The sequence below is a fragment of the Pan paniscus genome, chromosome 7 (assembly GCF_029289425.2).
Source record: "Pan paniscus chromosome 7, NHGRI_mPanPan1-v2.0_pri, whole genome shotgun sequence".
Classification (NCBI taxonomy): Eukaryota; Metazoa; Chordata; class Mammalia; order Primates; family Hominidae; genus Pan; species Pan paniscus.
This window is the reverse complement of record NC_073256.2, coordinates 101,516,324-101,577,271: the sequence shown is the minus strand read 5'-3', so window position 1 is coordinate 101,577,271 and position 60,948 is coordinate 101,516,324. Positions and strand designations below refer to the sequence as shown.

At 50.6% G+C, this 60,948-nt stretch overlaps 7 protein-coding genes across 7 annotated transcripts; 4 read left to right on the top strand and 3 right to left on the bottom strand.

The window, feature by feature from the left end:
* Window positions 1–293: 293 nt before the first annotated feature.
* Window positions 294–1,241, top strand: LOC134730900 (exonuclease GOR-like; the record flags this gene model as incomplete). The annotated part of the gene is made up of 1 exon (XM_063606572.1): window positions 294–1,241. A coding segment is annotated over exon 1 (948 nt), but the record flags the coding sequence as incomplete, so codon positions are not given.
* A 7,498-nt stretch (window positions 1,242–8,739) lies between these two features.
* On the top strand, window positions 8,740–9,687 carry LOC134730899 (exonuclease GOR-like; the record flags this gene model as incomplete). Its single annotated transcript, XM_063606571.1, has 1 exon — window positions 8,740–9,687. A coding segment is annotated over exon 1 (948 nt), but the record flags the coding sequence as incomplete, so codon positions are not given.
* A 7,497-nt stretch (window positions 9,688–17,184) lies between these two features.
* On the top strand, window positions 17,185–18,132 carry LOC134730898 (exonuclease GOR-like; the record flags this gene model as incomplete). The annotated part of the gene is made up of 1 exon (XM_063606570.1): window positions 17,185–18,132. A coding segment is annotated over exon 1 (948 nt), but the record flags the coding sequence as incomplete, so codon positions are not given.
* A 7,356-nt stretch (window positions 18,133–25,488) lies between these two features.
* LOC134730897 (exonuclease GOR-like) lies at window positions 25,489–26,436 on the top strand (the record flags this gene model as incomplete). Its single annotated transcript, XM_063606569.1, has 1 exon — window positions 25,489–26,436. A coding segment is annotated over exon 1 (948 nt), but the record flags the coding sequence as incomplete, so codon positions are not given.
* A 13,874-nt stretch (window positions 26,437–40,310) lies between these two features.
* LOC134730896 (exonuclease GOR-like) lies at window positions 40,311–41,882 on the bottom strand. The gene has a single exon (XM_063606568.1). It carries the CDS (start codon window positions 41,592–41,594, stop codon window positions 40,311–40,313), a length of 1,284 nt encoding a protein of 427 aa, XP_063462638.1. The 5' UTR covers window positions 41,595–41,882.
* Window positions 41,883–48,615: 6,733 nt separating this feature from the next.
* Window positions 48,616–50,970, bottom strand: LOC134730895 (exonuclease GOR-like). Its single transcript, XM_063606567.1, has one exon. The coding sequence runs from the start codon at window positions 50,968–50,970 to the stop codon at window positions 48,616–48,618; it is 2,355 nt and encodes a 784-aa protein (XP_063462637.1).
* A 5,950-nt stretch (window positions 50,971–56,920) lies between these two features.
* On the bottom strand, window positions 56,921–59,275 carry LOC134730894 (exonuclease GOR-like). The gene has a single exon (XM_063606566.1). The coding sequence runs from the start codon at window positions 59,273–59,275 to the stop codon at window positions 56,921–56,923; it is 2,355 nt and encodes a 784-aa protein (XP_063462636.1).
* Between the last annotated feature and the right edge of the window lie 1,673 nt (window positions 59,276–60,948).

The window sequence follows — 60,948 nt, the reverse complement described above, 5'->3', positions numbered from 1 at the left end:
AGACCACCACCACCATCAGCTCTAAGCGAATCGTCCGTCGTCCATCCTTACCGAGTTTGAAGAAACCTATTGTCCTCCGAAGGTCTGGGTGCAAAGTCGCCACCGTCCTCCGCCGAGGCTATCTCCAACTGTTCACCGAAGAGTGTCTCAAGTTCTGCGCCTCCAAGCAGGAGGCCGAGGAGAAGGCGCTGAACGAGGAGAAGGTGGCCTACGACTGCAGCCCCAACAAGAACAGGTACCTGAACGTGGTCCTGAACACCCTCAAGAGACTGAAGGGCCTGACCCCCAGCTCCATGCCGGGCCTCAGCAGGGCCGCCCTGTACAGCCGCCTCCAGGAGTTCCTGCTCAGCCAGGACCAGCTCGAGGAGAACGGCTACCCCTTCCCGCACCCTGAGCGGCCCGGAGGCGCCGTCCTCTTCACTGGCCAGGGGAAGGGGCCCGGCGACTCCTCCTGCAGGGTCTGCTGCCGTTGTGGCACCGAGTACCTGGTGTCCTCCTCGGGCCGCTGTGTACGCGACCAGTTGTGTTATTATCACTGGGGGCGGGTCCGCTCGAGCCAGGTGGCTGGAGGCCGGGTTAGCCAGTACACCTGCTGTGCAGCTGCTCCTGGCTCTGTCGGCTGCCAGGTGGCAAAGCAGCACGTGCGGGACGGCCGCAAGGACAGCCTCGATGGCTTCGTGGAGACCTTCAAGAAAGAGTTGTCCAGAGACGCTTATCCAGGAATCTACGCCTTGGACTGTGAGATGTGCTACACCACGCATGGCCTAGAGCTGACCCGCGTCACCGTGGTGGACGCCGACATGCGAGTGGTGTACGACACCTTCGTCAAGCCCGACAACGAGATCGTGGACTACAACACCAGGTTTTCCGGAGTCACCGAGGCCGACGTCGCCAAGACGAGCATCACCTTGCCCCAAGTGCAAGCCATCCTGCTGAGCTTTTTCAGCGCCCAAACCATCCTCATCGGGCACAGCCTGGAGAGCGATCTGCTGGCCCTGAAGCTCATCCACAGCACCGTGGTGGACACGGCCGTGCTCTTCCCGCACTACCTGGGTTTCCCCTACAAGCGTTCCCTCAGGAATCTCGCGGCCGACTACCTGGGACAGATCATCCAGGACAGCCAGGACGGCCACAACTCCAGCGAGGACGCAAACGCCTGCCTGCAGCTGGTGATGTGGAAGGTCCGACAGCGCGCCCAGATCCAGCCACGCCACCGGTCCGCCTCTCCCGCCGCCCTGGCCTGTCCTTGGCCCCAGGCCCCTTCCACAACCGCCATCAGTCCTGAGAGCTCACCCTGTCCACCTCGCCGCAAGGCCAAAGAAACCGGAGCAGTCGACGGCAGGAGAGGGCAAAAAGCCAAGAGTAACCCCAACCGGCCACTCCCAGTCCCCCGGAATCCCTGCCGCGGACCCTCGGGCCTGTCCCCATCCCTCTGCCCTTCCCAGACCTCTGTCCTTCCACTAATCGCCTCCCGCAGCACCGAGCCGCCACTCCCAGTCCCCCGAGTCCCTGCCGCGCCCCCTCGCGCCTGTCCACATCCCTCTGCCCATCCGAGACCTCTGTCCTTACACCACTAGCCACCCATCGTGGGACTTCCATGGCCTCTGAGTACAAGGCCAGCCCCCCGGCCCACCAGCTTTCTGAATGTGTGCTTACCTGTTTTTCTCGAGAGGCACCACAGTGAGGTGGGTGAAGCACTTAGGCTCTGGAGTTAGATATCTGGGTTCAAGGCCAAATTCCACCACTTACTAGGTTTCTAATATTGCACAGATAATGTCTTTGCGCTTCTACCTTTTGATCTTTAAAGTGTGATCAAAAGAGACTTAGACTCCCACATCATAATCATGGGAAACTTTAACAGCCCTCTGTAAACATTAGACAGACCAACGAGACAGAAATCTAAAAAGGATATCCAGGAATTGAACTCAGCTCTGCACCAAGCGGACCTAGGAGACATCTACAGAACGCTCCACACCAAATCCACAGAATATACATGCTTCTCAGCACCACATCACACTTATTTCCACATTGACCACATAGTTGGAAGTAAAGCACTCCTCAGTAAATGTGAAATAACAGAAATTACTACAAACGGTCTCTCAGACCACATTGCAATCAAAGTAGACCTCAGGATAAAGAAACTCACTCAAAACCGCTCAACTGCATGGAATCCGGACACCCTGCTCCTTAATGAGTACTGGGTACATAACGAAATGAAGGCAGAAAGAAAGATATTCTCTGAAACCAATGAAAACAAAGGCACAACATACCAGAATCTCTGCGTCACATTTAAAGCAGTGTGTAGAGGGAAATTTATAGCACTAATTGCCCACGAGAGAAAGCAGGAAAAATCAAAAATGCATACCCTAACATGACCATTAAAAGAATGAGAGAAGCAAGAGCAAACACATTCAAAAACTAGCAGAAGGCAAGAAATAACTAAGATCCGAGCAGAACTGATGGAGATAGAGACACAATAAACCCTTCAACAAATCAATGAATCCAGGAGCGGGTTTTTTGCAGTGATCAACAAAATTGATAGAGCACTAGCAAGACTAAGAAAGAAGAAAAGAAAGAAGAATCAAACAGATGCAGTAAAAAATGATAAAGGGGATATCACCACCGATCCCACAGAAATACAAACTACCATCAGACAATACTATCAGCACCTCTAAGCTAATGAACTAGAAAATCTAGAAGAAATGGATAAATTCCTGGACGCATACAACCTCCCCAGAGTAAACCAGGAAGAAGTTGAATGCCTGAGTAGACCACTAACAGGCTCTGAAATTGAGGCAATAATTAACAGCCTATCAAGCAATAAAACTCCAGGACCAGACGGATTCACAGCCGAATTCTACCAGAAGGACAAGGAGGAGCTGGTACCATGCCTTCTGAAACTATTCCAATCAACAGAAAAAGAGGGAATCCTCCCTCACTCATTTCATGAGGCCGGCATCATCCTGATCCCAAAGCCTGAGAGAGACACAACCCAAAAAGAGAATTTTAGGCCTATGTCCCTGAGGAACATCGATGGGAAAATCCTCCATAAAATACTGGAAAACCGAATCCAGCAGCACATCAAAGAGCTTATCCATCATGATGAAGTGGGCTTCATCCCTGACATGCAAGGCTGGTCCAACATATGCGAAACAATAAACATAATCCAGCATATAATCAGAACCAAAGACAGAAACCGCGTGATTATCTCAACAGATGCAGAAAAGGCCTTCGACAAAATTCAACAGCCCTTCATGCCAAAAACTCTCAATAAATTAGGTATTGATGGGACATCTCCCAAAATAATACGGGCTATTTAGGGCAAACCCACAGCCAATATCATACTGAATGGGCAAAAAGTGGAAGCATTCCCTTTGCAAACTGCCACAAGACAGGGATGCCCTCTCTCACCACTCCTATTCAACATAGAGTTGGAACTTCTGCCCAGGGCAATCAGGCAGCAGAAAGAAATAAAGAGAAATCAATTAGGAAAAGAGGAAGTCAAATTGTCCCTGTTTGCAGATGACATGATTGAATATTTAGAAAACCCCATCGTCTCAGTCCAAAATCTCCTTAAGCTGATAAGCAACTTCAGCAAAGTCTCAGGATACAAAATCGAGGTGCAAAAATCACAAGCATTCTTATACACCAATAACAGGCAAACAGAGAGCCAAATCATGAGTGAGCTCCCATTCACAATTGCTTCAAAGAGAATAAAATGCCTAGGAATCCAACTAACAAGGGATGTGAAGGACCTCTTCAAGGAGAACTACAAAGCATTGCTCCACGAACTAAAAGAGGAGACAAACAAATGGAAGAATATTCCACCATCACGGATTGGAAGAATCAATATCGTGAAAATGGCCATACTGCCCAAGGTAAATTATAGATTCAATGCCATCCCCATCAAACTACCAATGACTTTCTTCACAGAACTGGAAAAAACTGCTTTAAAGCTCATATGGAACCACAAAACGGCCCCCACTGCCAACATAATCCTAAGCCAAAAGAACAAAGATGGAGGCATCAAGCTGTCCGACTTCAAGCTACAGTAGAAGGCTACAGTAACCAAAGAGCATGCTATCGGTTGCCGTTTTGGTTACCGTAGACCAATGGAACAGAATAGAGACCTCAGAAATAATACGACACATCTACAACCATCTGATCTTTGACAAACCTGACAAAAACAAGAAATGGGGAAAGGATTCCCTATTTAAAAAAATGGTGCTGGGAAAACAGGCTAGCCATATGTCGAAAGCTGAAATGGGATCCCTTCCTTACACCTTGTACAAAAATTAATTCAAGACAGATGAAAGACTTAAATGTTAGATCTTAAACCATACAAACCCTAGGAGAAAACCCAGCCAATACCATTGAGGACAAAGGCATGGGCAAGGACCTCATGTCTAAAACACCAAAAGCAATGGCAACGAAAGCCAACATTGACAAACAGCATCTAATTACACTAAAGACGTTCTGCATAGCTAAAGAAACTCCCATGAGAGTGAACAGGCATCCTGCAGAAAGGGAGAACATTTTTGCAATCTACTCATCTGACAAAAGGCTAATATCCAGAATCTACTAAGACCTCAAACAGAGTTACAAGAAAAACCAAACAAGCCCATCAACAAGTGGGGGAAGGATATGAAGAGACACTTCTCAAAAGAAGACATTTATGTAGCCAACAGACACATGAAAAAATGCTCATCAAAACTGGCCATCAGAGAAATGCAAATCAAATCCGCAGTGAGATATCATCTCACACCAGTTAGAATAGCGATCATTAAAAAGTCAGGAAACAACAGGTGCTGGAGAGGTAGTGGACAAATAGGAACACTTTTACACTGTTGGTGGGACTGTAAACTAGTTCAACGGTAGTGGAAGATAGTGTGGCAAATCCTCAAGGATCTCGAAATAGAAATACCGTTTGACCCAGCCATCCCATTGCTGGGTATGTATACCCATAGGATTAGAAATCATGCTGCTAAAAGGACACACGCAGACGTATGTTTATTGCGGCACCATTCACAGTAGCAAAGACTTGGAACCAACCCAGATGTCCATCAATGGTAGACTGGATTAAGAAAATGTGGCACAAATACACCATGGAATACTATGCAGCCATGAAAAAGCATGAGTTCATCCCCTTTGGAGGGACACGGATGAAGCTGGAAACCATCATTCTTAGCAAACTATCGCAAGGACAAAAAAAGCAAACACCGCATGTTCTCATTCATAGGTGGGAATTGAAGTATGAGAACGCTTGGACACAGAAAGGGGAACATCACACACCGGGGCCTGTCATGGGCGGGGGGAGGGGGAGGGATAGCATTAAGAGATATACCTAATGTAAATGACTAGTGAATGGGTGCAACACACCAACCAGGTGAATCTTGGAAGGCAAAAGCTACTGAATTTAGCGAATTTGTGGAGGCATTCCCAGAAATCAGCCAGGTGAAGTATCACACAACCGAAGACTGCACAACTCCTGTAAGGCAGCACGATGCGGCAAACCCAGACGGCCACTCTTCTCACCCCTCCTCCGTTGGCTGTTCTGGGTAATGAGGTTCAAAAGTCACCTAGGCAACTGCCAAAATAGCTGAAATGGAGTAAGGGCTTCAGGCTGGTGACTAGCAGAGGTCCACCTGACCCCCGTAAGCTGCTGAACAAGAAGGGCTGCCAGAAATGTCCCCCTAGGTAATTTGGTGGAGAGGAAGACCCGCTCACTGGACAAGGGTTCCTCCCAGGAGACGCCCGAGCGGAAGAAACGGGCTGTGAGCCACGCCCTTTCACCCTCCGCTACCCCGCCCTGGGCTGGTGAAGGTGCGCGTAAGGATGAGGACTACTGAGCCCTGAAGAAATAAATCCTTCCCCTTTGACCCCAAGGAGAATTGCCTGTGAGGATCTTCAACGAGTCTACCCGTGTCTAGACACGGGAGCAGGTCTGTCCGGCACAGCACCTCCCTCAAGGAGGAGAAGAGTGAGGAGAAAGGAAACTCAAGTCTGACCATTCTGTCCTGGGAGAGAAGAGGAGGATCTCATCTCTCATCTGTCCAAGCAAGGCAAGGAGACTTTCTCTCATCTTTCCAAGCAAGGCAAGGAGACTTTGTATAATTAGGAAACAAAAAGAATTTAGAAGGAATGAAAGCAGCCCGTAAGGTGCATTCCTAAGGACTGCCCATTGAAACTGACACAATTGCCCTTGTTTGATGAGAGGAATGAGCAGAGCACTGAGGTGGTGAACAGGGATCTAGTGAGACTTTCCCAGCATGTTTCTACCAAAGCTTTCTCTAAGCTTCTCAGAACACTCTCCTAATAAGCAGATGTTTGGCCCTTCAGAAAGTCAACAAGCAAAATGCCTTGAGTGTCCCAAAACACTGATGCCATGATGTTGGCTCCTGACTGGCCTCCTTTTCCTTTGACTGGACCACTGCCACCTCTCGGTAGCCGTCGCTTTGATGATGCTTTGCCTTCGAGGTCATATTGGTAAAGCCATGTTCCAACTTCCGGTTACAATTTGTCAGAGGGATGCGTCAGGATCGTGATCCCTCCTGTTTAAAATTTCCACTGATAGCTCTCGTCGTAACTGCAGCTGATCTGGGCACAGTGGTTTTCACAGCCACTGCAGGATTCATCTCCCACATCTTCTCACCTCTTCTTGAAACAAGCTATACATTCGTAAAGAGTTCATTTCTTTGGGGTAGTGTCCTTAGAAGCTTTTGTGAAAACATCAATGATTTCTTCATTCTTCCACCCAAGCTTCACCAGAAATTTGATGTTTGCTCTTGCTGCAATTTTCGTGGAATTCATGTTGCTCTGATAGGAGTCCTTTTCAGTGGATGTCTCATCCTTCTCAGTGCCTCAAACTCGATCTAGTTCAGAAAGGTTATAAGAAGTTCGGACAAGTTTATTTGAGTGCAAACCAGTGGAAACCCATGCATAGTTTCTTCACCATGTGCATTTTCTATGAACCTTTTGAAGAACCCCTGTGTTGAACATTGCCCAAGTCGTGGGAGAGAAGTGGGTGCGGTCCACTTCCTGTCCTCAATTTGCCCGCAGCGGAGGAGTGCAGAGAGCAGGGAAACGCAACCCCAGAGAGATCCTGCCCTGCAGCATGCAGCAGACTGCTGGCCCAGTCCTGGCTCCATGGGGTGCTGTGTGGGCCCAAGCAAGTTGACCAAACTCCCTGACGCTGAAATGAATCCTAGGTGGCCCAATTCCAGTAGCCATTATAGGACTGCCCTGCAGGGACAGTTAATTAACTCAGGAAAAGCAACCTAGCTCCAAGGTTAGCAACCAGGAGTTCCAGTTGATTCCATTAGTGCACCCCTTGAGGCATTCCCAAGCTGGAGTCTGGTGGAAGATGAGGCTCAGTGTGATTGGATGGAAGCACCAACCTATCAAGGAGAAGTCCCACCCACTCTGCCCTGTGCGTCTATAAAGGCGACGGGTGGCGGCCGCGGCACTCATTGAAGCCGCCAGTTGGGAGAGGAGCAGAGCCAGGCCGGTGCTCCCGAAGGCAGCAAGATGTTGCGAGCCACAGCTCCCTGCTGGTTCCCACCTGGATACCCAGAAGCTAAGAAGGTGGCCGAGGAGGCGGCCCTGGAGGCAAGAAGCCGCCAGTTGGGAGCGGAGCAGAGCCAGGCCGGTGCTCCCGAAGGCAGCAAGATGTTGCGAGCCACAGCTCCCTGCTGGTTCCCACCTGGATACCCAGAAGCTAAGAAGGTGGCCGAGGAGGCGGCCCTGGAGGCAAGAAGCCGCCAGTTGGGAGCGGAGCAGAGCCAGGCCGGTGCTCCCGAAGGCAGCAAGATGTTGCGAGCCACAGCTCCCTGCTGGTTCCCACCTGGATACCCAGAAGCTAAGAAGGTGGCCGAGGAGGCGGCCCTGGAGGCAATAAGCCGCCATTTGGGAGCGGAGCAGAGCCAGGCCGGTGCTCCCGAAGGCAGCAAGATGTTGCCAGCCACAGCTCCCTGCTGGTTCCCACCTGGATACCCAGAAGCTAAGAAGGTGGCCGAGGAGGCGGCCCTCGAGGCTCCAGAATTCCCCCTGCCCTCTCATCAGCCTGCCCAGAGCTTCGGGCTCCGGGTGCCCCAGATGCACAACCAGGCCTCCGCATTTGTGGACATCCAGGCGGAGCCCCAGAACAGGGGTCCGGCGGTGCCCCCAGCGTGTCCCAAGGTGGTGACGGAGGCGTGCTACTTCCCTGCACAGAGGGGATCGGCCTGCTGCTTGCCAGCCGCCCCAAGGCTGACAGAGAGGCCCTCGGGAGTCCGCATCTCAGCCCCCAGGAAGAGGAAGACGATCGCCCAGTCTTCCAGCCCTTGCTTGGTCACAGGTTGCACAGATGCCAAGAGAACCCGCGTGGCCAGCAGCAGCCAACGCTCCAGTGGCTCCAAGGTCGGCAGACAGCCAGGGAAGATGCGCAACAGGTCAGGGATGGCATGCAAGACCACCACCACCATCAGCTCTAAGCGAATCGTCCGTCGTCCATCCTTACCGAGTTTGAAGAAACCTATTGTCCTCCGAAGGTCTGGGTGCAAAGTCGCCACCGTCCTCCGCCGAGGCTATCTCCAACTGTTCACCGAAGAGTGTCTCAAGTTCTGCGCCTCCAAGCAGGAGGCCGAGGAGAAGGCGCTGAACGAGGAGAAGGTGGCCTACGACTGCAGCCCCAACAAGAACAGGTACCTGAACGTGGTCCTGAACACCCTCAAGAGACTGAAGGGCCTGACCCCCAGCTCCATGCCGGGCCTCAGCAGGGCCGCCCTGTACAGCCGCCTCCAGGAGTTCCTGCTCAGCCAGGACCAGCTCGAGGAGAACGGCTACCCCTTCCCGCACCCCGAGCGGCCCGGAGGCGCCGTCCTCTTCACTGGCCAGGGGAAGGGGCCCGGCGACTCCTCCTGCAGGGTCTGCTGCCGTTGTGGCACCGAGTACCTGGTGTCCTCCTCGGGCCGCTGTGTACGCGACCAGTTGTGTTATTATCACTGGGGGCGGGTCCGCTCGAGCCAGGTGGCTGGAGGCCGGGTTAGCCAGTACACCTGCTGTGCAGCTGCTCCTGGCTCTGTGGGCTGCCAGGTGGCAAAGCAGCACGTGCGGGACGGCCGCAAGGACAGCCTCGATGGCTTCGTGGAGACCTTCAAGAAAGAGTTGTCCAGAGACGCTTATCCAGGAATCTACGCCTTGGACTGTGAGATGTGCTACACCACGCATGGCCTAGAGCTGACCCGCGTCACCGTGGTGGACGCCGACATGCGAGTGGTGTACGACACCTTCGTCAAGCCCGACAACGAGATCGTGGACTACAACACCAGGTTTTCCGGAGTCACCGAGGCCGACGTCGCCAAGACGAGCATCACCTTGCCCCAAGTGCAAGCCATCCTGCTGAGCTTTTTCAGCGCCCAAACCATCCTCATCGGGCACAGCCTGGAGAGCGATCTGCTGGCCCTGAAGCTCATCCACAGCACCGTGGTGGACACGGCCGTGCTCTTCCCGCACTACCTGGGTTTCCCCTACAAGCGTTCCCTCAGGAATCTCGCGGCCGACTACCTGGGACAGATCATCCAGGACAGCCAGGACGGCCACAACTCCAGCGAGGACGCAAACGCCTGCCTGCAGCTGGTGATGTGGAAGGTCCGACAGCGCGCCCAGATCCAGCCACGCCACCGGTCCGCCTCTCCCGCCGCCCTGGCCTGTCCTTGGCCCCAGGCCCCTTCCACAACCGCCATCAGTCCTGAGAGCTCACCCTGTCCACCTCGCCGCAAGGCCAAAGAAACCGGAGCAGTCGACGGCAGGAGAGGGCAAAAAGCCAAGAGTAACCCCAACCGGCCACTCCCAGTCCCCCGGAATCCCTGCCGCGGACCCTCGGGCCTGTCCCCATCCCTCTGCCCTTCCCAGACCTCTGGCCTTCCACTAATCGCCTCCCGCAGCACCGAGCCGCCACTCCCAGTCCCCTGAGTCCCTGCCGCGCCCCCTCGCGCCTGTCCACATCCCTCTGCCCATCCGAGACCTCTGTCCTTACACCACTAGCCACCCATCGTGGGACTTCCATGGCCTCTGAGTACAAGGCCAGCCCCCCGGCCCACCAGCTTTCTGAATGTGTGCTTACCTGTTTTTCTCGAGAGGCACCACAGTGAGGTGGGTGAAGCACTTAGGCTCTGGAGTTAGATATCTGGGTTCAAGGCCAAATTCCACCACTTACTAGGTTTCTAATATTGCACAGATAATGTCTTTGCGCTTCTACCTTTTGATCTTTAAAGTGTGATCAAAAGAGACTTAGACTCCCACATCATAATCATGGGAAACTTTAACAGCCCTCTGTAAACATTAGACAGACCAACGAGACAGAAATCTAAAAAGGATATCCAGGAATTGAACTCAGCTCTGCACCAAGCGGACCTAGGAGACATCTACAGAACGCTCCACCCCAAATCCACAGAATATACATGCTTCTCAGCACCACATCACACTTATTTCCACATTGACCACATAGTTGGAAGTAAAGCACTCCTCAGTAAATGTGAAATAACAGAAATTACTACAAACGGTCTCTCAGACCACATTGCAATCAAAGTAGACCTCAGGATAAAGAAACTCACTCAAAACCGCTCAACTGCATGGAATCCGGACACCCTGCTCCTTAATGAGTACTGGGTACATAACGAAATGAAGGCAGAAAGAAAGATATTCTCTGAAACCAATGAAAACAAAGGCACAACATACCAGAATCTCTGCGTCACATTTAAAGCAGTGTGTAGAGGGAAATTTATAGCACTAATTGCCCACGAGAGAAAGCAGGAAAAATCAAAAATGCATACCCTAACATCACCATTAAAAGAATGAGAGAAGCAAGAGCAAACACATTCAAAAACTAGCAGAAGGCAAGAAATAACTAAGATCCGAGCAGAACTGATGGAGATAGAGACACAATAAACCCTTCAACAAATCAATGAATCCAGGAGCGGGTTTTTTGCAGTGATCAACAAAATTGATAGAGCACTAGCAAGACTAAGAAAGAAGAAAAGAAAGAAGAATCAAACAGATGCAGTAAAAAATGATAAAGGGGATATCACCACCGATCCCACAGAAATACAAACTACCATCAGACAATACTATCAGCACCTCTAAGCTAATGAACTAGAAAATCTAGAAGAAATGGATAAATTCCTGGACGCATACAACCTCCCCAGAGTAAACCAGGAAGAAGTTGAATGCCTGAGTAGACCACTAACAGGCTCTGAAATTGAGGCAATAATTAACAGCCTATCAAGCAATAAAACTCCAGGACCAGACGGATTCACAGCCGAATTCTACCAGAAGGACAAGGAGGAGCTGGTACCATGCCTTCTGAAACTATTCCAATCAACAGAAAAAGAGGGAATCCTCCCTCACTCATTTCATGAGGCCGGCATCATCCTGATCCCAAAGCCTGAGAGAGACACAACCCAAAAAGAGAATTTTAGGCCTATGTCCCTGAGGAACATCGATGGGAAAATCCTCCATAAAATACTGGAAAACCGAATCCAGCAGCACATCAAAGAGCTTATCCATCATGATGAAGTGGGCTTCATCCCTGACATGCAAGGCTGGTCCAACATATGCAAAACAATAAACATAATCCAGCGTATAATCAGGACCAAAGACAGAAACCACGTGATTATCTCAACAGATGCAGAAAAGGCCTTCGACAAAATTCAACAGCCCTTCATGCCAAAAACTCTCAATAAATTAGGTATTGATGGGACATCTCCCAAAATAATACGGGCTATTTAGGGCAAACCCACAGCCAATATCATACTGAATGGGCAAAAAGTGGAAGCATTCCCTTTGCAAACTGCCACAAGACAGGGATGCCCTCTCTCACCACTCCTATTCAACATAGTGTTGGAACTTCTGCCCAGGGCAATCAGGCAGGAGAAAGAAATAAAGAGAAATCAATTAGGAAAAGAGGAAGTCAAATTGTCCCTGTTTGCAGATGACATGATTGAATATTTAGAAAACCCCATCGTCTCAGTCCAAAATCTCCTTAAGCTGATAAGCAACTTCAGCAAAGTCTCAGGATACAAAATCGAGGTGCAAAAATCACAAGCATTCTTATACACCAATAAGAGGCAAACAGAGAGCCAAATCATGAGTGAGCTCCCATTCACAATTGCTTCAAAGAGAATAAAATGCCTAGGAATCCAACTAACAAGGGATGTGAAGGACCTCTTCAAGGAGAACTACAAAGCATTGCTCCACGAACTAAAAGAGGAGACAAACAAATGGAAGAATATTCCACCATCACGGATTGGAAGAATCAATATCGTGAAAATGGCCATACTGCCCAAGGTAAATTATAGATTCAATGCCATCCCCATCAAACTACCAATGACTTTCTTCACAGAACTGGAAAAAACTGCTTTAAAGCTCATATGGAACCACAAAACGGCCCCCACTGCCAACATAATCCTAAGCCAAAAGAACAAAGATGGAGGCATCAAGCTGTCCGACTTCAAGCTACAGTAGAAGGCTACAGTAACCAAAGAGCATGCTATCGGTTGCCGTTTTGGTTACCGTAGACCAATGGAACAGAATAGAGCCCTCAGAAATAATACGACACATCTACAACCATCTGATCTTTGACAAACCTGACAAAAACAAGAAATGGGGAAAGGATTCCCTATTTAAAAAAATGGTGCTGGGAAAACAGGCTAGCCATATGTCGAAAGCTGAAATCGGATCCCTTCCTTACACCTTGTACAAAAATTAATTCAAGACAGAAGAAAGACTTAAATGTTAGATCTTAAACCATACAAACCCTAGGAGAAAACCCAGCCAATACCATTGAGGACAAAGGCATGGGCAAGGACCTCATGTCTAAAACGCCAAAAGCAATGGCAACGAAAGCCAACATTGACAAACAGCATCTAATTACACTAAAGACGTTCTGCATAGCTAAAGAAACTCCCATGAGAGTGAACAGGCATCCTGCAGAAAGGGAGAAAATTTTTGCAATCTACTCATCTGAAAAAGGCTAATATCCAGAATCTACTAAGACCTCAAACAGAGTTACAAGAAAAACCAAACAAGCCCATCAACAAGTGGGGGAAGGATATGAAGAGACACTTCTCAAAAGAAGACATTTATGCAGCCAACAGACACATGAAAAAATGCTCATCAAAACTGGCCATCAGAGAAATGCAAATCAAATCCGCAATGAGATATCATCTCACACCAGTTAGAATAGCGATCATTAAAAAGTCAGGAAACAACAGGTGCTGGAGAGGTAGTGGACAAATAGGAACACTTTTACACTGTTGGTGGGACTGTAAACTAGTTCAACGGTAGTGGAAGATAGTGTGGCGAATCCTCAAGGATCTCGAAATAGAAATACCATTTGACCCAGCCATCCCATTGCTGGGTATATATACCCATAGGATTAGAAATCATGCTTCTGAAAGGACACACGCAGAAGTATGTTTATTGCGGCACCATTCACAGTAGCAAAGACTTGGAACCAACCCAGATGTCCATCAATGATAGACTGGATTAAGAAAATGTGGCACAAATACACCATGGAATACTATGCAGCCATGAAAAAGCATGAGTTCATCCCCTTTGGAGGGACACGGATGAAGCTGGAAACCATCATTCTTAGCAAACTATCGCAAGGACAAAAAAAGCAAACACCGCATGTTCTCATTCATAGGTGGGAATTGAAGTATGAGAACGCTTGGACACAGAAAGGGGAACATCACACACCGGGGCCTGTCATGGGCGGGGGGAGGGGGAGGGATAGCATTAAGAGATATACCTAATGTAAATGACTAGTGAATGGGTGCAAAACACCAACCAGGTGAATCTTGGAAGGCAAAAGCTACTGAATTTAGCGAATTTGTGGAGGCATTCCCAGAAATCAGCCAGGTGAAGTATCACACAACCGAAGACTGCACAACTCCTGTAAGGCAGCACGATGCGGCAAACCCAGACGGCCACTCTTCTCACCCCTCCTCCGTTGGCTGTTCTGGGTAATGAGGTTCAAAAGTCACCTAGGCAACTGCCAAAATAGCTGAAATGGAGTAAGGGCTTCAGGCTGGTGCCTAGCAGAGGTCCACCTGACCCCCGTAAGCTGCTGAACAAGAAGGGCTGCCAGAAATGTCCCCCTAGGGAATTTGGTGGAGACGAAGACCCGCTCACTGGACAAGGGTTCCTCCCAGGAGACGCCCGAGCGGAAGAAACGGGCTGTGAGCCACGCCCTTTCACCCTCCGCTACCCCGCCCTGGGCTGGTGAAGGTGCGCGTAAGGATGAGGACTACTGAGCCCTGAAGAAATAAATCCTTCCCCTTTGACCCCAAGGAGGATTGCCTGTGAGGATCTTCAACGAGTCTACCCGTGTCTAGACACGGGAGCAGGTCTGTCCGGCACAGCACCTCCCTCAAGGAGGAGAAGAGTGTGGAGAAAGGAAACTCAAGTCTGACCATTCTGTCCTGGGAGAGAAGAGGAGGATCTCATCTCTCATCTGTCCAAGCAAGGCAAGGAGACTTTCTCTCATCTTTCCAAGCAAGGCAAGGAGACTTTGTATAATTAGGAAACAAAAAGAATTTAGAAGGAATGAAAGCAGCCCGTAAGGTGCATTCCTAAGGACTGCCCATTGAAACTGACACAATTGCCCTTGTTTGATGAGAGGAATGAGCAGAGCACTGAGGTGGTGAACAGGGATCTAGTGAGACTTTCCCAGCATGTTTCTACCAAAGCTTTCTCTAAGCTTCTCGGAACACTCTCCTAATAAGCAGATGTTTGGCCCTTCAGAAAGTCAACAAGCAAAATGCCTTGAGTGTCCCAAAACACTGATGCCATGATGTTGGCTCCTGACTGGCCTCCTTTTCCTTTGACTGGACCACTGCCACCTCTCGGTAGCCGTCGCTTTGATGATGCTTTGCCTTCGAGGTCATATTGGTAAAGCCATGTTCCAACTTCCGGTTACAATTTGTCAGAGGGATGCGTCAGGATCGTGATCCCTCCTGTTTAAAATTTCCACTGATAGCTCTCGTCGTAACTGCAGCTGATCTGGGCACAGTGGTTTTCACAGCCACTGCAGGATTCATCTCCCACATCTTCTCACCTCTTCTTGAAACAAGCTATACATTCGTAAAGAGTTCATTTCTTTGGGGTAGTGTCCTTAGAAGCTTTTGTGAAAACATCAATGATTTCTTCATTCTTCCACCCAAGCTTCACCAGAAATTTGATGTTTGCTCTTGCTGCAATTTTCGTGGAATTCATGTTGCTCTGATAGGAGTCCTTTTCAGTGGATGTCTCATCCTTCTCAGTGCCTCAAACTCGATCTAGTTCAGAAAGGTTATAAGAAGTTCGGACAAGTTTATTTGAGTGCAAACCAGTGGAAACCCATGCATAGTTTCTTCACCATGTGCATTTTCTATGAACCTTTTGAAGAACCCCTGTGTTGAACATTGCCCAAGTCGTGGGAGAGAAGTGGGTGCGGTCCACTTCCTGTCCTCAATTTGCCCGCAGCGGAGGAGTGCAGAGAGCAGGGAAACGCAACCCCAGAGAGATCCTGCCCTGCAGCATGCAGCAGACTGCTGGCCCAGTCCTGGCTCCATGGGGTGCTGTGTGGGCCCAAGCAAGTTGACCAAACTCCCTGACGCTGAAATGAATCCTAGGTGGCCCAATTCCAGTAGCCATTATAGGACTGCCCTGCAGGGACAGTTAATTAACTCAGGAAAAGCAACCTAGCTCCAAGGTTAGCAACCAGGAGTTCCAGTTGATTCCATTAGTGCACCCCTTGAGGCATTCCCAAGCTGGAGTCTGGTGGAAGATGAGGCTCAGTGTGATTGGATGGAAGCACCAACCTATCAAGGAGAAGTCCCACCCACTCTGCCCTGTGCGTCTATAAAGGCGACGGGTGGCGGCCGCGGCACTCATTGAAGCCGCCAGTTGGGAGAGGAGCAGAGCCAGGCCGGTGCTCCCGAAGGCAGCAAGATGTTGCGAGCCACAGCTCCCTGCTGGTTCCCACCTGGATACCCAGAAGCTAAGAAGGTGGCCGAGGAGGCGGCCCTGGAGGCAAGAAGCCGCCAGTTGGGAGCGGAGCAGAGCCAGGCCGGTGCTCCCGAAGGCAGCAAGATGTTGCGAGCCACAGCTCCCTGCTGGTTCCCACCTGGATACCCAGAAGCTAAGAAGGTGGCCGAGGAGGCGGCCCTGGAGGCAAGAAGCCGCCAGTTGGGAGCGGAGCAGAGCCAGGCCGGTGCTCCCGAAGGCAGCAAGATGTTGCGAGCCACAGCTCCCTGCTGGTTCCCACCTGGATACCCAGAAGCTAAGAAGGTGGCCGAGGAGGCGGCCCTGGAGGCAATAAGCCGCCATTTGGGAGCGGAGCAGAGCCAGGCCGGTGCTCCCGAAGGCAGCAAGATGTTGCCAGCCACAGCTCCCTGCTGGTTCCCACCTGGATACCCAGAAGCTAAGAAGGTGGCCGAGGAGGCGGCCCTCGAGGCTCCAGAATTCCCCCTGCCCTCTCATCAGCCTGCCCAGAGCTTCGGGCTCCGGGTGCCCCAGATGCACAACCAGGCCTCCGCATTTGTGGACATCCAGGCGGAGCCCCAGAACAGGGGTCCGGCGGTGCCCCCAGCGTGTCCCAAGGTGGTGACGGAGGCGTGCTACTTCCCTGCACAGAGGGGATCGGCCTGCTGCTTGCCAGCCGCCCCAAGGCTGACAGAGAGGCCCTCGGGAGTCCGCATCTCAGCCCCCAGGAAGAGGAAGACGATCGCCCAGTCTTCCAGCCCTTGCTTGGTCACAGGTTGCACAGATGCCAAGAGAACCCGCGTGGCCAGCAGCAGCCAACGCTCCAGTGGCTCCAAGGTCGGCAGACAGCCAGGGAAGATGCGCAACAGGTCAGGGATGGCATGCAAGACCACCACCACCATCAGCTCTAAGCGAATCGTCCGTCGTCCATCCTTACCGAGTTTGAGGAAACCTATTGTCCTCCGAAGGTCTGGGTGCAAAGTCGCCACCGTCCTCCGCCGAGGCTATCTCCAACTGTTCACCGAAGAGTGTCTCAAGTTCTGCGCCTCCAAGCAGGAGGCCGAGGAGAAGGCGCTGAACGAGGAGAAGGTGGCCTACGACTGCAGCCCCAACAAGAACAGGTACCTGAACGTGGTCCTGAACACCCTCAAGAGACTGAAGGGCCTGACCCCCAGCTCCATGCCGGGCCTCAGCAGGGCCGCCCTGTACAGCCGCCTCCAGGAGTTCCTGCTCAGCCAGGACCAGCTCGAGGAGAACGGCTACCCCTTCCCGCACCCCGAGCGGCCCGGAGGCGCCGTCCTCTTCACTGGCCAGGGGAAGGGGCCCGGCGACTCCTCCTGCAGGGTCTGCTGCCGTTGTGGCACCGAGTACCTGGTGTCCTCCTCGGGCCGCTGTGTACGCGACCAGTTGTGTTATTATCACTGGGGGCGGGTCCGCTCGAGCCAGGTGGCTGGAGGCCGGGTTAGCCAGTACACCTGCTGTGCAGCTGCTCCTGGCTCTGTCGGCTGCCAGGTGGCAAAGCAGCACGTGCGGGACGGCCGCAAGGACAGCCTCGATGGCTTCGTGGAGACCTTCAAGAAAGAGTTGTCCAGAGACGCTTATCCAGGAATCTACGCCTTGGACTGTGAGATGTGCTACACCACGCATGGCCTAGAGCTGACCCGCGTCACCGTGGTGGACGCCGACATGCGAGTGGTGTACGACACCTTCGTCAAGCCCGACAACGAGATCGTGGACTACAACACCAGGTTTTCCGGAGTCACCGAGGCCGACGTCGCCAAGACGAGCATCACCTTGCCCCAAGTGCAAGCCATCCTGCTGAGCTTTTTCAGCGCCCAAACCATCCTCATCGGGCACAGCCTGGAGAGCGATCTGCTGGCCCTGAAGCTCATCCACAGCACCGTGGTGGACACGGCCGTGCTCTTCCCGCACTACCTGGGTTTCCCCTACAAGCGTTCCCTCAGGAATCTCGCGGCCGACTACCTGGGACAGATCATCCAGGACAGCCAGGACGGCCACAACTCCAGCGAGGACGCAAACGCCTGCCTGCAGCTGGTGATGTGGAAGGTCCGACAGCGCGCCCAGATCCAGCCACGCCACCGGTCCGCCTCTCCCGCCGCCCTGGCCTGTCCTTGGCCCCAGGCCCCTTCCACAACCGCCATCAGTCCTGAGAGCTCACCCTGTCCACCTCGCCGCAAGGCCAAAGAAACCGGAGCAGTCGACGGCAGGAGAGGGCAAAAAGCCAAGAGTAACCCCAACCGGCCACTCCCAGTCCCCCGGAATCCCTGCCGCGGACCCTCGGGCCTGTCCCCATCCCTCTGCCCTTCCCAGACCTCTGTCCTTCCACTAATCGCCTCCCGCAGCACCGAGCCGCCACTCCCAGTCCCCCGAGTCCCTGCCGCGCCCCCTCGCGCCTGTCCACATCCCTCTGCCCATCCGAGACCTCTGTCCTTACACCACTAGCCACCCATCGTGGGACTTCCATGGCCTCTGAGTACAAGGCCAGCCCCCCGGCCCACCAGCTTTCTGAATGTGTGCTTACCTGTTTTTCTCGAGAGGCACCACAGTGAGGTGGGTGAAGCACTTAGGCTCTGGAGTTAGATATCTGGGTTCAAGGCCAAATTCCACCACTTACTAGGTTTCTAATATTGCACAGATAATGTCTTTGCGCTTCTACCTTTTGATCTTTAAAGTGTGATCAAAAGAGACTTAGACTCCCACATCATAATCATGGGAAACTTTAACAGCCCTCTGTAAACATTAGACAGACCAACGAGACAGAAATCTAAAAAGGATATCCAGGAATTGAACTCAGCTCTGCACCAAGCGGACCTAGGAGACATCTACAGAACGCTCCACCCCAAATCCACAGAATATACATGCTTCTCAGCACCACATCACACTTATTTCCACATTGACCACATAGTTGGAAGTAAAGCACTCCTCAGTAAATGTAAAATAACAGAAATTACTACAAACGGTCTCTCAGACCACATTGCAATCAAAGTAGACCTCAGGATAAAGAAACTCACTCAAAACCGCTCAACTGCATGGAAACCGGACACCCTGCTCCTTAATGAGTACTGGGTACATAACGAAATGAAGGCAGAAAGAAAGATATTCTCTGAAACCAATGAAAACAAAGGCACAACATACCAGAATCTCTGCGTCACATTTAAAGCAGTGTGTAGAGGGAAATTTATAGCACTAATTGCCCACGAGAGAAAGCAGGAAAAATCAAAAATGCATACCCTAACATCACCATTAAAAGAATGAGAGAAGCAAGAGCAAACACATTCAAAAACTAGCAGAAGGCAAGAAATAACTAAGATCCGAGCAGAACTGATGGAGATAGAGACACAATAAACCCTTCAACAAATCAATGAATCCAGGAGCGGGTTTTTTGCAGTGATCAACAAAATTGATAGAGCACTAGCAAGACTAAGAAAGAAGAAAAGAAAGAAGAATCAAACAGATGCAGTAAAAAATGATAAAGGGGATATCACCACCGATCCCACAGAAATACAAACTACCATCAGACAATACTATCAGCACCTCTAAGCTAATGAACTAGAAAATCTAGAAGAAATGGATAAATTCCTGGACGCATACAACCTCCCCAGAGTAAACCAGGAAGAAGTTGAATGCCTGAGTAGACCACTAACAGGCTCTGAAATTGAGGCAATAATTAACAGCCTATCAAGCAATAAAACTCCAGGACCAGACGGATTCACAGCCGAATTCTACCAGAAGGACAAGGAGGAGCTGGTACCATGCCTTCTGAAACTATTCCAATCAACAGAAAAAGAGGGAATCCTCCCTCACTCATTTCATGAGGCCGGCATCATCCTGATCCCAAAGCCTGAGAGAGACACAACCCAAAAAGAGAATTTTAGGCCTATGTCCCTGAGGAACATCGATGGGAAAATCCTCCATAAAATACTGGAAAACCGAATCCAGCAGCACATCAAAGAGCTTATCCATCATGATGAAGTGGGCTTCATCCCTGACATGCAAGGCTGGTCCAACATATGCAAAACAATAAACATAATCCAGCGTATAATCAGGACCAAAGACAGAAACCACGTGATTATCTCAACAGATGCAGAAAAGGCCTTCGACAAAATTCAACAGCCCTTCATGCCAAAAACTCTCAATAAATTAGGTATTGATGGGACATCTCCCAAAATAATACGGGCTATTTAGGGCAAACCCACAGCCAATATCATACTGAATGGGCAAAAAGTGGAAGCATTCCCTTTGCAAACTGCCACAAGACAGGGATGCCCTCTCTCACCACTCCTATTCAACATAGTGTTGGAACTTCTGCCCAGGGCAATCAGGCAGGAGAAAGAAATAAAGAGAAATCAATTAGGAAAAGAGGAAGTCAAATTGTCCCTGTTTGCAGATGACATGATTGAATATTTAGAAAACCCCATCGTCTCAGTCCAAAATCTCCTTAAGCTGATAAGCAACTTCAGCAAAGTCTCAGGATACAAAATCGAGGTGCAAAAATCACAAGCATTCTTATACACCAATAAGAGGCAAACAGAGAGCCAAATCATGAGTGAGCTCCCATTCACAATTGCTTCAAAGAGAATAAAATGCCTAGGAATCCAACTAACAAGGGATGTGAAGGACCTCTTCAAGGAGAACTACAAAGCATTGCTCCACGAACTAAAAGAGGAGACAAACAAATGGAAGAATATTCCACCATCACGGATTGGAAGAATCAATATCGTGAAAATGGCCATACTGCCCAAGGTAAATTATAGATTCAATGCCATCCCCATCAAACTACCAATGACTTTCTTCACAGAACTGGAAAAAACTGCTTTAAAGCTCATATGGAACCACAAAACGGCCCCCACTGCCAACATAATCCTAAGCCAAAAGAACAAAGATGGAGGCATCAAGCTGTCCGACTTCAAACTACAGTAGAAGGCTACAGTAACCAAAGAGCATGCTATCGGTTGCCGTTTTGGTTACCGTAGACCAATGGAACAGAATAGAGCCCTCAGAAATAATACGACACATCTACAACCATCTGATCTTTGACAAACCTGACAAAAACAAGAAATGGGGAAAGGATTCCCTATTTAAAAAAATGGTGCTGGGAAAACAGGCTAGCCATATGTCGAAAGCTGAAATCGGATCCCTTCCTTACACCTTGTACAAAAATTAATTCAAGACAGAAGAAAGACTTAAATGTTAGATCTTAAACCATACAAACCCTAGGAGAAAACCCAGCCAATACCATTGAGGACAAAGGCATGGGCAAGGACCTCATGTCTAAAACGCCAAAAGCAATGGCAACGAAAGCCAACATTGACAAACAGCATCTAATTACACTAAAGACGTTCTGCATAGCTAAAGAAACTCCCATGAGAGTGAACAGGCATCCTGCAGAAAGGGAGAAAATTTTTGCAATCTACTCATCTGAAAAAGGCTAATATCCAGAATCTACTAAGACCTCAAACAGAGTTACAAGAAAAACCAAACAAGCCCATCAACAAGTGGGGGAAGGATATGAAGAGACACTTCTCAAAAGAAGACATTTATGCAGCCAACAGACACATGAAAAAATGCTCATCAAAACTGGCCATCAGAGAAATGCAAATCAAATCCGCAATGAGATATCATCTCACACCAGTTAGAATAGCGATCATTAAAAAGTCAGGAAACAACAGGTGCTGGAGAGGTAGTGGACAAATAGGAACACTTTTACACTGTTGGTGGGACTGTAAACTAGTTCAACGGTAGTGGAAGATAGTGTGGCGAATCCTCAAGGATCTCGAAATAGAAATACCATTTGACCCAGCCATCCCATTGCTGGGTATATATACCCATAGGATTAGAAATCATGCTTCTGAAAGGACACACGCAGACGTATGTTTATTGCGGCACCATTCACAGTAGCAAAGACTTGGAACCAACCCAGATGTCCATCAATGATAGACTGGATTAAGAAAATGTGGCACAAATACACCATGGAATACTATGCAGCCATGAAAAAGCATGAGTTCATCCCCTTTGGAGGGACACGGATGAAGCTGGAAACCATCATTCTTAGCAAACTATCGCAAGGACAAAGAAAGCAAACACCGCATGTTCTCATTCATAGGTGGGAATTGAAGTATGAGAACGCTTGGACACAGAAAGGGGAACATCACACACCGGGGCCTGTCATGGGCGGGGGGAGGGGGAGGGATAGCATTAAGAGATATACCTAATGTAAATGACTAGTGAATGGGTGCAACACACCAACCAGGTGAATCTTGGAAGGCAAAAGCTACTGAATTTAGCGAATTTGTGGAGGCATTCCCAGAAATCAGCCAGGTGAAGTATCACACAACCGAAGACTGCACAACTCCTGTAAGGCAGCACGATGCGGCAAACCCAGACGGCCACTCTTTTCACCCCTCCTCCGTTGGCTGTTCTGGGTAATGAGGTTCAAAAGTCACCTAGGCAACTGCCAAAATAGCTGAAATGGAGTAAGGGCTTCAGGCTGGTGCCTAGCAGAGGTCCACCTGACCCCCGTAAGCTGCTGAACAAGAAGGGCTGCCAGAAATGTCCCCCTAGGGAATTTGGTGGAGACGAAGACCCGCTCACTGGACAAGGGTTCCTCCCAGGAGACGCCCGAGCGGAAGAAACGGGCTGTGAGCCACGCCCTTTCACCCTCCGCTACCCCGCCCTGGGCTGGTGAAGGTGCGCGTAAGGATGAGGACTACTGAGCCCTGAAGAAATAAATCCTTCCCCTTTGACCCCAAGGAGGATTGCCTGTGAGGATCTTCAACGAGTCTACCCGTGTCTAGACACGGGAGCAGGTCTGTCCGGCACAGCACCTCCCTCAAGGAGGAGAAGAGTGAGGAGAAAGGAAACTCAAGTCTGACCATTCTGTCCTGGGAGAGAAGAGGAGGATCTCATCTCTCATCTGTCCAAGCAAGGCAAGGAGACTTTCTCTCATCTTTCCAAGCAAGGCAAGGAGACTTTGTATAATTAGGAAACAAAAAGAATTTAGAAGGAATGAAAGCAGCCCGTAAGGTGCATTCCTAAGGACTGCCCATTGAAACTGACACAATTGCCCTTGTTTGATGAGAGGAATGAGCAGAGCACTGAGGTGGTGAACAGGGATCTAGTGAGACTTTCCCAGCATGTTTCTACCAAAGCTTTCTCTAAGCTTCTCGGAACACTCTCCTAATAAGCAGATGTTTGGCCCTTCAGAAAGTCAACAAGCAAAATGCCTTGAGTGTCCCAAAACACTGATGCCATGATGTTGGCTCCTGACTGGCCTCCTTTTCCTTTGACTGGACCACTGCCACCTCTCGGTAGCCGTCGCTTTGATGATGCTTTGCCTTCGAGGTCATATTGGTAAAGCCATGTTCCAACTTCCGGTTACAATTTGTCAGAGGGATGCGTCAGGATCGTGATCCCTCCTGTTTAAAATTTCCACTGATAGCTCTCGTCGTAACTGCAGCTGATCTGGGCACAGTGGTTTTCACAGCCACTGCAGGATTCATCTCCCACATCTTCTCACCTCTTCTTGAAACAAGCTATACATTCGTAAAGAGTTCATTTCTTTGGGGTAGTGTCCTTAGAAGCTTTTGTGAAAACATCAATGATTTCTTCATTCTTCCACCCAAGCTTCACCAGAAATTTGATGTTTGCTCTTGCTGCAATTTTCGTGGAATTCATGTTGCTCTGATAGGAGTCCTTTTCAGTGGATGTCTCATCCTTCTCAGTGCCTCAAACTCGATCTAGTTCAGAAAGGTTATAAGAAGTTCGGACAAGTTTATTTGAGTGCAAACCAGTGGAAACCCATGCATAGTTTCTTCACCATGTGCATTTTCTATGAACCTTTTGAAGAACCCCTGTGTTGAACATTGCCCAAGTCGTGGGAGAGAAGTGGGTGCGGTCCACTTCCTGTCCTCAATTTGCCCGCAGCGGAGGAGTGCAGAGAGCAGGGAAACGCAACCCCAGAGAGATCCTGCCCTGCAGCATGCAGCAGACTGCTGGCCCAGTCCTGGCTCCATGGGGTGCTGTGTGGGCCCAAGCAAGTTGACCAAACTCCCTGACGCTGAAATGAATCCTAGGTGGCCCAATTCCAGTAGCCATTATAGGACTGCCCTGCAGGGACAGTTAATTAACTCAGGAAAAGCAACCTAGCTCCAAGGTTAGCAACCAGGAGTTCCAGTTGATTCCATTAGTGCACCCCTTGAGGCATTCCCAAGCTGGAGTCTGGTGGAAGATGAGGCTCAGTGTGATTGGATGGAAGCACCAACCTATCAAGGAGAAGTCCCACCCACTCTGCCCTGTGCGTCTATAAAGGCGACGGGTGGCGGCCGCGGCACTCATTGAAGCCGCCAGTTGGGAGAGGAGCAGAGCCAGGCCGGTGCTCCCGAAGGCAGCAAGATGTTGCGAGCCACAGCTCCCTGCTGGTTCCCACCTGGATACCCAGAAGCTAAGAAGGTGGCCGAGGAGGCGGCCCTGGAGGCAAGAAGCCGCCAGTTGGGAGCGGAGCAGAGCCAGGCCGGTGCTCCCGAAGGCAGCAAGATGTTGCGAGCCACAGCTCCCTGCTGGTTCCCACCTGGATACCCAGAAGCTAAGAAGGTGGCCAAGGAGGCGGCCCTGGATGCAAGAAGCCGCCAGTTGGGAGCGGAGCAGAGCCAGGCCGGTGCTCCCGAAGGCAGCAAGATGTTGCCAGCCACAGCTCCCTGCTGGTTCCCACCTGGATACCCAGAAGCTAAGAAGGTGGCCGAGGAGGCGGCCCTCGAGGCTCCAGAATTCCCCCTGCCCTCTCATCAGCCTGCCCAGAGCTTCGGGCTCCGGGTGCCCCAGATGCACAACCAGGCCTCCGCATTTGTGGACATCCAGGCGGAGCCCCAGAACAGGGGTCCGGCGGTGCCCCCAGCGTGTCCCAAGGTGGTGACGGAGGCGTGCTACTTCCCTGCACAGAGGGGATCGGCCTGCTGCTTGCCAGCCGCCCCAAGGCTGACAGAGAGGCCCTCGGGAGTCCGCATCTCAGCCCCCAGGAAGAGGAAGACGATCGCCCAGTCTTCCAGCCCTTGCTTGGTCACAGGTTGCACAGATGCCAAGAGAACCCGCGTGGCCAGCAGCAGCCAACGCTCCAGTGGCTCCAAGGTCGGCAGACAGCCAGGGAAGATGCGCAACAGGTCAGGGATGGCATGCAAGACCACCACCACCATCAGCTCTAAGCGAATCGTCCGTCGTCCATCCTTACCGAGTTTGAAGAAACCTATTGTCCTCCGAGGGTCTGGGTGCAAAGTCGCCACCGTCCTCCGCCGAGGCTATCTCCAACTGTTCACCGAAGAGTGTCTCAAGTTCTGCGCCTCCAAGCAGGAGGCCGAGGAGAAGGCGCTGAACGAGGAGAAGGTGGCCTACGACTGCAGCCCCAACAAGAACAGGTACGTGAACGTGGTCCTGAACACCCTCAAGAGACTGAAGGGCCTGACCCCCAGCTCCATGCCGGGCCTCAGCAGGGCCGCCCTGTACAGCCGCCTCCAGGAGTTCCTGCTCAGCCAGGACCAGCTCGAGGAGAACGGCTACCCCTTCCCGCACCCTGAGCGGCCCGGAGGCGCCGTCCTCTTCACTGGCCAGGGGAAGGGGCCCGGCGACTCCTCCTGCAGGGTCTGCTGCCGTTGTGGCACCGAGTACCTGGTGTCCTCCTCGGGCCGCTGTGTACGCGACCAGTTGTGTTATTATCACTGGGGGCGGGTCCGCTCGAGCCAGGTGGCTGGAGGCCGGGTTAGCCAGTACACCTGCTGTGCAGCTGCTCCTGGCTCTGTCGGCTGCCAGGTGGCAAAGCAGCACGTGCGGGACGGCCGCAAGGACAGCCTCGATGGCTTCGTGGAGACCTTCAAGAAAGAGTTGTCCAGAGACGCTTATCCAGGAATCTACGCCTTGGACTGTGAGATGTGCTACACCACGCATGGCCTAGAGCTGACCCGCGTCACCGTGGTGGACGCCGACATGCGAGTGGTGTACGACACCTTCGTCAAGCCCGACAACGAGATCGTGGACTACAACACCAGGTTTTCCGGAGTCACCGAGGCCGACGTCGCCAAGACGAGCATCACCTTGCCCCAAGTGCAAGCCATCCTGCTGAGCTTTTTCAGCGCCCAAACCATCCTCATCGGGCACAGCCTGGAGAGCGATCTGCTGGCCCTGAAGCTCATCCACAGCACCGTGGTGGACACGGCCGTGCTCTTCCCGCACTACCTGGGTTTCCCCTACAAGCGTTCCCTCAGGAATCTCGCGGCCGACTACCTGGGACAGATCATCCAGGACAGCCAGGACGGCCACAACTCCAGCGAGGACGCAAACGCCTGCCTGCAGCTGGTGATGTGGAAGGTCCGACAGCGCGCCCAGATCCAGCCACGCCACCGGTCCGCCTCTCCCGCCGCCCTGGCCTGTCCTTGGCCCCAGGCCCCTTCCACAACCGCCATCAGTCCTGAGAGCTCACCCTGTCCACCTCGCCGCAAGGCCAAAGAAACCGGAGCAGTCGACGGCAGGAGAGGGCAAAAAGCCAAGAGTAACCCCAACCGGCCACTCCCAGTCCCCCGGAATCCCTGCCGCGGACCTTCGGGCCTGTCCCCATCCCTCTGCCCTTCCCAGACCTCTGTCCTTCCACTAATCGCCTCCCGCAGCACCGAGCCGCCACTCCCAGTCCCCCGAGTCCCTGCCGCGCCCCCTCGCGCCTGTCCACATCCCTCTGCCCATCCGAGACCTCTGTCCTTACACCACTAGCCACCCATCGTGGGACTTCCATGGCCTCTGAGTACAAGGCCAGCCCCCCGGCCCACCAGCTTTCTGAATGTGTGCTTACCTGTTTTTCTCGAGAGGCACCACAGTGAGGTGGGTGAAGCACTTAGGCTCTGGAGTTAGATATCTGGGTTCAAGGCCAAATTCCACCACTTACTAGGTTTCTAATATTGCACAGATAATGTCTTTGCGCTTCTACCTTTTGATCTTTAAAGTGTGATCAAAAGAGACTTAGACTCCCACATCATAATCATGGGAAACTTTAACAGCCCTCTGTAAACATTAGACAGACCAACGAGACAGAAATCTAAAAAGGATATCCAGGAATTGAACTCAGCTCTGCACCAAGCGGACCTAGGAGACATCTACAGAACGCTCCACACCAAATCGACAGAATATACATGCTTCTCAGCACCACATCACACTTATTTCCACATTGACCACATAGTTGGAAGTAAAGCACTCCTCAGTAAATGTAAAATAACAGAAATTACTACAAACGGTCTCTCAGATCACATTGCAATCAAAGTAGACCTCAGGATAAAGAAACTCACTCAAAACCGCTCAACTGCATGGAAACCGGACACCCTGCTCCTTAATGAGTACTGGGTACATAACGAAATGAAGGCAGAAAGAAAGATATTCTCTGAAACCAATGAAAACAAAGGCACAACATACCAGAATCTCTGCGTCACATTTAAAGCAGTGTGTAGAGGGAAATTTATAGCACTAATTGCCCACGAGAGAAAGCAGGAAAAATCAAAAATGCATACCCTAACATCACCATTAAAAGAATGAGAGAAGCAAGAGCAAACACATTCAAAAACTAGCAGAAGGCAAGAAATAACTAAGATCCGAGCAGAACTGATGGAGATAGAGACACAATAAACCCTTCAACAAATCAATGAATCCAGGAGCGGGTTTTTTGCAGTGATCAACAAAATTGATAGAGCACTAGCAAGACTAAGAAAGAAGAAAAGAAAGAAGAATCAAACACATGCAGTAAAAAATGATAAAGGGGATATCACCACCGATCCCACAGAAATACAAACTACCATCAGACAATACTATCAGCACCTCTAAGCTAATGAACTAGAAAATCTAGAAGAAATGGATAAATTCCTGGACGCATACAACCTCCCCAGAGTAAACCAGGAAGAAGTTGAATGCCTGAGTAGACCACTAACAGGCTCTGAAATTGAGGCAATAATTAACAGCCTATCAAGCAATAAAACTCCAGGACCAGACGGATTCACAGCCGAATTCTACCAGAAGGACAAGGAGGAGCTGGTACCATGCCTTCTGAAACTATTCCAATCAACAGAAAAAGAGGGAATCCTCCCTCACTCATTTCATGAGGCCGGCATCATCCTGATCCCAAAGCCTGAGAGAGACACAACCCAAAAAGAGAATTTTAGGCCTATGTCCCTGAGGAACATCGATGGGAAAATCCTCCATAAAATACTGGAAAACCGAATCCAGCAGCACATCAAAGAGCTTATCCATCATGATGAAGTGGGCTTCATCCCTGACATGCAAGGCTGGTCCAACATATGCAAAACAATAAACATAATCCAGCGTATAATCAGGACCAAAGACAGAAACCACGTGATTATCTCAACAGATGCAGAAAAGGCCTTCGACAAAATTCAACAGCCCTTCATGCCAAAAACTCTCAATAAATTAGGTATTGATGGGACATCTCCCAAAATAATACGGGCTATTTAGGGCAAACCCACAGCCAATATCATACTGAATGGGCAAAAAGTGGAAGCATTCCCTTTGCAAACTGCCACAAGACAGGGATGCCCTCTCTCACCACTCCTATTCAACATAGTGTTGGAACTTCTGCCCAGGGCAATCAGGCAGGAGAAAGAAATAAAGAGAAATCAATTAGGAAAAGAGGAAGTCAAATTGTCCCTGTTTGCAGATGACATGATTGAATATTTAGAAAACCCCATCGTCTCAGTCCAAAATCTCCTTAAGCTGATAAGCAACTTCAGCAAAGTCTCAGGATACAAAATCGAGGTGCAAAAATCACAAGCATTCTTATACACCAATAAGAGGCAAACAGAGAGCCAAATCATGAGTGAGCTCCCATTCACAATTGCTTCAAAGAGAATAAAATGCCTAGGAATCCAACTAACAAGGGATGTGAAGGACCTCTTCAAGGAGAACTACAAAGCATTGCTCCACGAACTAAAAGAGGAGACAAACAAATGGAAGAATATTCCACCATCACGGATTGGAAGAATCAATATCGTGAAAATGGCCATACTGCCCAAGGTAAATTATAGATTCAATGCCATCCCCATCAAACTACCAATGACTTTCTTCACAGAACTGGAAAAAACTGCTTTAAAGCTCATATGGAACCACAAAACGGCCCCCACTGCCAACATAATCCTAAGCCAAAAGAACAAAGATGGAGGCATCAAGCTGTCCGACTTCAAGCTACAGTAGAAGGCTACAGTAACCAAAGAGCATGCTATCGGTTGCCGTTTTGGTTACCGTAGACCAATGGAACAGAATAGAGCCCTCAGAAATAATACGACACATCTACAACCATCTGATCTTTGACAAACCTGACAAAAACAAGAAATGGGGAAAGGATTCCCTATTTAAAAAAATGGTGCTGGGAAAACAGGCTAGCCATATGTCGAAAGCTGATATCGGATCCCTTCCTTACACCTTGTACAAAAATTAATTCAAGACAGATGAAAGACTTAAATGTTAGATCTTAAACCATACAAACCCTAGGAGAAAACCCAGCCAATACCATTGAGGACAAAGGCATGGGCAAGGACCTCATGTCTAAAACGCCAAAAGCAATGGCAACGAAAGCCAACATTGACAAACAGCATCTAATTACACTAAAGACGTTCTGCATAGCTAAAGAAACTCCCATGAGAGTGAACAGGCATCCTGCAGAAAGGGAGAAAATTTTTGCAATCTACTCATCTGAAAAAGGCTAATATCCAGAATCTACTAAGACCTCAAACAGAGTTACAAGAAAAACCAAACAAGCCCATCAACAAGTGGGGGAAGGATATGAAGAGACACTTCTCAAAAGAAGACATTTATGCAGCCAACAGACACATGAAAAAATGCTCATCAAAACTGGCCATCAGAGAAATGCAAATCAAATCCGCAATGAGATATCATCTCACACCAGTTAGAATAGCGATCATTAAAAAGTCAGGAAACAACAGGTGCTGGAGAGGTAGTGGACAAATAGGAACACTTTTACACTGTTGGTGGGACTGTAAACTAGTTCAACGGTAGTGGAAGATAGTGTGGCGAATCCTCAAGGATCTCGAAATAGAAATACCATTTGACCCAGCCATCCCATTGCTGGGTATATATACCCATAGGATTAGAAATCATGCTTCTGAAAGGACACACGCAGACGTATGTTTATTGCGGCACCATTCACAGTAGCAAAGACTTGGAACCAACCCAGATGTCCATCAATGATAGACTGGATTAAGAAAATGTGGCACAAATACACCATGGAATACTATGCAGCCATGAAAAAGCATGAGTTCATCCCCTTTGGAGGGACACGGATGAAGCTGGAAACCATCATTCTTAGCAAACTATCGCAAGGACAAAGAAAGCAAACACCGCATGTTCTCATTCATAGGTGGGAATTGAAGTATGAGAACGCTTGGACACAGAAAGGGGAACATCACACACCGGGGCCTGTCATGGGCGGGGGGAGGGGGAGGGATAGCATTAAGAGATATACCTAATGTAAATGACTAGTGAATGGGTGCAACACACCAACCAGGTGAATCTTGGAAGGCAAAAGCTACTGAATTTAGCGAATTTGTGGAGGCATTCCCAGAAATCAGCCAGGTGAAGTATCACACAACCGAAGACTGCACAACTCCTCTAAGGCAGCACGATGCGGCAAACCCAGACGGCCACTCTTTTCACCCCTCCTCCGTTGGCTGTTCTGGGTAATGAGGTTCAAAAGTCACCTAGGCAACTGCCAAAATAGCTGAAATGGAGTAAGGGCTTCAGGCTGGTGCCTAGCAGAGGTCCACCTGACCCCCGTAAGCTGCTGAACAAGAAGGGCTGCCAGAAATGTCCCCCTAGGGAATTTGGTGGAGACGAAGACCCGCTCACTGGACAAGGGTTCCTCCCAGGAGACGCCCGAGCGGAAGAAACGGGCTGTGAGCCACGCCCTTTCACCCTCCGCTACCCCGCCCTGGGCTGGTGAAGGTGCGCGTAAGGATGAGGACTACTGAGCCCTGAAGAAATAAATCCTTCCCCTTTGACCCCAAGGAGGATTGCCTGTGAGGATCTTCAACGAGTCTACCCGTGTCTAGACACGGGAGCAGGTCTGTCCGGCACAGCACCTCCCTCAAGGAGGAGAAGAGTGAGGAGAAAGGAAACTCAAGTCTGACCATTCTGTCCTGGGAGAGAAGAGGAGGATCTCATCTCTCATCTGTCCAAGCAAGGCAAGGAGACTTTCTCTCATCTTTCCAAGCAAGGCAAGGAGACTTTGTATAATTAGGAAACAAAAAGAATTTAGAAGGAATGAAAGCAGCCCGTAAGGTGCATTCCTAAGGACTGCCCATTGAAACTGACACAATTGCCCTTGTTTGATGAGAGGAATGAGCAGAGCACTGAGGTGGTGAACAGGGATCTAGTGAGACTTTCCCAGCATGTTTCTACCAAAGCTTTCTCTAAGCTTCTCGGAACACTCTCCTAATAAGCAGATGTTTGGCCCTTCAGAAAGTCAACAAGCAAAATGCCTTGAGTGTCCCAAAACACTGATGCCATGATGTTGGCTCCTGACTGGCCTCCTTTTCCTTTGACTGGACCACTGCCACCTCTCGGTAGCCGTCGCTTTGATGATGCTTTGCCTTCGAGGTCATATTGGTAAAGCCATGTTCCAACTTCCGGTTACAATTTGTCAGAGGGATGCGTCAGGATCGTGATCCCTCCTGTTTAAAATTTCCACTGATAGCTCTCGTCGTAACTGCAGCTGATCTGGGCACAGTGGTTTTCACAGCCACTGCAGGATTCATCTCCCACATCTTCTCACCTCTTCTTGAAACAAGCTATACATTCGTAAAGAGTTCATTTCTTTGGGGTAGTGTCCTTAGAAGCTTTTGTGAAAACATCAATGATTTCTTCATTCTTCCACCCAAGCTTCACCAGAAATTTGATGTTTGCTCTTGCTGCAATTTTCGTGGAATTCATGTTGCTCTGATAGGAGTCCTTTTCAGTGGATGTCTCATCCTTCTCAGTGCCTCAAACTCGATCTAGTTCAGAAAGGTTATAAGAAGTTCGGACAAGTTTATTTGAGTGCAAACCAGTGGAAACCCATGCATAGTTTCTTCACCATGTGCATTTTCTATGAACCTTTTGAAGAACCCCTGTGTTGAACATTGCCCAAGTCGTGGGAGAGAAGTGGGTGCGGTCCACTTCCTGTCCTCAATTTGCCCGCAGCGGAGGAGTGCAGAGAGCAGGGAAACGCAACCCCAGAGAGATCCTGCCCTGCAACATGCAGCAGACTGCTGGCCCAGTCCTGGCTCCATGGGGTGCTGTGTGGGCCCAAGCAAGTTGACCAAACTCCCTGACGCTGAAATGAATCCTAGGTGGCCCAATTCCAGTAGCCATTATAGGACTGCCCTGCAGGGACAGTTAATTAACTCAGGAAAAGCAACCTAGCTCCAAGGTTAGCAACCAGGAGTTCCAGTTGATTCCATTAGTGCACCCCTTGAGGCATTCCCAAGCTGGAGTCTGGTGGAAGATGAGGCTCAGTGTGATTGGATGGAAGCACCAACCTATCAAGGAGAAGTCCCACCCACTCTGCCCTGTGCGTCTATAAAGGCGACGGGTGGCGGCCGCGGCACTCATTGAAGCCGCCAGTTGGGAGAGGAGCAGAGCCAGGCCGGTGCTCCCGAAGGCAGCAAGATGTTGCGAGCCACAGCTCCCTGCTGGTTCCCACCTGGATACCCAGAAGCTAAGAAGGTGGCCGAGGAGGCGGCCCTGGAGGCAAGAAGCCGCCAGTTGGGAGCGGAGCAGAGCCAGGCCGGTGCTCCCGAAGGCAGCAAGATGTTGCGAGCCACAGCTCCCTGCTGGTTCCCACCTGGATACCCAGAAGCTAAGAAGGTGGCCGAGGAGGCGGCCCTGGAGGCAAGAAGCCGCCAGTTGGGAGCGGAGCAGAGCCAGGCCGGTGCTCCCGAAGGCAGCAAGATGTTGCGAGCCACAGCTCCCTGCTGGTTCCCACCTGGATACCCAGAAGCTAAGAAGGTGGCCGAGGAGGCGGCCCTCGAGGCTCCAGAATTCCCCCTGCCCTCTCATCAGCCTGCCCAGAGCTTCGGGCTCCGGGTGCCCCAGATGCACAACCAGGCCTCCGCATTTGTGGACATCCAGGCGGAGCCCCAGAACAGGGGTCCGGCGGTGCCCCCAGCGTGTCCCAAGGTGGTGACGGAGGCGTGCTACTTCCCTGCACAGAGGGGATCGGCCTGCTGCTTGCCAGCCGCCCCAAGGCTGACAGAGAGGCCCTCGGGAGTCCGCATCTCAGCCCCCAGGAAGAGGAAGACGATCGCCCAGTCTTCCAGCCCTTGCTTGGTCACAGGTTGCACAGATGCCAAGAGAACCCGCGTGGCCAGCAGCAGCCAACGCTCCAGTGGCTCCAAGGTCGGCAGACAGCCAGGGAAGACGCGCAACAGGTCAGGGATGGCATGCAAGACCACCACCACCATCAGCTCTAAGCGAATCGTCCGTCGTCCATCCTTACCGAGTTTGAAGAAACCTATTGTCCTCCGAAGGTCTGGGTGCCAAGTCCCCACCGTCCTCCGCCGAGGCTATCTCCAACTGTTCACCGAAGAGTGTCTCAAGTTCTGCGCCTCCAAGCAGGAGGCCGAGGAGAAGGCGCTGAACGAGGAGAAGGTGGCCTACGACTGCAGCCCCAACAAGAACAGGTACCTGAACGTGGTCCTGAACACCCTCAAGAGACTGAAGGGCCTGACCCCCAGCTCCATGCCGGGCCTCAGCAGGGCCGCCCTGTACAGCCGCCTCCAGGAGTTCCTGCTCAGCCAGGACCAGCTCGAGGAGAACGGCTACCCCTTCCCGCACCCCGAGCGGCCCGGAGGCGCCGTCCTCTTCACTGGCCAGGGGAAGGGGCCCGGCGACTCCTCCTGCAGGGTCTGCTGCCGTTGTGGCACCGAGTACCTGGTGTCCTCCTCGGGCCGCTGTGTACGCGACCAGTTGTGTTATTATCACTGGGGGCGGGTCCGCTCGAGCCAGGTGGCTGGAGGCCGGGTTAGCCAGTACACCTGCTGTGCAGCTGCTCCTGGCTCTGTGGGCTGCCAGGTGGCAAAGCAGCACGTGCGGGACGGCCGCAAGGACAGCCTCGATGGCTTCGTGGAGACCTTCAAGAAAGAGTTGTCCAGAGACGCTTATCCAGGAATCTACGCCTTGGACTGTGAGATGTGCTACACCACGCATGGCCTAGAGCTGACCCGCGTCACCGTGGTGGACGCCGACATGCGAGTGGTGTACGACACCTTCGTCAAGCCCGACAACGAGATCGTGGACTACAACACCAGGTTTTCCGGAGTCACCGAGGCCGACGTCGCCAAGACGAGCATCACCTTGCCCCAAGTCCAAGCCATCCTGCTGAGCTTTTTCAGCGCCCAAACCATCCTCATCGGGCACAGCCTGGAGAGCGATCTGCTGGCCCTGAAGCTCATCCACAGCACCGTGGTGGACACGGCCGTGCTCTTCCCGCACTACCTGGGTTTCCCCTACAAGCGTTCCCTCAGGAATCTCGCGGCCGACTACCTGGGACAGAGCTAGGTTGCTTTTCCTGAGTTAATTAACTGTCCCTGCAGGGCAGTCCTATAATGGCTACTGGAATTGGGCCACCTAGGATTCATTTCAGCGTCAGGGAGTTTGGTCAACTTGCTTGGGCCCACACAGCACCCCATGGAGCCAGGACTGGACCAGCAGTCTGCTGCATGCTGCAGGGCAGGATCTCTCTGGGGTTGCGTTTCCCTGCTCTCTGCACTCCTCCGCTGCGGGCAAATTGAGGACAGGAAGTGGACCGCACCCACTTCTCTCCCACGACTTGGGCAATGTTCTACACAGGGGTTCTTCAAAAGGTTCATAGAAAATGCACATGGTGAAGAAACTATGCATGGGTTTCCACTGGTTTGCACTCAAATAAACTTGTCCGAACTCCTTATAACCTTTCTGAACTAGATCGAGTTTGAGGCACTGAGAAGGATGAGACATCCACTGAAAAGGACTCCTATCAGAGCAACATGAATTCCACGAAAATTGCAGCAAGAGCAAACATCAAATTTCTGGTGAAGCTTGGGTGGAAGAATGAAGAAATCATTGATGTTTTCACAAAAGCTTCTAAGGACACTACCCCAAAGAAATGAACTCTTTACGAATGTATAGCTTGTTTCAAGAAGAGGTGAGAAGATGTGGGAGATGAATCCTGCAGTGGCTGTGAAAACCACTGTGCCCAGATCAGCTGCAGTTACGACGAGAGCTATCAGTGGAAATTTTAAACAGGAGGGATCACGATCCTGACGCATCCCTCTGACAAATTGTAACCGGAAGTTGGAACATGGCTTTACCAATATGACCTCGAAGGCAAAGCATCATCAAAGCGACGGCTACCGAGAGGTGGCAGTGGTCCAGTCAAAGGAAAAGGAGGCCAGTCAGGAGCCAACATCATGGCATCAGTGTTTTGGGACACTCAAGGCATTTTGCTTGTTGACTTTCTGAAGGGCCAAACATCTGCTTATTAGGAGAGTGTTCCGAGAAGCTTAGAGAAAGCTTTGGTAGAAACATGCTGGGAAAGTCTCACTAGATCCCTGTTCACCACCTCAGTGCTCTGCTCATTCCTCTCATCAAACAAGGGCAATTGTGTCAGTTTCAATGGGCAGTCCTTAGGAATGCACCTTACGGGCTGCTTTCATTCCTTCTAAATTCTTTTTGTTTCCTAATTATACAAAGTCTCCTTGCCTTGCTTGGAAAGATGAGAGAAAGTCTCCTTGCCTTGCTTGGACAGATGAGAGATGAGATCCTCCTCTTCTCTCCCAGGACAGAATGGTCAGACTTGAGTTTCCTTTCTCCTCACTCTTCTCCTCCTTGAGGGAGGTGCTGTGCCGGACAGACCTGCTCCCGTGTCTAGACACGGGTAGACTCGTTGAAGATCCTCACAGGCAATCCTCCTTGGGGTCAAAGGGGAAGGATTTATTTCTTCAGGGCTCAGTAGTCCTCATCCTTACGCGCACCTTCACCAGCCCAGGGCGGGGTAGCGGAGGGTGAAAGGGCGTGGCTCACAGCCCGTTTCTTCCGCTCGGGCGTCTCCTGGGAGGAACCCTTGTCCAGTGAGCGGGTCTTCGTCTCCACCAAATTCCCTAGGGGGACATTTCTGGCAGCCCTTCTTGTTCAGCAGCTTACGGGGGTCAGGTGGACCTCTGCTAGTCACCAGCCTGAAGCCCTTACTCCATTTCAGCTATTTTGGCAGTTGCCTAGGTGACTTTTGAACCTCATTACCCAGAACAGCCAACGGAGGAGGGGTGAGAAGAGTGGCCGTCTGGGTTTGCCGCGTCGTGCTGCCTTACAGGAGTTGTGCAGTCTTCGGTTGTGTGATACTTCACCTGGCTGATTTCTGGGAATGCCTCCACAAATTCGCTAAATTCAGTAGCTTTTGCCTTCCAAGATTCACCTGGTTGGTGTGTTGCACCCATTCACTAGTCATTTACATTAGGTATATCTCTTAATGCTATCCCTCCCCCTCTCCCCGCCCATGACAGGCCCCGGTGTGTGATGTTCCCCTTTCTGTGTCCAAGCGTTCTCATACTTCAATTCCCACCTATGAATGAGAACATGCGGTGTTTGCTTTCTTTGTCCTTGCGATAGTTTGCTAAGAATGATGGTTTCCAGCTTCATCCGTGTCCCTCCAAAGGGGATGAACTCATGCTTTTTCATGGCTGCATAGTATTCCATGGTGTATTTGTGCCACATTTTCTTAATCCAGTCTATCATTGATGGACATCTGGGTTGGTTCCAAGTCTTTGCTACTGTGAATGGTGCCGCAATAAACATACGTCTGCGTGTGTCCTTTCAGAAGCATGATTTCTAATCCTATGGGTATATATACCCAGCAATGGGATGGCTGGGTCAAATGGTATTTCTATTTCGAGATCCTTGAGGATTCGCCACACTATCTTCCACTACCGTTGAACTAGTTTACAGTCCCACCAACAGTGTAAAAGTGTTCCTATTTGTCCACTACCTCTCCAGCACCTGTTGTTTCCTGACTTTTTAATGATCGCTATTCTAACTGGTGTGAGATGATATCTCATTGCGGATTTGATTTGCATTTCTCTGATGGCCAGTTTTGATGAGCATTTTTTCATGTGTCTGTTGGCTGCATAAATGTCTTCTTTTGAGAAGTGTCTCTTCATATCCTTCCCCCACTTGTTGATGGGCTTGTTTGGTTTTTCTTGTAACTCTGTTTGAGGTCTTAGTAGATTCTGGATATTAGCCTTTTGTCAGATGAGTAGATTGCAAAAATTTTCTCCCTTTCTGCAGGATGCCTGTTCACTCTCATGGGAGTTTCTTTAGCTATGCAGAACGTCTTTAGTGTAATTAGATGCTGTTTGTCAATGTTGGCTTTCGTTGCCATTGCTTTTGGCGTTTTAGACATGAGGTCCTTGCCCATGCCTTTGTCCTCAATGGTATTGGCTGGGTTTTCTCCTAGGGTTTGTATGGTTTAAGATCTAACATTTAAGTCTTTCATCTGTCTTGAATTAATTTTTGTACAAGGTGTAAGGAAGGGATCCGATATCAGCTTTCGACATATGGCTAGCCTGGTTTCCCAGCACCATTTTTTTAAATAGGGAATCCTTTCCCCATTTCTTGTTTTTGTCAGGTTTGTCAAAGATCAGATGGTTGTAGATGTGTCGTATTATTTCTGAGGGCTCTATTCTGTTCCATTGGTCTACGGTAACCAAAACGGCAACCGATAGCATGCTCTTTGGTTACTGTAGCCTTCTACTGTAGCTTGAAGTCGGACGGCTTGATGCCTCCATCTTTGTTCTTTTGGCTTAGGATTATGTTGGCAGTGGGGGCCGTTTTGTGGTTCCATATGAGCTTTAAAGCAGTTTTTTCCAGTTCTGTGAAGAAAGTCATTGGTAGTTTGATGGGGATGGCATTGAATCTATAATTTACCTTGGGCAGTATGGCCATTTTCACGATATTGATTCTTCCAATCCGTGATGGTGGAATATTCTTCCATTTGTTTGTCTCCTCTTTTAGTTCGTGGAGCAATGCTTTGTAGTTCTCCTTGAAGAGGTCCTTCACATCCCTTGTTAGTTGGATTCCTAGGCATTTTATTCTCTTTGAAGCAATTGTGAATGGGAGCTCACTCATGATTTGGCTCTCTGTTTGCCTCTTATTGGTGTATAAGAATGCTTGTGATTTTTGCACCTCGATTTTGTATCCTGAGACTTTGCTGAAGTTGCTTATCAGCTTAAGGAGATTTTGGACTGAGACGATGGGGTTTTCTAAATATTCAATCATGTCATCTGCAAACAGGGACAATTTGACTTCCTCTTTTCCTAATTGATTTCTCTTTATTTCTTTCTCCTGCCTGATTGCCCTGGGCAGAAGTTCCAACACTATGTTGAATAGGAGTGGTGAGAGAGGGCATCCCTGTCTTGTGGCAGTTTGCAAAGGGAATGCTTCCACTTTTTGCCCATTCAGTATGATATTGGCTGTGGGTTTGCCCTAAATAGCCCGTATTATTTTGGGAGATGTCCCATCAATACCTAATTTATTGAGAGTTTTTGGCATGAAGGGCTGTTGAATTTTGTCGAAGGCCTTTTCTGCATCTGTTGAGATAATCACGTGGTTTCTGTCTTTGGTCCTGATTATACGCTGGATTATGTTTATTGTTTTGCATATGTTGGACCAGCCTTGCATGTCAGGGATGAAGCCCACTTCATCATGATGGATAAGCTCTTTGATGTGCTGCTGGATTCGGTTTTCCAGTATTTTATGGAGGATTTTCCCATCGATGTTCCTCAGGGACATAGGCCTAAAATTCTCTTTTTGGGTTGTGTCTCTCTCAGGCTTTGGGATCAGGATGATGCCGGCCTCATGAAATGAGTGAGGGAGGATTCCCTCTTTTTCTGTTGATTGGAATAGTTTCAGAAGGCATGGTACCAGCTCCTCCTTGTCCTTCTGGTAGAATTCGGCTGTGAATCCGTCTGGTCCTGGAGTTTTATTGCTTGATAGGCTGTTAATTATTGCCTCAATTTCAGAGCCTGTTAGTGGTCTACTCAGGCATTCAACTTCTTCCTGGTTTACTCTGGGGAGGTTGTATGCGTCCAGGAATTTATCCATTTCTTCTAGATTTTCTAGTTCATTAGCTTAGAGGTGCTGATAGTATTGTCTGATGGTAGTTTGTATTTCTGTGGGATCGGTGGTGATATCCCCTTTATCATTTTTACTGCATCTGTTTGATTCTTCTTTCTTTTCTTCTTTCTTAGTCTTGCTAGTGCTCTATCAATTTTGTTGATCACTGCAAAAAACCCGCTCCTGGATTCATTGATTTGTTGAAGGGTTTATTGTGTCTCTATCTCCATCAGTTCTGCTCGGATCTTAGTTATTTCTTGCCTTCTGCTAGTTTTTGAATGTGTTTGCTCTTGCTTCTCTCATTCTTTTAATGGTGATGTTAGGGTATGCATTTTTGATTTTTCCTGCTTTCTCTCGTGGGCAATTAGTGCTATAAATTTCCCTCTACACACTGCTTTAAATGTGACGCAGAGATTCTGGTATGTTGTGCCTTGGTTTTCATTGGTTTCAGAAAATATCTTTCTTTCTCCCTTCATTTCGTTATGTACCCAGTACTCATTAAGGAGCAGGGTGTCCGGATTCCATGCAGTTGAGCGGTTTTGAGTGAGTTTCTTTATCCTGAGGTCTACTTTGATTGCAATGTGGTCTGAGAGACCGTTTGCAGTAATTTCTGTTATTTTACATTTACTGAGGAGTGCTTTACTTCCAACTATGTGGTCAATGTGGAAATAAGTGTGATGTGGTGCTGAGAAGCATGTATATTCTGTCGATTTGGTGTGGAGCGTTCTGTAGATGTCTCCTAGGTCCGCTTGGTGCAGAGCTGAGTTCAATTCCTGGATATCCTTTTTAGATTTCTGTCTCGTTGGTCTGTCTAATGTTTACAGAGGGCTGTTAAAGTTTCCCATGATTATGATGTGGGAGTCTAAGTCTCTTTTGATCACACTTTAAAGATCAAAAGGTAGAAGCGCAAAGACATTATCTGTGCAATATTAGAAACCTAGTAAGTGGTGGAATTTGGCCTTGAACCCAGATATCTAACTCCAGAGCCTAAGTGCTTCACCCACCTCACTGTGGTGCCTCTCGAGAAAAACAGGTAAGCACACATTCAGAAAGCTGGTGGGCCGGGGGGCTGGCCTTGTACTCAGAGGCCATGGAAGTCCCACGTGGGGTGGCTAGTGGTGTAAGGACAGAGGTCTCGGATGGGCAGAGGGATGTGGACAGGCGCGAGGGGGCGCGGCAGGGACTCGGGGGACTGGGAGTGGCGGCTCGGTGCTGCGGGAGGCGATTAGTGGAAGGACAGAGGTCTGGGAAGGGCAGAGGGATGGGGACAGGCCCGAGGGTCCGCGGCAGGGATTCCGGGGGACTGGGAGTGGCCGGTTGGGGTTACTCTTGGCTTTTTGCCCTCTCCTGCCGTCGACTGCTCCGGTTTCTTTGGCCTTGCGGCGAGGTGGACAGGGTGAGCTCTCAGGACTGATGGCGGTTGTGGAAGGGGCCTGGGGCCAAGGACAGGCCAGGGCGGCGGGAGAGGCGGACCGGTGGCGTGGCTGGATCTGGGCGCGCTGTCGGACCTTCCACATCACCAGCTGCAGGCAGGCGTTTGCGTCCTCGCTGGAGTTGTGGCCGTCCTGGCTGTCCTGGATGATCTGTCCCAGGTAGTCGGCCGCGAGATTCCTGAGGGAACGCTTGTAGGGGAAACCCAGGTAGTGCGGGAAGAGCACGGCCGTGTCCACCACGGTGCTGTGGATGAGCTTCAGGGCCAGCAGATCGCTCTCCAGGCTGTGCCCGATGAGGATGGTTTGGGCGCTGAAAAAGCTCAGCAGGATGGCTTGCACTTGGGGCAAGGTGATGCTCGTCTTGGCGACGTCGGCCTCGGTGACTCCGGAAAACCTGGTGTTGTAGTCCACGATCTCGTTGTCGGGCTTGACGAAGGTGTCGTACACCACTCGCATGTCGGCGTCCACCACGGTGACGCGGGTCAGCTCTAGGCCATGCGTGGTGTAGCACATCTCACAGTCCAAGGCGTAGATTCCTGGATAAGCGTCTCTGGACAACTCTTTCTTGAAGGTCTCCACGAAGCCATCGAGGCTGTCCTTGCGGCCGTCCCGCACGTGCTGCTTTGCCACCTGGCAGCCCACAGAGCCAGGAGCAGCTGCACAGCAGGTGTACTGGCTAACCCGGCCTCCAGCCACCTGGCTCGAGCGGACCCGCCCCCAGTGATAATAACACAACTGGTCGCGTACACAGCGGCCCGAGGAGGACACCAGGTACTCGGTGCCACAACGGCAGCAGACCCTGCAGGAGGAGTCGCCAGGCCCCTTCCCCTGGCCAGTGAAGAGGACGGCGCCTCCGGGCCGCTCGGGGTGCGGGAAGGGGTAGCCGTTCTCCTCGAGCTGGTCCTGGCTGAGCAGGAACTCCTGGAGGCGGCTGTACAGGGCGGCCCTGCTGAGGCCCGGCATGGAGCTGGGGGTCAGGCCCTTCAGTCTCTTGAGGGTGTTCAGGACCACGTTCAGGTACCTGTTCTTGTTGGGGCTGCAGTCGTAGGCCACCTTCTCCTCGTTCAGCGCCTTCTCCTCGGCCTCCTGCTTGGAGGCGCAGAACTTGAGACACTCTTCGGTGAACAGTTGGAGATAGCCTCGGCGGAGGACGGTGGGGACTTGGCACCCAGACCTTCGGAGGACAATAGGTTTCTTCAAACTCGGTAAGGATGGACGACGGACGATTCGCTTAGAGCTGATGGTGGTGGTGGTCTTGCATGCCATCCCTGACCTGTTGCGCGTCTTCCCTGGCTGTCTGCCGACCTTGGAGCCACTGGAGCGTTGGCTGCTGCTGGCCACGCGGGTTCTCTTGGCATCTGTGCGACCTGTGACCATGCAAGGGCTGGAAGACTGGGCGATCGTCTTCCTCTTCCTGGGGGCTGAGATGCGGACTCCCGAGGGCCTCTCTGTCAGCCTTGGGGCGGCTGGCAAGCAGCAGGCCGATCCCCTCTGTGCAGGGAAGTAGCACGCCTCCGTCACCACCTTGGGACACGCTGGGGGCACCGACGGACCCCTGTTCTGGGGCTCCGCCTGGATGTCCACAAATGCGGAGGCCTGGTTGTGCATCTGGGGCACCCGGAGCCCGAAGCTCTGGGCAGGCTGATGAGAGGGCAGGGGGAATTCTGGAGCCTCGAGGGCCGCCTCCTCGGCCACCTTCTTAGCTTCTGGGTATCCAGGTGGGAACCAGCAGGGAGCTGTGGCTCGCAACATCTTGCTGCCTTCGGGAGCACCGGCCTGGCTCTGCTCCTCTCCCAACTGGCGGCTTCTTGCCTCCAGGGCCGCCTCCTCGGCCACCTTCTTAGCTTCTGGGTATCCAGGTGGGAACCAGCAGGGAGCTGTGGCTCGCAACATCTTGCTGCCTTCGGGAGCACCGGCCTGGCTCTGCTCCGCTCCCAACTGGCGGCTTCTTGCCTCCAGGGCCGCCTCCTCGGCCACCTTCTTAGCTTCTGGGTATCCAGGTGGGAACCAGCAGGGAGCTGTGGCTCGCAACATCTTGCTGCCTTCGGGAGCACCGGCCTGGCTCTGCTCCTCTCCCAACTGGCGGCTTCAATGAGTGCCGCGGCCGCCACCCGTCGCCTTTATAGACGCACAGGGCAGAGTGGGTGGGACTTCTCCTTGATAGGTTGGTGCTTCCATCCAATCACACTGAGCCTCATCTTCCACCAGACTCCAGCTTGGGAATGCCTCAAGGGGTGCACTAATGGAATCAACTGGAACTCCTGGTTGCTAACCTTGGAGCTAGGTTGCTTTTCCTGAGTTAATTAACTGTCCCTGCAGGGCAGTCCTATAATGGCTACTGGAATTGGGCCACCTAGGATTCATTTCAGCGTCAGGGAGTTTGGTCAACTTGCTTGGGCCCACACAGCACCCCATGGAGCCAGGACTGGGCCAGCAGTCTGCTGCATGCTGCAGGGCAGGATCTCTCTGGGGTTGCGTTTCCCTGCTCTCTGCACTCCTCCGCTGCGGGCAAATTGAGGACAGGAAGTGGACCGCACCCACTTCTCTCCCACGACTTGGGCAATGTTCAACACAGGGGTTCTTCAAAAGGTTCATAGAAAATGCACATGGTGAAGAAACTATGCATGGGTTTCCACTGGTTTGCACTCAAATAAACTTGTCCGAACTTCTTATAACCTTTCTGAACTAGATCGAGTTTGAGGCACTGAGAAGGATGAGACATCCACTGAAAAGGACTCCTATCAGAGCAACATGAATTCCACGAAAATTGCAGCAAGAGCAAACATCAAATTTCTGGTGAAGCTTGGGTGGAAGAATGAAGAAATCATTGATGTTTTCACAAAAGCTTCTAAGGACACTACCCCAAAGAAATGAACTCTTTACGAATGTATAGCTTGTTTCAAGAAGAGGTGAGAAGATGTGGGAGATGAATCCTGCAGTGGCTGTGAAAACCACTGTGCCCAGATCAGCTGCAGTTACGACGAGAGCTATCAGTGGAAATTTTAAACAGGAGGGATCACGATCCTGACGCATCCCTCTGACAAATTGTAACCGGAAGTTGGAACATGGCTTTACCAATATGACCTCGAAGGCAAAGCATCATCAAAGCGACGGCTACCGAGAGGTGGCAGTGGTCCAGTCAAAGGAAAAGGAGGCCAGTCAGGAGCCAACATCATGGCATCAGTGTTTTGGGACACTCAAGGCATTTTGCTTGTTGACTTTCTGAAGGGCCAAACATCTGCTTATTAGGAGAGTGTTCCGAGAAGCTTAGAGAAAGCTTTGGTAGAAACATGCTGGGAAAGTCTCACTAGATCCCTGTTCACCACCTCAGTGCTCTGCTCATTCCTCTCATCAAACAAGGGCAATTGTGTCAGTTTCAATGGGCAGTCCTTAGGAATGCACCTTACGGGCTGCTTTCATTCCTTCTAAATTCTTTTTGTTTCCTAATTATAAAAAGTCTCCTTGCCTTGCTTGGAAAGATGAGAGAAAGTCTCCTTGCCTTGCTTGGACAGATGAGAGATGAGATCCTCCTCTTCTCTCCCAGGACAGAATGGTCAGACTTGAGTTTCCTTTCTCCTCACTCTTCTCCTCCTTGAGGGAGGTGCTGTGCCGGACAGACCTGCTCCCGTGTCTAGACACGGGTAGACTCGTTGAAGATCCTCACAGGCAATCCTCCTTGGGGTCAAAGGGGAAGGATTTATTTCTTCAGGGCTCAGTAGTCCTCATCCTTACGCGCACCTTCACCAGCCCAGGGCGGGGTAGCGGAGGGTGAAAGGGCGTGGCTCACAGCCCGTTTCTTCCGCTCGGGCGTCTCCTGGGAGGAACCCTTGTCCAGTGAGCGGGTCTTCGTCTCCACCAAATTCCCTAGGGGGACATTTCTGGCAGCCCTTCTTGTTCAGCAGCTTACGGGGGTCAGGTGGACCTCTGCTAGGCACCAGCCTGAAGCCCTTACTCCATTTCAGCTATTTTGGCAGTTGCCTAGGTGACTTTTGAACCTCATTACCCAGAACAGCCAACGGAGGAGGGGTGAAAAGAGTGGCCGTCTGGGTTTGCCGCATCGTGCTGCCTTAGAGGAGTTGTGCAGTCTTCGGTTGTGTGATACTTCACCTGGCTGATTTCTGGGAATGCCTCCACAAATTCGCTAAATTCAGTAGCTTTTGCCTTCCAAGATTCACCTGGTTGGTGTGTTGCACCCATTCACTAGTCATTTACATTAGGTATATCTCTTAATGCTATCCCTCCCCCTCCCCCCGCCCATGACAGGCCCCGGTGTGTGATGTTCCCCTTTCTGTGTCCAAGCGTTCTCATACTTCAATTCCCACCTATGAATGAGAACATGCGGTGTTTGCTTTCTTTGTCCTTGCGATAGTTTGCTAAGAATGATGGTTTCCAGCTTCATCCGTGTCCCTCCAAAGGGGATGAACTCATGCTTTTTCATGGCTGCATAGTATTCCATGGTGTATTTGTGCCACATTTTCTTAATCCAGTCTATCATTGATGGACATCTGGGTTGGTTCCAAGTCTTTGCTACTGTGAATGGTGCCGCAATAAACATACGTCTGCGTGTGTCCTTTCAGAAGCATGATTTCTAATCCTATGGGTATATATACCCAGCAATGGGATGGCTGGGTCAAATGGTATTTCTATTTCGAGATCCTTGAGGATTCGCCACACTATCTTCCACTACCGTTGAACTAGTTTACAGTCCCACCAACAGTGTAAAAGTGTTCCTATTTGTCCACTACCTCTCCAGCACCTGTTGTTTCCTGACTTTTTAATGATCGCTATTCTAACTGGTGTGAGATGATATCTCATTGCGGATTTGATTTGCATTTCTCTGATGGCCAGTTTTGATGAGCATTTTTTCATGTGTCTGTTGGCTGCATAAATGTCTTCTTTTGAGAAGTGTCTCTTCATATCCTTCCCCCACTTGTTGATGGGCTTGTTTGGTTTTTCTTGTAACTCTGTTTGAGGTCTTAGTAGATTCTGGATATTAGCCTTTTGTCAGATGAGTAGATTGCAAAAATTTTCTCCCTTTCTGCAGGATGCCTGTTCACTCTCATGGGAGTTTCTTTAGCTATGCAGAACGTCTTTAGTGTAATTAGATGCTGTTTGTCAATGTTGGCTTTCGTTGCCATTGCTTTTGGCGTTTTAGACATGAGGTCCTTGCCCATGCCTTTGTCCTCAATGGTATTGGCTGGGTTTTCTCCTAGGGTTTGTATGGTTTAAGATCTAACATTTAAGTCTTTCATCTGTCTTGAATTAATTTTTGTACAAGGTGTAAGGAAGGGATCCGATATCAGCTTTCGACATATGGCTAGCCTGTTTTCCCAGCACCATTTTTTTAAATAGGGAATCCTTTCCCCATTTCTTGTTTTTGTCAGGTTTGTCAAAGATCAGATGGTTGTAGATGTGTCGTATTATTTCTGAGGGCTCTATTCTGTTCCATTGGTCTACGGTAACCAAAACGGCAACCGATAGCATGCTCTTTGGTTACTGTAGCCTTCTACTGTAGCTTGAAGTCGGACAGCTTGATGCCTCCATCTTTGTTCTTTTGGCTTAGGATTATGTTGGCAGTGGGGGCCGTTTTGTGGTTCCATATGAGCTTTAAAGCAGTTTTTTCCAGTTCTGTGAAGAAAGTCATTGGTAGTTTGATGGGGATGGCATTGAATCTATAATTTACCTTGGGCAGTATGGCCATTTTCACGATATTGATTCTTCCAATCCGTGATGGTGGAATATTCTTCCATTTGTTTGTCTCCTCTTTTAGTTCGTGGAGCAATGCTTTGTAGTTCTCCTTGAAGAGGTCCTTCACATCCCTTGTTAGTTGGATTCCTAGGCATTTTATTCTCTTTGAAGCAATTGTGAATGGGAGCTCACTCATGATTTGGCTCTCTGTTTGCCTCTTATTGGTGTATAAGAATGCTTGTGATTTTTGCACCTCGATTTTGTATCCTGAGACTTTGCTGAAGTTGCTTATCAGCTTAAGGAGATTTTGGACTGAGACGATGGGGTTTTCTAAATATTCAATCATGTCATCTGCAAACAGGGACAATTTGACTTCCTCTTTTCCTAATTGATTTCTCTTTATTTCTTTCTCCTGCCTGATTGCCCTGGGCAGAAGTTCCAACACTATGTTGAATAGGAGTGGTGAGAGAGGGCATCCCTGTCTTGTGGCAGTTTGCAAAGGGAATGCTTCCACTTTTTGCCCATTCAGTATGATATTGGCTGTGGGTTTGCCCTAAATAGCCCGTATTATTTTGGGAGATGTCCCATCAATACCTAATTTATTGAGAGTTTTTGTCATGAAGGGCTGTTGAATTTTGTCAAAGGCCTTTTCTGCATCTGTTGAGATAATCACGTGGTTTCTGACTTTGGTCCTGATTATACGCTGGATTATGTTTATTGTTTTGCATATGTTGGACCAGCCTTGCATGTCAGGGATGAAGCCCACTTCATCATGATGGATAAGCTCTTTGATGTGCTGCTGGATTCGGTTTTCCAGTATTTTATGGAGGATTTTCCCATCGATGTTCCTCAGGGACATAGGCCTAAAATTCTCTTTTTGGGTTGTGTCTCTCTCAGGCTTTGGGATCAGGATGATGCCGGCCTCATGAAATGAGTGAGGGAGGATTCCCTCTTTTTCTGTTGATTGGAATAGTTTCAGAAGGCATGGTACCAGCTCCTCCTTGTCCTTCTGGTAGAATTCGGCTGTGAATCCGTCTGGTCCTGGAGTTTTATTGCTTGATAGGCTGTTAATTATTGCCTCAATTTCAGAGCCTGTTAGTGGTCTACTCAGGCATTCAACTTCTTCCTGGTTTACTCTGGGGAGGTTGTATGCGTCCAGGAATTTATCCATTTCTTCTAGATTTTCTAGGTCATTAGCTTAGAGGTGCTGATAGTATTGTCTGATGGTAGTTTGTATTTCTGTGGGATCGGTGGTGATATCCCCTTTATCATTTTTTACTGCATGTGTTTGATTCTTCTTTCTTTTCTTCTTTCTTAGTCTTGCTAGTGCTCTATCAATTTTGTTGATCACTGCAAAAAACCCGCTCCTGGAATCATTGATTTGTTGAAGGGTTTATTGTGTCTCTATCTCCATCAGTTCTGCTCGGATCTTAGTTATTTCTTGCCTTCTGCTAGTTTTTGAATGTGTTTGCTCTTGCTTCTCTCATTCTTTTAATGGTGATGTTAGGGTATGCATTTTTGATTTTTCCTGCTTTCTCTCGTGGGCAATTAGTGCTATAAATTTCCCTCTACACACTGCTTTAAATGTGACGCAGAGATTCTGGTATGTTGTGCCTTGGTTTTCATTGGTTTCAGAAAATATCTTTCTTTCTCCCTTCATTTCGTTATGTACCCAGTACTCATTAAGGAGCAGGGTGTCCGGTTTCCATGCAGTTGAGCGGTTTTGAGTGAGTTTCTTTATCCTGAGGTCTACTTTGATTGCAATGTGGTCTGAGAGACCGTTTGCAGTAATTTCTGTTATTTTACATTTACTGAGGAGTGCTTTACTTCCAACTATGTGGTCAATGTGGAAATAAGTGTGATGTGGTGCTGAGAAGCATGTATATTCTGTCGATTTGGTGTGGAGCGTTCTGTAGATGTCTCCTAGGTCCGCTTGGTGCAGAGCTGAGTTCAATTCCTGGATATCCTTTTTAGATTTCTGTCTCGTTGGTCTGTCTAATGTTTACAGAGGGCTGTTAAAGTTTCCCATGATTATGATGTGGGAGTCTAAGTCTCTTTTGATCACACTTTAAAGATCAAAAGGTAGAAGCGCAAAGACATTATCTGTGCAATATTAGAAACCTAGTAAGTGGTGGAATTTGGCCTTGAACCCAGATATCTAACTCCAGAGCCTAAGTGCTTCACCCACCTCACTGTGGTGCCTCTCGAGAAAAACAGGTAAGCACACATTCAGAAAGCTGGTGGGCCGGGGGGCTGGCCTTGTACTCAGAGGCCATGGAAGTCCCACGTGGGGTGGCTAGTGGTGTAAGGACAGAGGTCTCGGATGGGCAGAGGGATGTGGACAGGCGCGAGGGGGCGCGGCAGGGACTCGGGGGACTGGGAGTGGCGGCTCGGTGCTGCGGGAGGCGATTAGTGGAAGGACAGAGGTCTGGGAAGGGCAGAGGGATGGGGACAGGCCCGAGGGTCCGCGGCAGGGATTCCGGGGGACTGGGAGTGGCCGGTTGGGGTTACTCTTGGCTTTTTGCCCTCTCCTGCCGTCGACTGCTCCGGTTTCTTTGGCCTTGCGGCGAGGTGGACAGGGTGAGCTCTCAGGACTGATGGCGGTTGTGGAAGGGGCCTGGGGCCAAGGACAGGCCAGGGCGGCGGGAGAGGCGGACCGGTGGCGTGGCTGGATCTGGGCGCGCTGTCGGACCTTCCACATCACCAGCTGCAGGCAGGCGTTTGCGTCCTCGCTGGAGTTGTGGCCGTCCTGGCTGTCCTGGATGATCTGTCCCAGGTAGTCGGCCGCGAGATTCCTGAGGGAACGCTTGTAGGGGAAACCCAGGTAGTGCGGGAAGAGCACGGCCGTGTCCACCACGGTGCTGTGGATGAGCTTCAGGGCCAGCAGATCGCTCTCCAGGCTGTGCCCGATGAGGATGGTTTGGGCGCTGAAAAAGCTCAGCAGGATGGCTTGCACTTGGGGCAAGGTGATGCTCGTCTTGGCGACGTCGGCCTCGGTGACTCCGGAAAACCTGGTGTTGTAGTCCACGATCTCGTTGTCGGGCTTGACGAAGGTGTCGTACACCACTCGCATGTCGGCGTCCACCACGGTGACGCGGGTCAGCTCTAGGCCATGCGTGGTGTAGCACATCTCACAGTCCAAGGCGTAGATTCCTGGATAAGCGTCTCTGGACAACTCTTTCTTGAAGGTCTCCACGAAGCCATCGAGGCTGTCCTTGCGGCCGTCCCGCACGTGCTGCTTTGCCACCTGGCAGCCCACAGAGCCAGGAGCAGCTGCACAGCAGGTGTACTGGCTAACCCGGCCTCCAGCCACCTGGCTCGAGCGGACCCGCCCCCAGTGATAATAACACAACTGGTCGCGTACACAGCGGCCCGAGGAGGACACCAGGTACTCGGTGCCACAACGGCAGCAGACCCTGCAGGAGGAGTCGCCGGGCCCCTTCCCCTGGCCAGTGAAGAGGACGGCGCCTCCGGGCCGCTCGGGGTGCGGGAAGGGGTAGCCGTTCTCCTCGAGCTGGTCCTGGCTGAGCAGGAACTCCTGGAGGCGGCTGTACAGGGCGGCCCTGCTGAGGCCCGGCATGGAGCTGGGGGTCAGGCCCTTCAGTCTCTTGAGGGTGTTCAGGACCACGTTCAGGTACCTGTTCTTGTTGGGGCTGCAGTCGTAGGCCACCTTCTCCTCGTTCAGCGCCTTCTCCTCGGCCTCCTGCTTGGAGGCGCAGAACTTGAGACACTCTTCGGTGAACAGTTGGAGATAGCCTCGGCGGAGGACGGTGGGGACTTGGCACCCAGACCTTCGGAGGACAATAGGTTTCTTCAAACTCGGTAAGGATGGACGACGGACGATTCGCTTAGAGCTGATGGTGGTGGTGGTCTTGCATGCCATCCCTGACCTGTTGCGCGTCTTCCCTGGCTGTCTGCCGACCTTGGAGCCACTGGAGCGTTGGCTGCTGCTGGCCACGCGGGTTCTCTTGGCATCTGTGCAACCTGTGACCAAGCAAGGGCTGGAAGACTGGGCGATCGTCTTCCTCTTCCTGGGGGCTGAGATGCGGACTCCCGAGGGCCTCTCTGTCAGCCTTGGGGCGGCTGGCAAGCAGCAGGCCGATCCCCTCTGTGCAGGGAAGTAGCACGCCTCCGTCACCACCTTGGGACACGCTGGGGGCACCGCCGGACCCCTGTTCTGGGGCTCCGCCTGGATGTCCACAAATGCGGAGGCCTGGTTGTGCATCTGGGGCACCCGGAGCCCGAAGCTCTGGGCAGGCTGATGAGAGGGCAGGGGGAATTCTGGAGCCTCGAGGGCCGCCTCCTCGGCCACCTTCTTAGCTTCTGGGTATCCAGGTGGGAACCAGCAGGGAGCTGTGGCTCGCAACATCTTGCTGCCTTCGGGAGCACCGGCCTGGCTCTGCTCCGCTCCCAACTGGCGGCTTCTTGCCTCCAGGGCCGCCTCCTCGGCCACCTTCTTAGCTTCTGGGTATCCAGGTGGGAACCAGCAGGGAGCTGTGGCTCGCAACATCTTGCTGCCTTCGGGAGCACCGGCCTGGCTCTGCTCCGCTCCCAACTGGCGGCTTCTTGCCTCCAGGGCCGCCTCCTCGGCCACCTTCTTAGCTTCTGGGTATCCAGGTGGGAACCAGCAGGGAGCTGTGGCTCGCAACATCTTGCTGCCTTCGGGAGCACCGGCCTGGCTCTGCTCCTCTCCCAACTGGCGGCTTCAATGAGTGCCGCGGCCGCCACCCGTCGCCTTTATAGACGCACAGGGCAGAGTGGGTGGGACTTCTCCTTGATAGGTTGGTGCTTCCATCCAATCACACTGAGCCTCATCTTCCACCAGACTCCAGCTTGGGAATGCCTCAAGGGGTGCACTAATGGAATCAACTGGAACTCCTGGTTGCTAACCTTGGAGCTAGGTTGCTTTTCCTGAGTTAATTAACTGTCCCTGCAGGGCAGTCCTATAATGGCTACTGGAATTGGGCCACCTAGGATTCATTTCAGCGTCAGGGAGTTTGGTCAACTTGCTTGGGCCCACACAGCACCCCATGGAGCCAGGACTGGGCCAGCAGTCTGCTGCATGCTGCAGGGCAGGATCTCTCTGGGGTTGCGTTTCCCTGCTCTCTGCACTCCTCCGCTGCGGGCAAATTGAGGACAGGAAGTGGACCGCACCCACTTCTCTCCCACGACTTGGGCAATGTTCAACACAGGGGTTCTTCAAAAGGTTCATAGAAAATGCACATGGTGAAGAAACTATGCATGGGTTTCCACTGGTTTGCACTCAAATAAACTTGTCCGAACTTCTTATAACCTTTCTGAACTAGATCGAGTTTGAGGCACTGAGAAGGATGAGACATCCACTGAAAAGGACTCCTATCAGAGCAACATGAATTCCACGAAAATTGCAGCAAGAGCAAACATCAAATTTCTGGTGAAGCTTGGGTGGAAGAATGAAGAAATCATTGATGTTTTCACAAAAGCTTCTAAGGACACTACCCCAAAGAAATGAACTCTTTACGAATGTATAGCTTGTTTCAAGAAGAGGTGAGAAGATGTGGGAGATGAATCCTGCAGTGGCTGTGAAAACCACTGTGCCCAGATCAGCTGCAGTTACGACGAGAGCTATCAGTGGAAATTTTAAACAGGAGGGATCACGATCCTGACGCATCCCTCTGACAAATTGTAACCGGAAGTTGGAACATGGCTTTACCAATATGACCTCGAAGGCAAAGCATCATCAAAGCGATGGCTACCGAGAGGTGGCAGTGGTCCAGTCAAAGGAAAAGGAGGCCAGTCAGGAGCCAACATCATGGCATCAGTGTTTTGGGACACTCAAGGCATTTTGCTTGTTGACTTTCTGAAGGGCCAAACATCTGCTTATTAGGAGAGTGTTCCGAGAAGCTTAGAGAAAGCTTTGGTAGAAACATGCTGGGAAAGTCTCACTAGATCCCTGTTCACCACCTCAGTGCTCTGCTCATTCCTCTCATCAAACAAGGGCAATTGTGTCAGTTTCAATGGGCAGTCCTTAGGAATGCACCTTACGGGCTGCTTTCATTCCTTCTAAATTCTTTTTGTTTCCTAATTATACAAAGTCTCCTTGCCTTGCTTGGAAAGATGAGAGAAAGTCTCCTTGCCTTGCTTGGACAGATGAGAGATGAGATCCTCCTCTTCTCTCCCAGGACAGAATGGTCAGACTTGAGTTTCCTTTCTCCTCACTCTTCTCCTCCTTGAGGGAGGTGCTGTGCCGGACAGACCTGCTCCCGTGTCTAGACACGGGTAGACTCGTTGAAGATCCTCACAGGCAATCCTCCTTGGGGTCAAAGGGGAAGGATTTATTTCTTCAGGGCTCAGTAGTCCTCATCCTTACGCGCACCTTCACCAGCCCAGGGCGGGGTAGCGGAGGGTGAAAGGGCGTGGCTCACAGCCCGTTTCTTCCGCTCGGGCGTCTCCTGGGAGGAACCCTTGTCCAGTGAGCGGGTCTTCGTCTCCACCAAATTCCCTAGGGGGACATTTCTGGCAGCCCTTCTTGTTCAGCAGCTTACGGGGGTCAGGTGGACCTCTGCTAGTCACCAGCCTGAAGCCCTTACTCCATTTCAGCTATTTTGGCAGTTGCCTAGGTGACTTTTGAACCTCATTACCCAGAACAGCCAACGGAGGAGGGGTGAGAAGAGTGGCCGTCTGGGTTTGCCGCGTCGTGCTGCCTTACAGGAGTTGTGCAGTCTTCGGTTGTGTGATACTTCACCTGGCTGATTTCTGGGAATGCCTCCACAAATTCGCTAAATTCAGTAGCTTTTGCCTTCCAAGATTCACCTGGTTGGTGTGTTGCACCCATTCACTAGTCATTTACATTAGGTATATCTCTTAATGCTATCCCTCCCCCTCTCCCCGCCCATGACAGGCCCCGGTGTGTGATGTTCCCCTTTCTGTGTCCAAGCGTTCTCATACTTCAATTCCCACCTATGAATGAGAACATGCGGTGTTTGCTTTCTTTGTCCTTGCGATAGTTTGCTAAGAATGATGGTTTCCAGCTTCATCCGTGTCCCTCCAAAGGGGATGAACTCATGCTTTTTCATGGCTGCATAGTATTCCATGGTGTATTTGTGCCACATTTTCTTAATCCAGTCTATCATTGATGGACATCTGGGTTGGTTCCAAGTCTTTGCTACTGTGAATGGTGCCGCAATAAACATACGTCTGCGTGTGTCCTTTCAGAAGCATGATTTCTAATCCTATGGGTATATATACCCAGCAATGGGATGGCTGGGTCAAATGGTATTTCTATTTCGAGATCCTTGAGGATTCGCCACACTATCTTCCACTACCGTTGAACTAGTTTACAGTCCCACCAACAGTGTAAAAGTGTTCCTATTTGTCCACTACCTCTCCAGCACCTGTTGTTTCCTGACTTTTTAATGATCGCTATTCTAACTGGTGTGAGATGATATCTCATTGCGGATTTGATTTGCATTTCTCTGATGGCCAGTTTTGATGAGCATTTTTTCATGTGTCTGTTGGCTGCATAAATGTCTTCTTTTGAGAAGTGTCTCTTCATATCCTTCCCCCACTTGTTGATGGGCTTGTTTGGTTTTTCTTGTAACTCTGTTTGAGGTCTTAGTAGATTCTGGATATTAGCCTTTTGTCAGATGAGTAGATTGCAAAAATTTTCTCCCTTTCTGCAGGATGCCTGTTCACTCTCATGGGAGTTTCTTTAGCTATGCAGAACGTCTTTAGTGTAATTAGATGCTGTTTGTCAATGTTGGCTTTCGTTGCCATTGCTTTTGGCGTTTTAGACATGAGGTCCTTGCCCATGCCTTTGTCCTCAATGGTATTGGCTGGGTTTTCTCCTAGGGTTTGTATGGTTTAAGATCTAACATTTAAGTCTTTCATCTGTCTTGAATTAATTTTTGTACAAGGTGTAAGGAAGGGATCCGATATCAGCTTTCGACATATGGCTAGCCTGGTTTCCCAGCACCATTTTTTTAAATAGGGAATCCTTTCCCCATTTCTTGTTTTTGTCAGGTTTGTCAAAGATCAGATGGTTGTAGATGTGTCGTATTATTTCTGAGGGCTCTATTCTGTTCCATTGGTCTACGGTAACCAAAACGGCAACCGATAGCATGCTCTTTGGTTACTGTAGCCTTCTACTGTAGCTTGAAGTCGGACAGCTTGATGCCTCCATCTTTGTTCTTTTGGCTTAGGATTATGTTGGCAGTGGGGGCCGTTTTGTGGTTCCATATGAGCTTTAAAGCAGTTTTTTCCAGTTCTGTGAAGAAAGTCATTGGTAGTTTGATGGGGATGGCATTGAATCTATAATTTACCTTGGGCAGTATGGCCATTTTCACGATATTGATTCTTCCAATCCGTGATGGTGGAATATTCTTCCATTTGTTTGTCTCCTCTTTTAGTTCGTGGAGCAATGCTTTGTAGTTCTCCTTGAAGAGGTCCTTCACATCCCTTGTTAGTTGGATTCCTAGGCATTTTATTCTCTTTGAAGCAATTGTGAATGGGAGCTCACTCATGATTTGGCTCTCTGTTTGCCTCTTATTGGTGTATAAGAATGCTTGTGATTTTTGCACCTCGATTTTGTATCCTGAGACTTTGCTGAAGTTGCTTATCAGCTTAAGGAGATTTTGGACTGAGACGATGGGGTTTTCTAAATATTCAATCATGTCATCTGCAAACAGGGACAATTTGACTTCCTCTTTTCCTAATTGATTTCTCTTTATTTCTTTCTCCTGCCTGATTGCCCTGGGCAGAAGTTCCAACACTATGTTGAATAGGAGTGGTGAGAGAGGGCATCCCTGTCTTGTGGCAGTTTGCAAAGGGAATGCTTCCACTTTTTGCCCATTCAGTATGATATTGGCTGTGGGTTTGCCCTAAATAGCCCGTATTATTTTGGGAGATGTCCCATCAATACCTAATTTATTGAGAGTTTTTGGCATGAAGGGCTGTTGAATTTTGTCAAAGGCCTTTTCTGCATCTGTTGAGATAATCACGTGGTTTCTGTCTTTGGTCCTGATTATACGCTGGATTATGTTTATTGTTTTGCATATGTTGGACCAGCCTTGCATGTCAGGGATGAAGCCCACTTCATCATGATGGATAAGCTCTTTGATGTGCTGCTGGATTCGGTTTTCCAGTATTTTATGGAGGATTTTCCCATCGATGTTCCTCAGGGACATAGGCCTAAAATTCTCTTTTTGGGTTGTGTCTCTCTCAGGCTTTGGGATCAGGATGATGCCGGCCTCATGAAATGAGTGAGGGAGGATTCCCTCTTTTTCTGTTGATTGGAATAGTTTCAGAAGGCATGGTACCAGCTCCTCCTTGTCCTTCTGGTAGAATTCGGCTGTGAATCCGTCTGGTCCTGGAGTTTTATTGCTTGATAGGCTGTTAATTATTGCCTCAATTTCAGGGCCTGTTAGTGGTCTACTCAGGCATTCAACTTCTTCCTGGTTTACTCTGGGGAGGTTGTATGCGTCCAGGAATTTATCCATTTCTTCTAGATTTTCTAGTTCATTAGCTTAGAGGTGCTGATAGTATTGTCTGATGGTAGTTTGTATTTCTGTGGGATCGGTGGTGATATCCCCTTTATCATTTTTTACTGCATCTGTTTGATTCTTCTTTCTTTTCTTCTTTCTTAGTCTTGCTAGTGCTCTATCAATTTTGTTGATCACTGCAAAAAACCCGCTCCTGGAATCATTGATTTGTTGAAGGGTTTATTGTGTCTCTATCTCCATCAGTTCTGCTCGGATCTTAGTTATTTCTTGCCTTCTGCTAGTTTTTGAATGTGTTTGCTCTTGCTTCTCTCATTCTTTTAATGGTGATGTTAGGGTATGCATTTTTGATTTTTCCTGCTTTCTCTCGTGGGCAATTAGTGCTATAAATTTCCCTCTACACACTGCTTTAAATGTGACGCAGAGATTCTGGTATATTGTGCCTTTGTTTTCATTGGTTTCAGAAAATATCTTTCTTTCTCCCTTCATTTCGTTATGTACCCAGTACTCATTAAGGAGCAGGGTGTCCGGTTTCCATGCAGTTGAGCGGTTTTGAGTGAGTTTCTTTATCCTGAGGTCTACTTTGATTGCAATGTGGTCTGAGAGACCGTTTGCAGTAATTTCTGTTATTTTACATTTACTGAGGAGTGCTTTACTTCCAACTATGTGGTCAATGTGGAAATAAGTGTGATGTGGTGCTGAGAAGCATGTATATTCTGTCGATTTGGGGTGGAGCGTTCTGTAGATGTCTCCTAGGTCCGCTTGGTGCAGAGCTGAGTTCAATTCCTGGATATCCTTTTTAGATTTCTGTCTCGTTGGTCTGTCTAATGTTTACAGAGGGCTGCTAAAGTTTCCCATGATTATGATGTGGGAGTCTAAGTCTCTTTTGATCACACTTTAAAGATCAAAAGGTAGAAGCGCAAAGACATTATCTGTGCAATATTAGAAACCTAGTAAGTGGTGGAATTTGGCCTTGAACCCAGATATCTAACTCCAGAGCCTAAGTGCTTCACCCACCTCACTGTGGTGCCTCTCGAGAAAAACAGGTAAGCACACATTCAGAAAGCTGGTGGGCCGGGGGGCTGGCCTTGTACTCAGAGGCCATGGAAGTCCCACGATGGGTGGCTAGTGGTGTAAGGACAGAGGTCTCGGATGGGCAGAGGGATGTGGACAGGCGCGAGGGGGCGCGGCAGGGACTCGGGGGACTGGGAGTGGCGGCTCGGTGCTGCGGGAGGCGATTAGTGGAAGGACAGAGGTCTGGGAAGGGCAGAGGGATGGGGACAGGCCCGAGGGTCCGCGGCAGGGATTCCGGGGGACTGGGAGTGGCCGGTTGGGGTTACTCTTGGCTTTTTGCCCTCTCCTGCCGTCGACTGCTCCGGTTTCTTTGGCCTTGCGGCGAGGTGGACAGGGTGAGCTCTCAGGACTGATGGCGGTTGTGGAAGGGGCCTGGGGCCAAGGACAGGCCAGGGCGGCGGGAGAGGCGGACCGGTGGCGTGGCTGGATCTGGGCGCGCTGTCGGACCTTCCACATCACCAGCTGCAGGCAGGCGTTTGCGTCCTCGCTGGAGTTGTGGCCGTCCTGGCTGTCCTGGATGATCTGTCCCAGGTAGTCGGCCGCGAGATTCCTGAGGGAACGCTTGTAGGGGAAACCCAGGTAGTGCGGGAAGAGCACGGCCGTGTCCACCACGGTGCTGTGGATGAGCTTCAGGGCCAGCAGATCGCTCTCCAGGCTGTGCCCGATGAGGATGGTTTGGGCGCTGAAAAAGCTCAGCAGGATGGCTTGCACTTGGGGCAAGGTGATGCTCGTCTTGGCGACGTCGGCCTCGGTGACTCCGGAAAACCTGGTGTTGTAGTCCACGATCTCGTTGTCGGGCTTGACGAAGGTGTCGTACACCACTCGCATGTCGGCGTCCACCACGGTGACGCGGGTCAGCTCTAGGCCATGCGTGGTGTAGCACATCTCACAGTCCAAGGCGTAGATTCCTGGATAAGCGTCTCTGGACAACTCTTTCTTGAAGGTCTCCACGAAGCCATCGAGGCTGTCCTTGCGGCCGTCCCGCACGTGCTGCTTTGCCACCTGGCAGCCCACAGAGCCAGGAGCAGCTGCACAGCAGGTGTACTGGCTAACCCGGCCTCCAGCCACCTGGCTCGAGCGGACCCGCCCCCAGTGATAATAACACAACTGGTCGCGTACACAGCGGCCCGAGGAGGACACCAGGTACTCGGTGCCACAACGGCAGCAGACCCTGCAGGAGGAGTCGCCGGGCCCCTTCCCCTGGCCAGTGAAGAGGACGGCGCCTCCGGGCCGCTCGGGGTGCGGGAAGGGGTAGCCGTTCTCCTCGAGCTGGTCCTGGCTGAGCAGGAACTCCTGGAGGCGGCTGTACAGGGCGGCCCTGCTGAGGCCCGGCATGGAGCTGGGGGTCAGGCCCTTCAGTCTCTTGAGGGTGTTCAGGACCACGTTCAGGTACCTGTTCTTGTTGGGGCTGCAGTCGTAGGCCACCTTCTCCTCGTTCAGCGCCTTCTCCTCGGCCTCCTGCTTGGAGGCGCAGAACTTGAGACACTCTTCGGTGAACAGTTGGAGATAGCCTCGGCGGAGGACGGTGGGGACTTGGCACCCAGACCTTCGGAGGACAATAGGTTTCTTCAAACTCGGTAAGGATGGACGACGGACGATTCGCTTAGAGCTGATGGTGGTGGTGGTCTTGCATGCCATCCCTGACCTGTTGCGCGTCTTCCCTGGCTGTCTGCCGACCTTGGAGCCACTGGAGCGTTGGCTGCTGCTGGCCACGCGGGTTCTCTTGGCATCTGTGCGACCTGTGACCAAGCAAGGGCTGGAAGACTGGGCGATCGTCTTCCTCTTCCTGGGGGCTGAGATGCGGACTCCCGAGGGCCTCTCTGTCAGCCTTGGGGCGGCTGGCAAGCAGCAGGCCGATCCCCTCTGTGCAGGGAAGTAGCACGCCTCCGTCACCACCTTGGGACACGCTGGGGGCACCGCCGGACCCCTGTTCTGGGGCTCCGCCTGGATGTCCACAAATGCGGAGGCCTGGTTGTGCATCTGGGGCACCCGGAGCCCGAAGCTCTGGGCAGGCTGATGAGAGGGCAGGGGGAATTCTGGAGCCTCGAGGGCCGCCTCCTCGGCCACCTTCTTAGCTTCTGGGTATCCAGGTGGGAACCAGCAGGGAGCTGTGGCTCGCAACATCTTGCTGCCTTCGGGAGCACCGGCCTGGCTCTGCTCCGCTCCCAACTGGCGGCTTCTTGCCTCCAGGGCCGCCTCCTCGGCCACCTTCTTAGCTTCTGGGTATCCAGGTGGGAACCAGCAGGGAGCTGTGGCTCGCAACATCTTGCTGCCTTCGGGAGCACCGGCCTGGCTCTGCTCCGCTCCCAACTGGCGGCTTCTTGCCTCCAGGGCCGCCTCCTCGGCCACCTTCTTAGCTTCTGGGTATCCAGGTGGGAACCAGCAGGGAGCTGTGGCTCGCAACATCTTGCTGCCTTCGGGAGCACCGGCCTGGCTCTGCTCCTCTCCCAACTGGCGGCTTCAATGAGTGCCGCGGCCGCCACCCGTCGCCTTTATAGACGCACAGGGCAGAGTGGGTGGGACTTCTCCTTGATAGGTTGGTGCTTCCATCCAATCACACTGAGCCTCATCTTCCACCAGACTCCAGCTTGGGAATGCCTCAAGGGGTGCACTAATGGAATCAACTGGAACTCCTGGTTGCTAACCTTGGAGCTAGGTTGCTTTTCCTGAGTTAATTAACTGTCCCTGCAGGGCAGTCCTATAATGGCTACTGGAATTGGGCCACCTAGGATTCATTTCAGCGTCAGGGAGTTTGGTCAACTTGCTTGGGCCCACACAGCACCCCATGGAGCCAGGACTGGGCCAGCAGTCTGCTGCATGCTGCAGGGCAGGATCTCTCTGGGGTTGCGTTTCCCTGCTCTCTGCACTCCTCCGCTGCGGGCAAATTGAGGACAGGAAGTGGACCGCACCCACTTCTCTCCCACGACTTGGGCAATGTTCAACACAGGGGTTCTTCAAAAGGTTCATAGAAAATGCACATGGTGAAGAAACTATGCATGGGTTTCCACTGGTTTGCACTCAAATAAACTTGTCCGAACTTCTTATAACCTTTCTGAACTAGATCGAGTTTGAGGCACTGAGAAGGATGAGACATCCACTGAAAAGGACTCCTATCAGAGCAACATGAATTCCACGAAAATTGCAGCAAGAGCAAACATCAAATTTCTGGTGAAGCTTGGGTGGAAGAATGAAGAAATCATTGATGTTTTCACAAAAGCTTCTAAGGACACTACCCCAAAGAAATGAACTCTTTACGAATGTATAGCTTGTTTCAAGAAGAGGTGAGAAGATGTGGGAGATGAATCCTGCAGTGGCTGTGAAAACCACTGTGCCCAGATGAGCTGCAGTTACGACGAGAGCTATCAGTGGAAATTTTAAACAGGAGGGATCACGATCCTGACGCATCCCTCTGACAAATTGTAACCGGAAGTTGGAACATGGCTTTACCAATATGACCTCGAAGGCAAAGCATCATCAAAGCGATGGCTACCGAGAGGTGGCAGTGGTCCAGTCAAAGGAAAAGGAGGCCAGTCAGGAGCCAACATCATGGCATCAGTGTTTTGGGACACTCAAGGCATTTTGCTTGTTGACTTTCTGAAGGGCCAAACATCTGCTTATTAGGAGAGTGTTCCGAGAAGCTTAGAGAAAGCTTTGGTAGAAACATGCTGGGAAAGTCTCACTAGATCCCTGTTCACCACCTCAGTGCTCTGCTCATTCCTCTCATCAAACAAGGGCAATTGTGTCAGTTTCAATGGGCAGTCCTTAGGAATGCACCTTACGGGCTGCTTTCATTCCTTCTAAATTCTTTTTGTTTCCTAATTATACAAAGTCTCCTTGCCTTGCTTGGAAAGATGAGAGAAAGTCTCCTTGCCTTGCTTGGACAGATGAGAGATGAGATCCTCCTCTTCTCTCCCAGGACAGAATGGTCAGACTTGAGTTTCCTTTCTCCTCACTCTTCTCCTCCTTGAGGGAGGTGCTGTGCCGGACAGACCTGCTCCCGTGTCTAGACACGGGTAGACTCGTTGAAGATCCTCACAGGCAATCCTCCTTGGGGTCAAAGGGGAAGGATTTATTTCTTC

Bases quoted from the DNA above. Each gene is read 5' to 3' on its own strand.
- LOC134730894 (XM_063606566.1), bottom strand. From the start codon at position 59,275: ATGTTGCGAGCCACAGCTCCCTGCTGGTTCCCACCTGGATACCCAGAA.
- LOC134730895 (XM_063606567.1), bottom strand. From the start codon at position 50,970: ATGTTGCGAGCCACAGCTCCCTGCTGGTTCCCACCTGGATACCCAGAA.
- LOC134730896 (XM_063606568.1), bottom strand. From the start codon at position 41,594: ATGCCGGGCCTCAGCAGGGCCGCCCTGTACAGCCGCCTCCAGGAGTTC.